We start from the raw sequence: 71194 nt of genomic DNA, 5'->3' as shown, positions 1-71194 counted from the left end.
GACATTTTCATGACCAACAGCCAGCCATCTACCAGTTCCGGCCAATTTCATCAGTATTTCATCAGCAATAAACAGAACCTGGTGCCTGGTACGGAGCTCTCGAAATTCCATTAGGTAACCTGGACCCGGAACAACAATACTTGCTTCACCCTGAATTGGACCTGAAAAGCACGCTCCAGGGCAGGCAGATCAGTATGGGGGGAATGGTGCCAAATCCCAGCATAAGCGGTCCAAAACCATCGTAATTGGTCGGCTCCGTGAAACTGGACGTAGCAAATAACGTCCTACCCCAAAAGTTTCCAGCTGCAAAAACAACCTTTGCTTTGTATTTCTGAATACCCTTCATGGTATAGGCCACCTATGAGCTAGTTTACAGGCAGTCTCTGCAGCTTCCATGCCTGTATTCATAGGAAGAACTTTGTGGTAGTTGAAAAGTTTAGTAATATACCCCTCGTAGTCACCAAGCATGTTATTACAGAAAGCTCTAGAGGTTAAGGTCAGTTTGTCCACTTGATTCTTTAGAGCATTCACAATCTTGGGGTAACAATGCCCTTGGCTGACAGCACTGTAAGAACTCGGGAAGTCAAAATATTTTCTGCCTTCTACATCTCATAAGTAAATACTATTTTTTCTTCCCACAGTTCAGACTAGAATACAGATTTTTGTTTTTTTGAGACTGAGTTTCTCTCTTGTTGCCCAGGATAGAGTACAATGACACGATCTCCACTCACTGCAACTTCCACCTCCCAGACTCAAGCGGTTCTCCTGAGTAGCTGGGATTACAGGCATGAGCCATCATGCCCAGCTAATTTTGTATTTTTAGCAGAGACGGGATTTCTCCATGTTGGTCAGGTTGGTCTCAGACTCCTGACATAAGGTGATCTGCCTGCCTGAGCCTCCCAAAATGCTGAAATTACAGATGTGAGCCACTGCGCCCAGGCTAGAATACAGATTTTTAACCCAAGATCCAGGGACGGTCTTCAGAGAGTCCAAAAATCTCATGACAGCACCTGACCACCCAGGACACACGGCGACTACAAAGCACAGCCTGGTTTTTTTCTTATTTCGAAGTTGGTTCTTTTTTTTTTGAGACAAAGTTTTGCTCTTTCACCAAGGCTGGAGTGCATCTTAGCTCATTGCAACATCTGCCTCCTGGATTCACGCAATTCTCTTGCCTGAGCCTCCTGAGTAGCTGGGACTATAGGCGTGTGCCACCACGCCTGGCTAATTTTGGTATTTTTAGTAGAGATGGGGTTTCACCATGTTGGCCAGGCTTGTCTCAAACTCCTGACCTCAAGTGATTCGTCCACCACACCCTCCCAAACTGCTGAGATTACAGGCACCAGCCACCGTGCCCAGCCCAAAGTTGGTTCTTTTTTTTTTTTATGGACACAAAGTCTCACTCTGTTGCCCAGGCTGAAGTGCAGTGGCGCCATCTTGGCTCACTGCAATCTCTGCCTCCAGGGTTCAAGGGATTATCTTGCCTCAGAGTCCTAACCACACCCGGCTACTTTTTTGTATTTTTAGTAGAGACGGGATTTCACCATGTTTACCAGGCTGGTCTTGAACTCCTAAGCTTAAGCAATCCTCCTGCCTTGGCCTCCCAAAGTGCTTGGATTACAGGCATGAGCCAATACAACTGGCAGCCTCTCTTTTTTTAATCATCTTATATTTCACTTCAAAATTTCTTTTCTGGCCGGGCATGGTGGCTCACATCTGTAATTCCAGCACTTTGGGAGGACAAGGCAGGTGGATCACTTGAGGTCAGGAGTTCAAGGCCAGCCTGACCAACATGGTGAAACCCCTTCCCTACTAAAAATACAAAAATTAGCCAGCATAGTGGCAGGAGCCTGTAGTCCAAGCTACTTGGGAGGCTGAGGCAGGAGAATCACTTGAACATGGGAGGCAAGGTTGCAATGAGCCGAGATTGTGCCACTGCACTCCATCCTGGGCAACAGGGCGAGACTCTCAAACAAAAACATAATCTCTTTTCTGAATGAAAATTGTGAAACAAGCATCAGCTTGATAGTGGGACTAATCAACTTTGTTTTTGTTTTGTAGCACATTGTATTTATTATCTTTTTAAAGACATCCAATATTTTCCCACACAGGATCTACTAAAAATGACAATAAAAAAGTCTTGTAATTTGTCGATAGAAAACACTGGCCTTATTTTAAAGATTGAAATTTTTCTACCACGATATATTTTTGTTATTAGAGTGACACCACTAAAAGATGGAGAGGGAGTGTTCTAGTAACATTTTTGTTGTTAGACTCTCCTTTGCGGAAAGAAAACATGAGAACAAGGTGCAGTGACTCATGCCTATAATCTTAGCACTTTGGGAAGCTGAAGCAGGAGGAATGCTTGACCCCAGGAGTTAGAGACCAGGGCAACACAGGGAAACTCTTGTCTTAAAAAAAAAAAAAAGATGAAAAATTGGCTGGGTTTGGTGTCTCACACCTGAAATCTCAGCACGTTGAGAGGCCAAGGTGGGCAAATAACTTGAGGCCAGAAGTTCGAGATCAGCCTGGCCAAACATGGGAAACCTCGTCTCTATTAAAAATACAAAAATTCGGCTGGGCGCGGTGGCTCACGCCTATAATCCCAGTATTTTGGGAGGCCGAGGCGGGTGGATCATGAGGTCAAGAGATCGAGACCATCCTGGTCAACAAGGTGAAACCCCGTCTCTACTAAAAATACGAAAATTAGCTAGGCATGGTGGCACGTGCCTGTAGTCCCAGCTACTCGGGAGGCTGAGGCAGGAGAATGGCTTGAACCCAGGAGGCGGAGGTTGCAGTGAGCTGGGATGGCGCCATTGCACTCCAGCCTGGGTAACAAGAACGAAACTCCATTTCCAAAAAAAAAAAGATACAAAAATTAGCTGAGTGTGGTGGTGCACACCTGTAGTCTCAGCTACTCAGGAGGCTGAGGCACAAGAATCACTTGTATCCAGGAGGTGGAGGCTGCAGTGAGCCAGATCACACCACTGTACTCCAGCCTGAGTGACAGAGTGAGACTCTGTCTCGAAAAAAAAAAAAAAAAAAAACACTAAACAAAGAAAGAAAAATATGAATAAGTAAGTCCTGTCCATGGATATCAAAGATGTCCTCCAACTCCCACTGAATGGCATTTTCAGGATGGCCCCTCATTCAGTGACAGAGCCAAAGTTTGGACATAGCACTGGGTTAAATGCTGTCTCCATAACATTTATGTTTATCTGGAACCTGTGAATGTGACCTTTTTGGAAATAGGCTATTTGCAGATGTACTCAAGTTAAAATGAGGTTATACTGGACTAGGGTGGACCCTAAATCCATTGTGACTAGTGTCTGTGGAATAAGAGGGAAGTTTGTTTACACAGATGCAGAGGGAAGACGGCCGTGTGGAGACAGAGATTTGAGTTATGCTGCCATAAAGCAAGGACTGCCGAGGCCTGCAGGCAACACCAGAACCTGGAATCTGCACAGAAGGATTCTCCCTTGTGGGCTGCAGAGAGATCATGGCCCTCCAGACATCTTGATTTCAGACATCTGGCCTCTAGGACTGTGAGCTAATCAGTTCCTGTTGTTATAAGCCACCCAGTTTGTGGCAATTTGTGACAGCAGCCTGAAGAAACTGCCACAGGCATCAATCAGGCTCTTCTCATACCCTATCAGGAGGAGGCGGGCAACCCTATCAGGAGGAGGCGGGCAACCCTTCCTTAGTCTGCCTGCATCCTCATCCAACAGAGAGAAGTTTGATAGTTTTTATTTATTTATTTTTAAATGAGACAAGGTCTCTGTTGCCCAGGCTGGAGTGCAATGGTGCAACCATAGCTCCCTGCAGCCTCAAACTCCTAGGTTAAAGGCCTTGAACTCCCCCAGCCTCATCCTCCTGAGTAATAAGGATCGGGGAGCATGTCACCATGCTTGGCTAATTATATAATTTTTGTAGAGACAGGGTCTCACTCTGTTGCCCAGGCTGGTCTCAAACTCCTGCCTCAAGCAGTTCTTTCACCTTGGTCTCCCAAAATGTTGAGATTACAGGCTTGAGCCCCTGTGCCTTTCTGGAAGTCTGATTTTGTTTGTTTGCTGGAGTGCAGTGGCACAATCTCAGCTCACTGCAACCTCCTCCTTCTGGGTTCAAGTGATTATTGTGCCTCAACCACCCTAGTAGCTGGGATTACAGGCACTCACCATCATATTCAGGTAATTTTTGCATTTTTTTTTTTGACTTAGAGTTCTTATAATTTTTGCATTTTTAATAGAGTAAGGGTTCACCATGTTGGCCAGCTGGTCTGGAACTCTTGACCTCAAGTGATTTGCCCACTTTGGCCTCCCAAAGTGCCTGGATTACAGGTGTGAGCCACCACCTGGCCCTCAAAATGGGTTCCAATCACATAGTCTTTAACATCACCCCAGCTTGCATAAATTAAGCACTTAATAAATGTGATTTTTCATTTATCTTAGACATATTATTTGCCAGAAGAAAAATAAAGGTTATCCTAAACAGAATAATAAATGAATATGCAAAAAATAAGTAACAAGTGCAGCTCACTTTAACAACAATATGCTTTTTGAAACATGCATAAATTAAATTATTTAAAGTAAAATCAAGAGGTTTTTTAAAACAGAACTCTAGCAATCTGTATTTTTTTTTTTAGACGGAGTCTTACTCTGCCATCAGGCTGGAGTGCAATGGCGCCATCTCGGCTCACTGCAACCTCTGACTCCCTAGTTCAAGGGATTCTCCTGCCTCAGCTTCTCCAGTAGCTGGATTACAGGCACGCGCCACCACGCCCAGGTGATCCGCCTGCCTCGGCCTCCCAAAGGGCTGAGATTACAGGCATGAGCCACCACGCCTGGCTTTTTTTTTTTTTTGATGGAGTTTTGTTCTTTTTGCCCAGGCTGGAGTGCAATGGCCTGATCTCGGCTCACTGCAACCGCCGTTTCCCGGGTTCAAGTTAGTCTCCTGCCTCAGCCTCCGGAGTAGCTAGGATTACAGGCATGTGCCACCACGCCCGACTAATTTTGTATTTTTAGTAGAGATGGGGTTTCTCCATGTTGGGCAGGCTGGTCTCCAACCCCTGACCCCAGGTAATCCACCCACCTCAGCCTCCCAAAGTGTTGGGATTACAGGCATGAGCCACCGCGCCTGGCCTGCAATCTTCTATAACATAATGATTTTTTTTTTTTTTTTGAGACAGGGTCTCTCTTTGTTACACAGGCTGGAGTGCAGTTTCAGGAACATGGCTCACTGCATCCTGAACCTCCTACAGGCTCAGATGATCCTCCCTACCGATACAGGCCTGTGCCACTAGGCCTGGCTAATTTGTTTTTATTTTTGGAGATGGAGTCTCACTCTGTTGCCCAGTCTCACTCTGTCTCACTGTCACCCAGGCTGGAGTGCAGTGGCACCATCTAGGCTCACCACAACCTTCGCCTCCAGGGTTCAAGCAATTCCGCCTCAGCTTCCCGAGTTGCTGGGACTACAGGCACATGCCATAAAGCCTGGCTAATTTTTTGTATTTTTCTAGAGTCAGAGTTTCACAGTGTTGCCCAGGCTGATCTCGAACTCTCCTGAGCTCAGGAAATCTGCCCGCCTCTGCCTCCCAAAGTGCTAGGATTACAGGTGTGAGCCACCACACTCGGCCTGTGCCTGACTAATTTTTATATTTTGGGCAGAGATGGGCTCTCTCCATGTTGTCCAGGCTGGTCTTGAGCTTCGAAGTTCTAGCTATCTAGAACTCAGTCCTCCTCGGCCTGCCAAAGTGCTGGTATTACAGGCATGACCCATAATGATTTTTGTTGTTGTTGTTGTTTTGTTTTGTTTTGAGAGGGTGTCTGGCTCTGTCTACCAGGCTGGAGTTCAGTGGCTTGATCTCAGCTCAGTGCAACCTCCACCTCTGGGGTTGAAGCAATTCTCTGTCTCAGCCTCCCAAGTAGCTGGGATTACAGGTGACTGCCACCACACACGGCTAATTTTTTGTGTGTATTTTTAGTAGAGTCGGGGTTTCACCATCTTTGCCAGGCTGGTCTTGAGCTCCTGACCTCACAATCCACCCACCTCGGCCTCCCAAAGTGCTGGGATTACAAGCGTGAGCCACCATGCCTGGCCCATAATGAATTTTTAATATGTATTGCATAGCTATTCATGTTTAGACTTCCTGGTCACCTCCTTCAACAACTGGGAAATACCGGTTTTGGAACCCATAGTCATATCAAATAAAGGCTCATTCTCTTGCCTTATCTTAGAAATAAAATAAAATAATAACAAATACAAAGAATTGCTGGCTTTGATCTCCATACTTTTTCATTTTTACACCAAACTTCTTATGCAAATTTCATAATGTCAGTGTAAGAGTTGATTTTCATACTTCGACCTAATGCTCTGCCTTATAGTTTCTCAATGAATATTTTTTGAATGAACAAACATTTTAATTAATTAATTAATTAATTAGTTCTAAACCTAAGCTTATTCTGGGATGTGGAAGGAACTAATGAGAAAAATTCAGATGTAAGTAACCTTATCAGTCTTTTTTTTTGAACTTGCATCACTGGCTAATTAAGCACATCTTTTTTTTTTAAGTGTGTGTGTTATTCATTTTATTGCAATATTCACTTTATTGTGGGGTGGTCTGAAATTGAATCTGCAATATATTTGAGGTATGCCTGTATACAACAGCATTTCAATTTTTCCTTTTCTTTTTTTTTTCTCGAGACAATTTCACTCTGCAACCCAAGCTTGAGTACAGCGGTATGATCTCAACTCACTGCAACCTCCACCTCCCAGGTTCAAGCAATTCTCTTGCTTGGAAACAGGTGGCATGCACCACCACATTCAGCTAATTTTTGATTTTGTTTTGTTTTAAGATGGAGTCTCGCTCTGTCGCCAGGCTGGAGTGCAGTAGCGCAATTTTGGCTCACTGCAATCTCCACCTCCTGAGTTCAAGTGATTCTCCTGCCTCAGCCTCCTGAGTAGCTGGGACTACAGGCGTGCGCCACCATGCCTAATTTTTGTGTTTTTAGTAGAGACAGGGTTTCACCATGTTGGCCAGGATGGTCTTCATCTCTTGACCTCGTGATCCACCCGCCTTGGCCTCCCACAGTGCTGGAATTACAGGTGTGAGCCACCGTGCCCGGCCATTTTTGTATTTTTTAGTCGAGATAGGGTTTCACCGTGTTGGGCCAGGTTGGTCTTGAACTCCTCACCTCAAGTGATCCTCTCACCTCAGCCTCCCAAAGTGTTGGGATTACAGGCATGAGCCACTGCACTGGCCTAATCACATCATTCTTAAACTACCTGACCTTTTGGAACTAACAATTGCAGCTAGGAATTTTCTATTTTGCCTCTTTGTCCACAATACTGCATTATCTACATAATATTGCAGCTCTTCCATTATATTGTGGAATGGCTGTAAAGCAGCACAAGGCTCAATGTCAAGTGTCATCTGATACCCCATTGCACAACTAAGCCCCATGTCACTTAGCAGCATTTCCCTGCCCTGCTCTCCCAGCTCCTGTTGGGAAGCCTGCTCTGAAACTGTGGAACTTGGGAGGGGTGAAGGAAAATCCAGTGACTGATACTTTATGTCCAGGAAGTTTCAAAGGCGGTAGATGGCTTTTGGTTTTGAAGAGTGGTTTTTGTTTTTCTTTCTTCCTCTTTTTCTTTATTAATGGATTAGAATGTATAAATTAGTTTACTGCACGATGGAAGATTCAGAACACAAACACGTTTAACTAGAATAGTATCCTTTAGCACTGGTGGTGCCGCACCTTTATTGCTAAAGACTTGCTGTTGGGAAATGCGGATACTCCCCTTCTTACACTTCGGGTTACAGCCCTGTCCAGTTAAGCAATACACTACTGCACACTGGAGACCTGAATTTAAATGAGTTACAACTAACTTTTATGTAGAGCAGCAAGGTCCATGAAAAGAAAAATAAATGAGTACAAAGGATAGAAGAATCACTCCTTTCTTTTTTTTTTTTTTCTTGAGACGGAGTCTCACTCTGTCACCTAGGCTGGAATGCAGTGGCGCAATCTCCACTCACTGCAACCTCCACCTTCTGGGTTCAAGTGATTCTCCTGCTTCAGCCTCCTGAGTAGCTGAGATTACAGACACCCACCATTATCCCTGGCTAATTTTTGTATTTTTGTAGAGATGGGATTTCACCATGTTGGCCAGGCCGGTCTTGAATGCCTGACCTCAGGTGATCCACCCATCTCAGCCTTCCAAAGTGCTGGGATTACAGGTGTGAGCCATGGTGCCCGGCCCTTTCTTTCTTTTTTGAGTCAGAGTCTCGGTCTTTCACTCAGACTGGAGTGCAGTGGCGCCATCTCAGTTCACTGCAACCTCCACCTCCCTAGTTCAAGAGAACATCACTCCTTTCTGTATAACATCTGGTATAATTATAATTCTGAGGGGATAAAGCAAATATATAAACACCAGTCTATTTGGACAAAGCTAAGCTAAAATTACTGCAACACCTTGTTCACATAATTGAGTTCTTTAAAAAATTTGGCTATAAAATATCTATTGGTTAATAATTAAAATAGAAATTATAACAAATAGTCATATGTAATTAAATTCATAGTAAAATACTTCAATTTTTTTTTTTTTTTGAGACAGAGTTTTGCCCTTGTTGCCCAGGCTGGAGTGCAATGGTGTGATCTCGGCTCACCGTAATCTCCGCCTCCTGGGTTCAAGTGATTCTCCTGCCTCAGCCTCCTGCGTAGCTGAGATTACAGGTGCCTGACACCACACCTGGCTAATTTCTGTATTTTAGTAGAGATGAGGTTTCACCATGTTGGTCAGGCTGGTCTCACACTGCTGACCTCAAGTGATCCGCCTATCTCAGCCTCCCAAAGTGTTGGGATTACAGGTGTGAGCCACTGCACCAGGCCAATACTTGAATTTTTTTTTTTTTTAATTCAGGGGAAAGTAAGAATGCAGTCCGCACTACCACATATTGTGCAGTCTAATTTCCCACATTTGAAGAAATTGCAGGGGTCAACACATTGGAGTGCAATGGATAAGCCTCGCCCTGGGAAAACCACTTTATGATCACGGTATCTCCCCTACCAGGTAACAATACTTGAATTTTTAACTGCTAAAGGCAGAAATGATTTATTTCCTTTCATCCAAAATGATTTTTATTTTTCATCTACCTTTTTTCGTAAGTATTTAATAATTGTAAACAGCGTTGGAAATAGATGCTCGGTGCCCCAAAGAAAAATTAGCACTGAGACGAAGGATCTTTCAGCAATGCAATTTTTACTTCCTGGACTGCAGGAAGGGTACTCTCACTAGTCATCTTGCCACGAGAGTACAAAGAACAAAAGGACTACACACAAACTTATTCCTTACCCATTTGGGGTTGTCCTTACAGCTGTGTCTGCTCTCCGTCGGCTGGAGCCAAACCTCACAATCTAAGCTAAAATCCAGTTAACTAACAACTTAAAACTTTTCTAAACAGGTAAAAGCAATGGAGAGCTGGGACATGCCTGCAAGCATGTCCAGCATAGATCTCTTGGTTAAAGTATAAGAACATAGAGTGTACTATGTGCCTGTAAGCACAGCATGTCTAACAGCTACATAGGATATGGCTTAACAAAGTTATTAACATACTTATTATTTAACAAGAAAGAAAACTTTAAAAAGGAACTTTGCTACTTCCCACAACAGTATAGCCAATACCTATAAATAAATGCATGTTTTTCTGATGTCAGAATGGAATCGAACATCATTTTTTCTTTTTTCACACCTCCTTCACAGAAGAAAGTCATTTCTTAAAAAGCTACTTTAGGGATATTGACATGCTCTCGTGAGACTTGGATCTTTTCCTAAGTCGGTGCTCACCAAGGAGAAAGCCATGTTCAGTTCAAGCGCCAAGATCGTGAAGCCCAATGGTGAGAAGCCAGACGAGTTCGAGTCTGGCATCTGCCAGGCTCTTCTGGAGCTGGAGATGAACTCGGATGTCAATGCTCAGCTCAGGGAGCTGAATATTACAGCAGCCAAGGAAATAATCTTTGTTCCTCTTCCTCAACTAAAATCTTTCCAGAAAATCCAAGTCCGGCTAGTACACGAATTGGAGAAAAAGTTCAGTGGGAAGCATGTTGTCTTTTTCACTCAGAGGAGAATTCTGCCGAAGCCAACGCGAAAAAGCCGTATAAAAAATAAGCAAAAGCGTCCCAGGAGCCGTACACTGACAGTTGTGCATGATGCAATCCTTGAGGACCTGGTCTTCCCAAGTGAAATTGTTGGCAAGAGAATCCGTGTGAAACTGGATGGCAGCTGGCTCATAAAGGTTCATTTGGACAAAGCACAGCAGAACAATGTGGAACACAAGGTTGAAACCTTTTCTGGTGTCTGTAAGGAACTCACGGGCAAGGATGTTAATTTTGAATTCACAGAGTTTCAATTGTAAACAGAATGACTAAATAAAAAATATATTCACAGTGAAAAAAAAAAAAAAAAGGATGGGTGCAGTGGCTCACGCCTGCAATCCTAGCACTTTGGGAGGCCAAGGTGGGTGGGTCCCCTGAGGTCAGGAGTTCAAGACCAGCCTGGCCATCATGGTGAAACCCCATCTTTAAAAAAAAAAAAAAGCTACTTTAAAAGTATATGTGTTGTGGCCGGGTGTGGTGGCTCATGCTGGTAATCCCAACACTTTGGGAGGCTGAGGTGGATTTATCACCTGAGGTCAGAAGTTTGAGACCAGCCTGACCAACAAGGTAAAATCCAATCTCTACTAAAATAAAAAAATTAGCCAGGCATGGTGGCAGGTACCTGTAATCCCAGCTACTCTGGAGACTGAAGCAGGAAAATCGCTTGAACCTGGGATGCAGAGGTTGCAGTGAGCCAAGATCATGCCATTGCACCCCAGCCTGGGAAATAGAGCAAGACTGTGTCTTGAAAAAAAAAAAAAGTATATGTGTTGTAATACTACCAGATACCAAAGTACCCACAATTTTCTGATATGTGCCCATTAAAAAAAGGTATCTTAGTGCTAAGGTACTGCCTGATTCCAGAAGAAAAAAAAAAGGTATCTACTTTTATACTGGTGACAATAGTGACATTCTCTTTAAATATTTGTAATTCTTGCATTCTGTGGAATAGTACTCATTAGTTAAGTTTATATTGAAATGTAGAAATTCCTGGTTTCACAAATTTTATATGTTTAGTATTTGAAGGATCCTGATTTTTGTGCTTTCTTATTACATAGTGTAAATACACAGTATATATGAGATTTTGCCAAGTTGAAAACTACAATTGTGGACTGCAAATAAATAATGCTAAACAAGTTACGTGTAAAATGAGACGGTTAGGTGTATTTATGAATATCTACTTGGGTAGATTCTGTTCACATTCTCTAATTGCATGACTTAAAGTTCTCTCTCTCTTTCTTAATTGAGAAAAACACAGGGCAGGTGGGGGCATTACTATGTTGTCCAGGCTGTTCTTGAACTCTTGGCCTCAAGGGATCCTCCAGCCTTGGCCTCCCAAAGTGCTAGGACTACAAGCATGAGCTACCATGCCTGGCCTATGTCAGCTTTTTAAGAACCTTGAAATCAAAGAAATGGAAAATTTCCATATGTACTTAAAACTCTGTAACTATATACTATATATTAAATCTACCAAAAAATTGATGGTTAGAAACCTGCAACCAAGATTTAATAGCCTTGTTTTATAAAAATGTACCAAAACAATTAGAAAAACATAGTTAATAGCTTTTAAACAAAATTTTCTCATAAATTATAGTTTAATACAATTATAAATTAATAAATGGCATTAAGTTACATAGATTATTCATCACGTGGCTGACCATCTGGTTTCTTCCAAAGGCTGCCACAACTGCTGTAGGCCAGGCTAAGGCTTGAAGAACCCCCAAATTCCTATATCTAGAAGAATCCGGTTGTCTCCTGTCTAGGACATTTTAAGGAAATGTATTCTCCCTATTTCCCTGCTCCTGACCAATTTACGCAGATTACAGGGAATCCATAGGATCTGGAGGCTGGCAGAGAGGTGCTAAAAGGTAGAGTGACAAAAATGGACTTTTAAAAACTGTTGAATCAGGTATTTTTTGGTTACGAGTAAAAGAAAGCTATCCTAACCCAATTTAAAAGGGGACGATCAGCTGGGCGCAGTGATGCATGCCTATAATCCCAGTGCTTTGAGAGGCCAAGGAGGGTGGATCACTTGAGTCCAGGAGTTGGAGACCAGTCCTGGCAACATAGCAAGACCCCAATTCCAAAAACAATTTAAAAATTAGTCAAGTGTGGCCGGGCGCGGTGGCTCACACCTGTGATTACAGCACTTTGGGAGGCTGAGGCGGATGGATCACGAGGTCAAGAGATCAAGACCATCCTGGTCAACATGGTGAAACCCCGTCTCTACTAAAAATACAAAAAATTAGCTGGGCATGGTGGTGCGTGCCTGTAATCCCAGCTACTCAGGAGGCTGAGGCAGGAGAATTGCCTGAACCCAGGAAGTGGAGGTTGCGGTGAGCCTAGATCGCGCCATTGCACTCCAGCCTGGATAACAAAAGCGAAAGTCTGTCTCAAAAAAAATAAATAAATAAAAATAAAAATTAGTCAAGTGTGATAGTGCACACCTGTAGTCCCAGCTACTCTGGTGACTGAGGTAGGAGGATCATTTGAGCCTGGGAGGTTGAGGTTGCACTGAGCCATGATTACACCACTGCACTCCGGCCTGGGCCACAGAGCAAGACCTTGTCTCTAAAGATAAATAAAAATTAATTAATTAATTAATTAATTAATTAAAAGAGGATGGTAAGAAATCCAGAGCAGAAGTTCACAGATCCCAAGTAGAAGTCATAAATGTCAAAGTTGTCAGATCACTACTCTCTCCACCTTTCTCTGGGATTGTATGGTTTCTGCAGCTGTTGGCACATCCAGGCTATGGCTCATCTCTGATGACTGGATTTCTACATTTACGAGCATGCATACACCAAAAAATGGCTGCTCCCCCAACACCACCTGACTCTCCAGTTCTAAGTGTCCTCCACTGAGCTACTGACTCAAAGTCGAAGTCTCTAGGTTCAAATTAGCAAGCAAAAGAATTCGATTGGTGCTCACGTAAGCAGCACATATACTAAAATTGGACCAATACAGAGAAGATTAACATAGTCACTGTGCAAGGATGACACCCAAATTTGTAAGGCATCCCATGTGAAGGGGGAAAAAAGCATCTGAATGGATTAGGTGTTCTTCTGTGATCCAGTCAGCTGTGGCTATGGAGACAAGGTCTAATGGTGGGTGGCATAACCGTCTCTGCCAGGGACTCTGTGGTAGGGCAAATTTTCTGAGATGGGGAAGTGGGTAGGGATAAGACAATTAGTATCTCAAATTCCTAGACATCAGAAAAGTCTGAGTTGGACTTTTTCAGGCTCTAACTCTTAAGTTGGAGGTTCAGGCTCTGGAGGGAAGAAGGCTCAAATCATATCAGTTTATTCTCCCTATTCCAAAAAAAGGGCAGGATTTTGGTGTGTGGCACATACAGCTTGGTTTATTAAAATCAGAGTGGTCGCTGGATGCAGTGGCTTACACCTGTAATCCCAACAGTTTGGGAGGCCAAGGCAGGCAGATAACGAGGTTAGGAGTTCGAGATCAGCCTGGCCAACATAGTGAAACCCAGTCTCTACTAAAAATACAAAAAATTATCCAGGCATGGTGAGGCAGGAGAATCGCTTGAACCTGGGAGGTAGAGGTTGCAGTGAGCCAAGATCCAGCCATTGCACTCCACCCGAGGTGACAGAGTGAGACTCGGTCTCAAAAAAAAAAAAAAAAATTGGAGTGATCTGGCCAGGCATGGTGGCTCATGCCTGTAATCTTAGCACTTTGGAGGGCCAAGGCAGGTGGATCACTTGAGGTCAGGAGTTCAAGACCAGCCTGGCCAATATGGTGAAATCCCACCTGTACTAAAAATGTAAAAGTTAGCTGGGCATAGTGGGAGCACACGTGTAATCCCAGTTACTCAGGAGGCTGAGGCAGGAGAATTGCTTGAAGCCAGGAGGCAAAGGTTGCAGTGAGCTGAGATTGCCTGCCACTGCATTCCAGCCTGGGCAACAAAGTAAGATTCTGTCTTTAAAAAAAAGAAAGAAAGAAAAAAAAAAGGAGTGGTCCAAGATCAGTGCATTGGTAGAAAAAAAAATTGGGGTGGGTGCTAAGAGTTCCCAACTACCCCTGTAGCTTCTAGAATGATTGGAAGTTTTGAGTACCAACTAAAACCTGTGTCCAGATAACAGAAGACCTTCAGCTCCACATAAAAATATCAGATAGATAGATAGATAGATAGATAGATAGATAGATAGATAGATAGATAGATTGAGTTAAAGACAGGTTCTTGCTCTGTCACCCAGACTGGAACGCAGTAGACTGATCATAGCTCACTATAGCCTGGAACTTCTGTACTCAAGCTATCCATCAGCCTCATCCTCCCAAGTAGCTGGGATTACAAGTGCTTGCCACCATGCCCCGGTAATTTTTTTTTTTTTCCTTTTTAGTAGAGACTTGGTTTTGCTATGAAAGTGATCCTCCCATCTTGGCATCCCAAAGTGCTGGGATTACAGCTGTGAACCACCATGCCCAGACCACATAAAAATATCCTGAAAGGGCCCAGTGCATTGGTTCACGCCTGTAATCCCAGCACTTTGGAAGGCCGAGGTGGGCGGATCCCGAGGTCAGGAGTTCGAGACCAGCTGGATCAACATGGTGAAACCCCGTCTCTACTAAAATACAAAAATTAGCTGTACGTCGCCCGCCTGTAACCCCAGCTATTCAGGAGGCTGAGGCAGGAGAATCGCTTGAACCCGGGAGTCAGAAGTTGCAGTGAGCCGAGATCACACCACTGCACTCCAGCCTGGGCGACAGAGTGACACCCCGTCTCTCTCTCTCTCTCTCCCTCTCTCTCTATATATATATCTATATATCTATCTATCTATCTCCTGAGAGGAGCACATTCCAGCCCCACGCCTGCCTGGCGGTCCCATGCGGCCACCACGCCTGCCAGCCATAAGCTCCACGCAGCTCAACAAGGACCCCTCATACCGGCTGTTGGCTGAGGTCAATAACCGCTCCTGTCCAAATATGACCCCCCAGAAGGAGGCAGAGCTTCGCAGCTGGATCAAAGAACTCGCCAGCTTCTCCATCGGCCCCGACTTCCCGAAGGGCCTGAAGGACGTGATTAACTTATGCACTCTCATGAACAAGCTACAGCCGGGCTTAGTCCCCAGGATCAACCGCTCCATGCAGAACTGGCACCAGCCAGAAAACCTCTCCAACTTCATCAAGGCCATGGTCAGCTATGGCAGGAACCCCACGGACGCATTCGAGGCCAGCGACCTGTTGGAGAGTGGGAACCCTATGCAGATGCAGGTGTCTTTTCTCGCCCTGAGGGGGAAGGACAAGACTCAGGGTCTGCAGCGCGGGGTGGACATTGGCCCAAGTACCTGGAGAAGCAGGAGCAGAACTTCCACGACGCCACCTTGAAGGCCGGCCAGTGAGTCACCGGGCTCCAGATGGACACCAACAAATGCACCAGCCAGTCAGGCATGACCGCCTACTACCTACCGCGCAAGGAGGCATCTCTACGACCCCCCCTCATGGACTACTGGACCATCAGCCTCTGGATGGAACAAAGAAGTGTGCCAGTCAGGTGGGCATGATGGCTCCTGGGACCCGGGGGCACACCCACGACACCAAGCTGGGAACCAACAAGTGTGACAACTCCTCCATGTCCCTTGCAGATGGGCTACATGCAGGGTGCCAACCAGAGCGGCCAGGTCTTTGGCCTGGGCCGGCAGATATATGATCCCAAGTACTATCTGCAAGGCACAGTGGCCAGCCAGGATCCCTCCGGCAACTGCGAGAGGTCCCTGAATATCCCCCTTACTACCAGGAGGTGGCGGGTTACTGAGGCTCCCAGCACTCTCTCCCCCCACATCGTCTCCCCGTCGGGGTTTTTGGGTTTATCTGTGTTTTCATCTTTTTTTTTTTCCTTAACCTGTTCAGTGCTGCCAACCAACCGAGAGTCTGTGAGTAGTGGCATTGGATCAGGCAGCAGGGCTTTGTTCCCCCTTGCCTTGGTCCTTCGCAGGACTGAGCCACCGGGCTGTAGGGGAAGGGGCCGAGGCTGTATCCGGATACGTGTAGGGTGAGGGTCTCTGCTGGCATGTCCAGGTTGTGGGCCGAGTTGTGCTGGGGAGAAGAGACCTGGGCTTGGAGGGAACTGGTCCCCAAAGGTTTCCGGTTGCCTGCCTCTTCCGCCTTTTGTCAGCTGATCAGTTTGTGGTTTCTGTATCCGCAAAAGTTTCAGGAAGTATTAACACAAGAAAAATACATCCCCCCCCCCCCCCCCCCCCGCCAAGAACGAGGCAGGGACAGTGGAGACGGTGCTGGGAAATGAGTCCCCTGGGAAAGGGGACCTGGACACGATGCTAAATATCTCAGGCTCCCAAGTGGCTGGGTTTCCCTAGGACCCTCCGACCAACAGACCTCAGACCCTCTGACCTGCCCCGGGCCGGGTGGGGAAAGTGAGGCCTGTACAAGGAAGTGGAATTCCGAGTTGTTGGGGCTAAGCCTGACCCTCTCCACTCTAACGCCCCCCTACCCCCAACCCCAACTGTGGCCTCAGTAGGTTTTTGTTATTGTTGTTGTTGTTGTCCAGGCTAGAGTGCGGTGGCCGATCTTGGCCTCCACCTCCTGGGTTCAAGGGACTCTCCTGCCTCAGCCTCTCAAATAGCTGGGACTACAGGTGCTCCACCATGCCTGGTTAAGTTTTGCATTTTTAGTAGAGATGGGGTTTCACCATGTTGGTCAGGCTGGTCTCAAACTCCTGTCCTCAGGTGATCTTCCCGCCTTGGCCTCCCCAAGTGCTGGAATTACAGGCGTGAGACACTGCACCCAGCCCCTCAGTAGGTTTTCAGAAGCCCCCAGTCTGCCTTCTCCCCTTCTGGGCCTGATTTGCTCTACTCCTCTGTCTCGTCTCCCACATGCCCTGCCAAGTACTGCACAAGGACACCCACCCAGAGTCCCTACTCCATGAGATAATGTGAAATACAACTGTGGACCAAACACAATAAAACCTGTTTGTAAGAAGGAAAAAACCAATATCCTGAGAGAAAATATATTTATAGTCATAGTTTATTGTTCCAATTATTCCAGTTTTTCTCATTCTCAAATAAGAAGAGTGTAGAATAAGCCATAAACAGAAGTTAACTAATTATTTAATATTTTCATTCTATTGCCCTAATAATAATATCATTCTATGTGATTTAAAAAACACAGCACTTTGGGAGCAAATCACTTGAGGTCAGGAGTTTGAGACCAGTGTGGCCAACATGGCAAAACCCTGTCTCTACTAAAAATACAAAAATGAACCAGGCATGGTGGCGTGTACCCATAAGTTCCAGCTACTTGGGAGGCTGAGGCAATAGAACCGCTTGAACCTAGGAGGCGGAGCTTGCAGTGAGCCAAGATCTCACCATTGCACTCCAGCCTGGGCAACAGAGTGAGACTCCATCTCACAAAATAAAATAAAATAGGCCAGGTGCAGTGGCTCATGCCTGTAATCCCAGCACTTTGGGAGGCCAGGGTGGGTGGATCACCTGAGGTAAGGAGTTCGAGACCAGCCTGGCCAACATGGTGAAACCCCGTCTTTACTAAAATTACAAAAATTAGCCAGGCATGGTGTTGGTACATGCCTGTGATCCCAGCTACTTGGGAGGCTGAGACAGGAGAATCACTTGAACCTGGGAGGCTGAAGTTGTGGTGAGCCAAGATCATGCCACTGCACTTCAGCCTCTTGCTCTTGCAACAAAGTGAGACTCCATTGCAAAATAATAATAATAATAAATTAAATTAATTAAATTAAATGAAAAATAAAATAATAATTTTTACTCAAAATGTTAAAGGTGTTGCTCCATTGTCTTTAAGTTTCCAATATTGCTGTTGAGAAGTTCAATGCATTCTGATTCTTTATCCTTTTATTGTGACCTATTCAAAATTAAAAAAAAAATTTTTTTAAGACAGAGTCTCACTTTGTTGCTAATTTTTGTATTTTTAGCAGAGATGGGTTTCACAATGCTGGCCAGGCTAGTCTCGAACTCCTGACCTCAGATGATCTGCCCACTTTGGCCTCCCAAAGTGCTGAGATTACAGGTGTGAGCCACTGCACCTGGCCAGAAACTTATGTTCTTCTGTTCTGAAATTTTTAATTGTATTATGTCTTTGAAAATTACTTCCTTTCTTTTCATTTCTTGAACTCTTATTATCTGGATATGGGGACTCATTGACTAATTTTCCTTTCATTTCTCTCCTGTTTTCCATCCCTGACTTGTCCAACTTTCTTGGAAAGTTCTTTTTTTTTTTTTGAGACAGAGTCTTATTCTGTAGCCAGGTGCCAGGCTGGAGTGCAGTGGCACAATCTCGGCTTACTGCAACCTCTGCCTCCCGGGTTCAAGCCATTCTCCTGCCTCAGCCTCCCGAGTAGCTGGGACTACAGGCGCGCACCACCACGCCCAGCTAATTTTTGTATTTTAAGTAGAGACAGGGTTTCACCATGTTGGCCAGGATGGTCTCGATCTCTTGACCTCGTGATCCGCCCGCCTCGGCCTCCCAAAGTGCTGGGATTACAGGCTTGAGCCACCGCGCCCGGCCAGAAAGTTCTTTAAATTTATCTCTCACTTTAAAATTTCTGGGTTTTTTTTTGAGATAGAGTCTTGATCTGTCACCCAGGCTGAAGTGTAGTGGCGTGATCATGACTCACCACAGCCTCAAACTTCCAGATTCAAGCAATCTTCTGCCCTCAGCCTTTGGAGTAGCTGGGACTACACACAGGTGCCACCATGCTCTGCTAATTTTTTTGTAATTTTGTAGAGATAGATGTCTCATTATGTTGCCCAGTCTCCAATTTTTAAAAAGTCTCAGCAATCCTAGCTTTAATTTCCTAGCACTCTTTTTTGTTCTTTGAATTCTCTTTATTCACAGTGTTCTGGTTTTGTGTGATTGTTCTGTTTGGTTTTTATGGATAGAGTGTTTTCTATTATTTGGATGAAGTATAGCTATCGTCTTTTATCTTTGGAAGTTTACGTCTACTTCCTGCATTATTTCTGTTTCCTCCAGTTTCCTTTTTTTTTTTTTTGCCTATTTACTTTTTTTGTTTTTGAGACAGAGTCTTGCTTTGTTGCCCAGACTGGAGGGCAGTGTTGAGATTTCAGCTCACTGCAACCTCCACCTCCCGGTTCAAGCAATTCTCCTGCCTCTGCCTCCCGAGTAGCTGGGATTACTAGCACGTACCACCACGCCTGGCTAATTTTTGTATTTTTAGTAGAGATGGGGTTTCACCATGTTGGCCAGGCTGGTCTTGAACACCTGGCCTCGAGTGATCTGCCCACCTTGGCCTCCCAAAGTGCTGGGATTACAGGCATGAGCCACTGCACTTGGCCTATTTACTTCGATTTCTTTTTTTTTTTTTTTTTGAGAATGAGTCTCTGTCGCCCAGACTGGAGTGCAGTGGCGCCATCTCAGTTCACTGCAACCTCCACCTCCAGAGCTCAAGCAATTCTTGTGTCTCAGCCTCCTGAGTAGCTGGGATTACTGGCGCTTGACACCGTGCCTATCTAATTTTTGTATTTTTAGTAGAGATGGGGTTTCACCATGTTGGCCAGGCTGGTCTTGAACTCTAGACCTCAGGTGATTTGCCTGCCTCAGCCTCTCCAAAAGCTGGGATTACAGGCACGAGCCACCAATCCCGGCCTGATTCTGTTTTCTATAGTTACACATTAGATTTTGAGAAGGTAGGGTGTATAGGGCTGATTTATCCAAGAATTTATAAATTACACATTCTGAATAACTTACTTCCCATAACTCTTGACTTAAAAACTTACCATGCAGCACTTTCGGAGGCCAAGGCAGGCAGATCACGAGGTCAAGAGATGGAGATCATTCTGGTCAACATGGCGAAACCCATATCTATTAAAAATACAAAAATTAGCTGGGCATGATGGTGCACCTGTAGTCCTAACTGAGGTAGGAAAATCGCTTGAACCCGGGAGGCAGAGGTTGCAGTGAGCTGAGATTGTACCACTGCACTCCAGCCTGGCAACAGAGTGAGACTTTGTCTCCAAAAAGAAAAAAAAAACTTAATACGAGGCAGATGGTGTAACCTGGAGCGTCAGAAGCTCATTGAAGGCCTGGTGAGAGACAATGGCCAAGAAAAAATGAAGAGGGCAGAAGTCCCCAGGAATGTGTTTCACACAGCCAGCCAAAAAAACGTAAAGGCCAAAAGCAAAGCAAAACCAGTTACCACTAATATATATATGTTTCTTTTTGAGATGTCGTTTCACTCTTGTTGCCCAGGCTAGAGTGCAATGGCGTAATTTCGGCTCACTGCAACCTCTGCCTCCCAGGTTCAAGCGATTCTCTTGTCTCAGCCTCCCAAGTAGCTAGGAACAGGTATGCACTACCATGCCTATCTAATTTTGTATTTTTAGTAGAGATGGGGTTTCACCATGGTGGCCAGGTTGGTCTTGAACTCCTGATCTCAGGTGATCTGCCCACATTGGCCTCCCAAAGTGCTGGGATTATAGGCGTGAGCCACCACACCCAGCCTGAGTTACCACTAATTTTAAGAAGATGAACATTGTAAATGATGAAAAATTAGCAGAGTACATAAAGCTTTTGTAAATATACAAAAGGAACTTGCACAATTCTCAAAAGGCCTTTTTTTAACCTCTACAGAAAGAACTGATTCCTCAGCAGTGTTATGAAAGTAAACCAGTTAGTGTCGACAAAGCCACAAAATTAATGGCTCAGTTGTAATACAGTGGTTATGCATCTAATTCCCCCAAAAGACCAATAAATTATAAATGTTTTATAAAAAAAATTTACCATGAGCAATAAACTCAGTAACTGAATTTGTATAAATATTTGTCCTCAGAAAACATGGGCTTTTAAATTTTAATCTGACCGATGTTTTGAGATAGTGATTGATGAGACCCCAATCATGGGGTGGAACCCCAATGATAGTGATTAGTGGGACCTCTTAACTTTCTACCTTTGTCTATTAGTGGTCTAGAAAGACTAGGGAAGTATTGGGAGTTTTGGGGACTTCAAGCTACAGCTATAGAAAGCTGTTAGAAGCTATAGTCAGGCTGGGTGTGGTGGCTCACGCCTGTAATCCAAGCACTTTGGAGGCCAAGGCGGGCGGATCACCTGAGGTCGGGAGTTCAAGTCCAGCCTGACCAACATGGTGAAACCCCGTCTTGAAGAAGAAGAAGAAGAAGAAGAAGAAGAAGAAGAAGAAGAAGAAGAAGAAGCAGCAGCAGCAGCTATAGTCAATAAATAATTTTGTAAACTCTAACTAGCATGACCTGTAGACCCAGCAAGAGGGGCCCCTGCCCTTAACCCGGCATGTCACAAACCCCAAAATGCATTTATTAAATAACACACAGACACCTTTGTTACTTGGAATTCAGCATACAGGCTGGCATTGTGTGACTTACAAACTTAAATATCCACTCCAGACCCCAGGGAAACACTTCACATCACTTGCTCTATGTCTACAAAACAAAAGGCAACCGAATACAGATGCCATAAAGCTTAATGGTTTTTGCTGCTGTTGAAGTAGGAGAAAGACCTTGCTTTGGAATGTGAGGAGGATTCCGAACAGCAGAAACAGTTAGATAAGAGAAAAGACAAAATAATTAGCTTGTCAAATACATTCTTCCTCTCAGTGTGAATGCAATAGCTTTTGGCCTAATAGATTATCTTTTCCTAGTGTCAAGCATTTTCTTGCTTCTCTTAGGACACCAGACATACTCACAAATTAGGGTGAAATTTCAGATGGGTAGCTGAGGAACATTTTGCAAAACTAAGCACTTTTATATTATTCTTAAATGTTTGTATAGATATAATAAAGTGTGATATTGATTCTTTACATTTGTAGCAAAAGGGACATGGAATGTTAGAATTGCAGATTTTTTTTTTTTTTTTTTTTTTGAGTGTCCCTCTGTTGCCCAGGTTGGAGTGTAGTGGCACGATCTTGGCTCGCTGCAACCTCTCCCTCCTGGATTAAAACTATTTTCCTGCCTCAGCCTCCTGAGTAGCTGGGCTTACAGGTGCCTGCCACCACGCCCAGCTAATTTTTGTATTTTCAGTAGAGATGAGGTTTCACCATGTTGGCTAGGCTGGTCTTGAACTCCTGACCTGAGGTGATCTGTCCGCCTTGGCTTCCCAAAGTGCTGGGATTATAGGTGTGAGCTGCCACGCCTAGTTTTCATTACATTTTCAAAAAATTAAATTAAAAAACTTTAGCCTTATCTACATAATTTCAATTTTAAGTTTTGTTATTAAACTTTGGTTCATGGCTGGGCGTGGTGGCTTACGCCTGTAATCCAAGCACTTTGGAGCCAAGGCAGGCGGATCACCTGAGGTCAGGAGTTCAAGACCAGCCTGACCAACATGGTGAAACCCTGTCTTAAAAAAATAAAATATGGACTGAGTGTCAGAACTTAAAGAAAAAATAAAAATAACAAAATAAAATAAAATTAAAATTAAAAAATTTTAGCTCATTTATTGTTTGTTTTAAAGTTTTAATAGATAATCACCGAGGTTAATCTGAAAATAATCCCGTGATTATTTTAAAATTTCTATAAAATAATGTAAATGTAATATAAAATGTAAATGTAAAGTTTGTTTACATTCGCTTTAATTCATATTTATATACTGTAGGGGAAAAGAGAGGGCTTCCATTTGGCCTTCTGAAGAGTCACCGAAAATCACTGTCATGAGGCAGTTTAATAGAACAGGCATACAAATGTATTTAACAATTACACGATGAGCACCAGAGGAAAATCACAGAGTGATTGCCCACCCTCATTGTAGTTCAGAAGCTTATAGACCATGCTAGCAAAACAGGTTGTGGAAGTAGGGAGAAGAATTTTGTTACTAGGGAGAATGAATGGATTAGGGAACAGAGATTAAATAGTATATTATCCTGTGAAAAGTTCTGTTCCGGTGTAGTTACATTCTTGGTCTTCCAGGGAGGAAGAGAATTAATTGTTTTTTTTTTTTTCTGATGGTCTAGATCTCAGGAAGATAAAGGAACTCCAATTTTACAGAGAGTGGGGGTAGGAAGGGGTGTAAGTCAGAGAGATCTTGAGGCTTCCTCAGTTCACCAAGCCATATATGGTGGTATTGGTTTCTGAGCTCCAACAACACTTTCATTTTCATTTTCTTTTTTTTTTTTTGAGACGGAGTTTTGCTCTTGTCGCTCAGGCTGGAGTGTAATGGTGCAATCTCAGCTCACTGCAACCTCCGCCTCCTGGGTTCAAGCTATTTTCCTGCCTCAGCCTCCCAAGTAGCTGGGATTACAGGCCCCTGCCACCATGCCTAGCTATTTTTTTTGTATTTTTAGTAGAAATAGGGTTTTACCATTTTTGTCAGGTTCAACTCCTGACCTCAGGTGATCCACCCACCTCAGCCTCCCAAAGTGTTGGGATTGTAGGTGCAAGCCACCACGCCCAGCCTCCGACAACACTTTCTAAACAATTACTTTTTGCTTTCCTTTTTTTAGAGACAGTCTCATTCTCTTGCACAGGCTGGAGTACAGTGACTCAATCATAGCTCACTGTAACCTCAAATTCCTGGGTTCTGAGCAATCCTCCTGCCTCAGCCTTCCAAGTAACTGGGATGAGCCACTGTGCCAGCCCAATTACTTTTTAATCATTTAACTAACAGAATAAGCATAGTTGAGATTATAACATAAAAAGTAAATATAGGCTAGGTGTGGTGGCTCATGCCTGTAATCCCAGCACTTTGGGAGGCTGAGAGGGAGGATCACTTGAGGTCAGTAGTTCCAGACCAGCCTGGCCAACATGGTAAAACCCCATCTCTACTAAAAATACAAAAATAAGCCGGGCATGTTGGCTGGTGCCTGTAGTCCCAGCTACTCCAGCGGCTGAAGCTACAGAATCGCTTGAACCGGGAGGAAGAGGTTGCAGTGAGCCAAGATTGTGCCACTGCACTCCAGTCTGGATAACAGAGTAAGACTCTGACTCAAAAAAAAAAAAAAAATGTAAGTACAAAAGTAAAATTCCAAAAACAATTGAAAAAATTCAAAAGAAAAAATAAATTTAAAAACATTCATAGAGGTTGTCTGGTTAAATACTTTAAAGCTGAAATAATGAAAGTGTTCATGAACCACATAAAATTTGCAAACAGCACTTACAAATTCTTTGCTTACTGAATATTTAATTACTGATGAAAATGAGTAATTGCTGATGGAAAATTACATTGGCATATTTTGCCAGGACAATGGTCAACCATACTGCTTATAAATAGTCTTGTCGGCCGGGCGCGGTGGCTCAAGCCTGTAATCCTAGCACTTTGGGAGGCCGAGGCGGGTGGATCACGAGGTCAAGAGATCGAGACCATCCTGGTCAACATGGTGAAACCCCGTCTCTACTAAAAATACAAAAAATTAGCTGGGCATGGTGGCGCGTGCCCGTAATCCCAGCTACTCAGGAGGCTGAGGCAGGAGAATTGCCTGAATCCAGGAGGCGGAGGTTGCGGTGAGCCGAGATCGCGCCATTGCACTCCAGCCTGGGTAACGAGCGAAACTCCGTCTCAAAAAAATAAATAAATAAATAAATAAATAAATAAATAAATAAATAGTCTTGTCCATTTCCATTAGGTTCATTGTTCATCTTTTCTTATTTATTGTTTGTTTATAGAGACGGGGCCTGGCTATGTTGACCAGACTGGCCTTGATCTCCTGGCCTCAAGTGACCATTCTGCCTTGGTTTCCCAAACTGCTGGGATTACAGGTGTGAGCCACCACACTTGGCCTGTCTTTTCTCATTTTTAATCATCTATCTGCTGTTAAATATTTAATTCATCCTAGGAAACATTATCACTAAGTGTGTTATATTCTGAGCCTTTTATTCTCTCCTATTAGTTTCACTTTCTTCTGTTACTTGTCTTTCACCTATGTCTGATAAACTGAAATTCAATACTGAACATTGAGGAGAGTCATATCAAATAAAATTGTATTTTCACTTCTGGTATATCTCCTCTATCCACACTAGTTACACCAAAGAAGACACACAGCTTTTGGGACAGGTTATATATAGGCACTTTTGTTTCACAGTTTAATTTAAAATTTAAATTAATGTAATTCAATGTAATCTGAGGCATTACAGTGTTATTTCTTTCTTCATTACTTTTGCTTCTGTTTCTTCTGTATTTTGCAGTAACAATACCATATCTTTACATGGTGTTTTACAATTTCTAAAACACTTTTCACTTATAATCTCTGAAGTCCCACAACAGCCTTGGGCAGTAAAACTTGCACTGACATTAGAGACAACCATGTTTTCTTTTTCTTTCTTCTTTTTTAAATAGAGATGGCGGTCTCACTATGTTGCCCAGGCTGGTCTAGAACTCCTGGGCTTAACGGAGTCCTCTAGTCTTTGCCTCCCAAAGGGATGAAATTGCAGGCATTAGCCACTGTGCCTGGCAAAGAAAACCATGTTTTCAACACCATCAATGTGACACATTTGTAAAACCAGAGGCATACTGGTTTAATAATCGGTAAATGTTTAACAACTACCTAGCTGAGGATATGGAGAACCCTGATTATAGAGTTTGCCAATTTCACTGACCTAAATACTCACAGCATGGCTAATTTCGAACCACCACTGGGATGTCAACTGACTACCAAAATTTCTGAGAATGTAAAAATTAGGTCTCACAAACTGGAGGAAGCCAGTTCTAGCACACTTCTTCATCACTTTAAATTGAATCTAAGGCCAGGTGTGGTGGCTCTGGCTCACGCTTGTAATGCCAGCTCCTTAGGAGGTCGAAGTAGGCAGGTCATCAGTCCAGGAGTTCAAGACCGGCCTAGGGAACATGGTGAAACCTGGTGTCTACTAAAAATACAAAAATTAGCCAGGCACGGTGGAGCTTGCCTGTAGTCCCAGCTATTTGGGAGGCTGAGGCAGGAGAATCACTTGAGTCCGGGGAAGTTGAGGCTGCAGTGAGTTGAGATGGAGCCACTGCACCCCAGCTTGGGTGACAGAGTGAGACCCTGTCTCTTTTTTTTTAAGACAGAGTTTCGCTCTTGTTACCCAGGCTGGAGTGCAATGGTGCGATCTCGGCTCACCGCAATCTCCGCCTCCTGGGTTCAGGCAATTCTCCTGCCTCAGTCTCCTGAGTAGCTGGGATTACGGGCACGCGCCACCATGCCCAGCTAATTTTTTGTATATTTAGTAGAGATGGGGTTTCGCCATGTTGACCAGGATGGTCTCGATCTCTTGACCTCGTGATCCACCCGCCTCGGCCTCCCAAAGTGCTGGGATTACAGGCGTGAGCCACCGCGCCCGGCCGAGACCCTGTCTCAAAACAAAAACAATAAGAAAACAAACAAACAAACAAAAAGTTTCCATATCTTGTTTTTATGAGAAAAGTAGTTTTTGTCCCTTTCTTTTTTTCTTCTTCCAGGCTAGACTGTGGACAGATTAAGCCAGCTTTAATAATGAGAATAAAGATTTTACTCTATGGTCACAATGGGTTAGAAGGGGGCCAGGCACGGTGGCTCAAGCCTGTAATCCTAGCACTTTGGGAGGCCGAGATGGGTGGATCACCTGAGGTCAGCAGTTCAAGACCAGCCTGGCCATCATGGTGAAACCCCATCTTAAAAAAAAAAAAAATGGGTTAGAAAGAACCTGGTTCCCTTAATGATCTCATGGAATAGAGCTGCCTGCTTGGCCCTAGACTAATTGCCTACCTCTGTACTGTTATGTGAGAGAGAAATAAACCTTAATCTTTGAGTTACTGTATTTGGAGATCTCTTTGCTATAGTAGCTTAGTGACCTCTCAGAAGAGGCAACATTTAAGCTAAGATCTAAATGACAAGAATGAACAAGCCATACCAAGAGGAGAAAAAGAGCATTTCAGATAAATGAAAATGACCTAAAGGGAGACAGGTCAGAATGGCTGGAGTACAGAAAGTGAATGGTAGAGATAAGGTTGAAGGAGAATTAATTCAGGACCAAATCACTTAGGGATTTGATGGCCAGAGTTAGAAATTTTGATTTTAAGTGTAGTGAGAAACCACTGGAGAATTTTAATAAGTGTCACAATTGGACTTATATTTTAAAAACATCATTCTATCTTGGGCTATGGAGACACTTAAACAAAAACAAAAACAAAAAAAAACAATCACTCTAGCTGTTCTGTGTTAAATCAAGTGAGGGCAAAGTGAAGACAAAGACTACCATAGTTAGAAAGCTACCGCAGAAGTCCAGGGGAGCTAATTTTATGCTCTGAACTAGGGTGATGGTAGAAGTAAAGACAGAACAAATTCTTTTTTTTAAATTTTTTTATTTTTTTTATTTTTTGATACGGAGTCTTGCTCTATCGCCAGGCTGGAGTACAGTGGCGCAATCTCAGCTCACTGCAACCTCCGCCTCCTGGGTTCAAGCGATTCTTCCGCCTCAGCCTCCCGAGTAGCTAGGACCACAGGCACGTGCCACCATGCCTGGCTATTTTTTGTATTTTTAGTAGAGACGGGGTTTCACCATGTTGGCCAGGATGGTCTCGATCTCTTGACCTCGTGATCCGCCCGCCTCGGCCTCCCAAAGTGCTGGGATTACAGGCGTGAGCCACCGCGCCTGGCAAGACGGAACAAATTCTTGAAATGTTTTAGAAATATCAGCACAGGCCAGGCGTGGTGGCTCACGCCTGTAATCCAAGCACTTTGGAGGCCAAGGCGGGCGGATCACCTGAGGTCGGGAGTTCAAGACCAGCCTGACCAACATGGTGAAACCCCGTCGAAAGAAAGAAAGAAAGAAAGAAGAAATATCAGCACAGCTAATGATAAGTTGGATGTAGGACAATGCAGGAAAGAGTGGAATCACTGATGATTTTGAGTTTAAGCAACTACTATTTAATGAGGTGATTTGTTGTGTAAAGGGTGGACCATAAAGAGGTAAGAAAAGATAAGAGTAGAGACAGAGAGGTCAGCGGGAAGCTTGAGTTGAGGATAGCTGGGTTTTTGTTAATTTTTTTTGTGTTTGTGGGGAGGAGGCAGATTGTGCTGTGAAAAAGAACAGCTCTTTTCTAATAATGGTAGCTTCTATATGCTTGTTAGGCATTCAAATAGTCAGGCAAGTCTCTCAAAGGACTGAAATTCAAGGATGATGTCTGGGTTGGAGATATAAATTTGAAAGTCATTAATATTACAGGTGGGTCATAAAGCTATGGACTGGATGAGGTAGGTCACCTAGGGAGAAAATGTATATAGAAGAGAGGAGTAGCCAAGAGCACTGCAGCACTGGGAAGAAAATTCAGATGTATAAGGAAAACCAAAACAACAGAGATGTCAGAAAAGCCTGGAGACTCGTTTCTAGAAGGAAGGCATAGTTAATTGTGTCACAAGCTATTGAAAGATTGAGTAAATGGGGATTGAGACCGTTCATTGGTCTCAGTGGCTTTGGCAACCACTGGCTTTGGCAAGAAGTCGGCCTTGAGAAGTGCCATTTCAGTCAAGTGCTAGGAATAAATACCCATTTGGAGAATTTGAAGGAGAGATAAGGAGGCAGAGACCATGAGTATAAACATGTCTTTACATCTTTTAGGGAGTTTTGCTGTTAAGGGAAGCAGAGAAATTGGGTGACAGCTGAAGGTAGAAGTGGAGTCAAGTAAGGATTTTTAAAAATTTGAGTAAGATCTTAATAGGAATGATTACTGAAGAGAATAAAGGGAAGGGGTACAATCAGAGGTAACTTAAGAAGGCCTAGAGGATGGGAGTCTTTTAAGTAAGTGTTTTATGTGTGCAAAGTGCTATGTCCAATGAGCCATTTAAAAAAAACTGGAAATGTGGGGAAAAAATGGTCACTCTTGATATAAATGGGGCTGAGAAAGGAAATCAGTTTAGAAATAACGATAAATGTATTTCAGACATATTGAGTTCAGGAAAATATTCAAGCAAACCAACTTAGTACAAGGGATTTTTATTTTTATTATTTCTACAATCTGAAGAGAAACCAGAGTATACAAGGAATTTTGAGCTTCAAGATAACAAGAAAAATGATATATTTTACAAAGGACCAATCCAGTTGGTAGAGTCTATTTAAATTATCCTATATCAAATTAACAAGGATTTACTTTGCCAAGATTCTTGGCACTTTTATATTAACTTAAATTGCACTGGGAAAAAGCATAATAGTAGTTGAGAAGCAACTAATTATAAGCAATTATAAGCCAAATTATGTTTATACCACAATTAGTGTTTGAGGTGGTTTAGTAGGCTTTCTTCAATAAGCAACCATCAAATAATTGAACAGCTTGTAAAACACAGAAATACTTCTTTTATCTTTATTCCAAGTAGAGTAACCACATTCTTTTATCGTTATAAAATAAGCAACATTTATTATCTTTTGTCCTAATCCGCAGTTTGAATTGGATGCTTATAGAACATGGCAAGAGTAGTACATGTACCTAGCTCACAACATAGCTTCTTTCAACAGGTTTCACCGACACATGAATCCACGTTATTGTAAAACGGTGCTGTTCTGCAGGGTATCTAGAGTGCAAACCCAAACCATATCTTTTTCAGTGGATTTTTCATGTTGACATTATCTTATTTCACTTTGGGGAAAGTTTTTTTCTAAGGATGATAGTGAAAATTCTTTTTGTCTTGTAACAATAGCAATTTTTATGTCAGCTTGGGTTTTTTCCTCCCATAATTCAAAGTAAAAGTCGTAACTTTGTTACCACAATTTTGCCATCTGAGGTTAAACTGTTTTCCATGGCTTGACGACTATTTTATACTTAACATTGATTAATGAAATATTAGACAGACAGTTCTTTAAGTTACCATCAGGAAGCCCTGTTATATTAATTTTCAGGTAAATCCTTCTTAAGTACATGAGAAGCCAGCACTGTAAATTTTGGGGCGGGGGGGGGCGGTTAAGGAGAACGTCTATCAATTAAATACATCAGTTTGATAAAATTCAAAGAAAAACATGATCAAATAAGTTCAGATTACATTTAACACATTCAGTTTCTAGAAGTAGTTTTGCTGAATAAATTCCCACCAGTTGACTTAATGGAGCAACACAGTTGCCAGTGCTTCTCGGCGGCTGCTGCGCTCAGCCAACTGCAAGGCATGGCGAGCCACACGGTGGGAGGTGGGTAGAGCCGGAGCCCTCCAAGGCTGGGCGCCACGTTGCTTCTCTCTTCTGAAATGGGAAGACAATGCTTCTGGCTATTGTATAAACCAGCCAAGGGCTGCATTCATTCGCACATCAGCCAAGGCGTGAGCAGAATTAAAGCGCCTTCTAATTCGACCCCTGGCAACGTGCGCGTCACGGACAAATGTTTAGTTTTAACGCCTGACCGCGTTCGCCTTGGGAAAACACACTTTAAAGAATGGCCAAGTATCTCAGCAGTCGCGGTGAACTGCACAAGATCAAAACCACAACGCCAACCCAGCGCTGGCCACCGTCCCCGCTGAACCCCACCAACACCCCTAAGGACCCACCCATGTTTTCTGATAACCATTTTTTTTTTTCTAAACAAGCTCTGCAGAGCCTTTCCTCATTCCGTTCCCGCTCTCCCCACCCACTCTGCATTCTATCCGAGGTTTCTAGTCCCCAGCCGGACATCACAGCACTGACTCCCACTTACGGGCCAGGGACAGCCCGAGCCGCAGCGCAGTGGGCAGCTCCCGGCGCTCTCCGCAGGCGCTCGGCCAACCAGCCACCACTCGGCCGCGAGTGATTGACAGGCGGCGGCACCTATGGGCCATGGAGGCGGGACTATGCGTCACTTCCTGGCCCTTTAGGGCTGCTGGGGTATATAAACGCGGTGCTCACGCAGCGCCCTCGCTTACACAGTATGGCCGGCGATATTAGCTAGCGCTCGCTCTACTCTCTCTAACGGGGAAGCAGCGGAATACAAGAGACTGAACTGTATCTGCCTCTATTTCCAAAAGACTCACGTTCAACTTTCGCTCACACAAAGCCGGGAAAATTTTATTAGTCCTTTTTTAAAAAAAGTTAATATAAAATTATAGCAAAAAAAAAAAAGGAACCTGAACTTTAGTAACACAGCTGGAACAATCCGCAGCGGCGGCGGCAGCGGCGGGAGAAGAGGTTTAATTTAGTTGATTTTCTGTGGTTGTTGGTTGTTCGCTAGTCTCACGGTGATGGAAGCTGCACATTTTTTCGAAGGGACCGAGAAGCTGCTGGAGGTTTGGTTCTCCCGGCAGCAGCCCGACGCAAACCAAGGATCTGGGGATCTTCGCACTATCCCAAGGTGGGTCCCCAGGGCGCTCGCTGACATCCGGGCCTGGGGACTGTCGCCGCCGCCGAGGCACCAGTCACGGGCGGGGCCCGGGTTCCCGCAGCCTTCAGGTGGGGGCAGGTCTGCGGGCAGGGATCGCTTCGGCGGCCTTGTAAGGTGCGCGGTTTGGGGGAGATCGGCCGTGTCCACGCGGGCCGGATCCGGCTTCTCCCGCCGTAGTTGCCGCGCCTAGCACTGCCCTGGGGGAGGGGAGGAGGCCGGCGCGCCCGCGTGCTCAGGTAATGTCCCGCGCGGGGCGGCGGGTGGCGCAGCCCGGGGTGGTTTTGCGGCCCGCGCCTCCTGACTTGCTCCTTGGAAGTAGTTGGCGGCAGGGGCCCCAGGTGGGGGTCGGGGGCGCCTGCGCGGGTTCCCTCAGGCAGGTGTGGCTCGGCGGGCTTAGTCAGGCGCTAATTCGGGCGTGCCCGCCTCGGGGAATGGAGGGCGGGAGTGGTGCTCGTTCTTGCCGCGGTCGCGGACCATAGGGGCCCTCCTGGCCTGGTTTGAGGGGCTAGCGAGCAGGCCTGCCACCCGCGGTGGCCGCGAGCAGCATGTGGCGCTCGAGCGGCGGGGATTGGGCGGGAGCAGTCGTGTCGCAGTGGCTGGGCCCCACCGCTGCCCTAACGTGCTCTGCGCCAGAGCCTTTTCGGGGCGGCTGGGCAGACGGCGCAGTCCCCGGGGCGGCCCCCGACACGGCCGCGGGGCCCGCCGAGGGTTGCTCACCAGTCTCTTGACCTTGGTTTGTGTAACCTGCTACGGAGCCGGCGGGAGCCAGGAGAGCGGGGCTGGAGAGGTGCGGGTGGAGGGAGGCCCGCCTAGCCCAGAACATAATGCCTCTAATGCCTTAAGCTTGAGCACAGGAATCTGGGGCCCACTCCCACCGCGGGCCATCAGGCGGGAGAGAATAAGCTGACCGCGCCGAAGAGGCGTTTTAGTTGGTATTACTGTGGAAATCCAAGCTTAAGTAAAAACACAGAGATCCCCTGGCTCTACACTATAATAGTGTAGCTGCATTCTGGGCCTTGTTCCCGGCGGCGGTCCCACCAGTAGCCACCCATTGCCTTCCTAGGCCCTGCCGTATCCCCGGCTCCTCTGCGCACAAGTGCGGCGAGAGTGGCCGTGTGGCGGAGTAACCGGCGTTGCCTGCTTCATTGAGAGGCGGCGACCAATGAGCTCTTGGGCACAACCCAGAGCCTGGCCCCAGGGTGTGGGCCAATGGGCGTTTTAGGAATGTTGGCTGCTCTCGGAGCTGTCCCTTGACAAAAAGCAACTGGAAAAGGGAATCCAGGCAGACACGTGCTACCGAGACTTTAAGGCACGATGGGAAGCCCAGTTTCTAGTACATCTTGAGCGATTCCGTTGTAGAAAAAAATGGAATAGGTCTAATTTTTCAAGCTTCGTGTGACACTTAAAATGTCTGTAGTGCTTGCTACGTGCCAGGCTCACGTGTAGATTATAGGAAGCGGTGCTTTGGTCATGGAGAAGCTTAGTGTTCATTTCACTGATGAGAAAGCTGATATTTTTGATAGGCGTTTGGTAAAACGATTGTGATCAGGATTATTACCTAGAAAATCTTGGCAAGGAAGAATTAATGGGTAAGAACAGTCCTAGAAAATTAGTAACGGAAATTGTCACTTTGGCTTTTTAAATGTTTGAGCCCTTAAATAATTAGTAAGTACATGTTCTTAATAAAGGGAAGAAGTTTGTGTTCTCCCCAAGTTCTTGGCGGTTTGGCTGTTTAGAGTTTCCTGAGTCAAAGTGGAGGGAGGGGGAAAAGGCTTTTGAAAAAGCAGCCTGCTCTCTTTAAATGTTTAAGAACCATTTTTAGTTTGTACTTTAGTCAGCCGAAATTGTTTTTCAGTGTGGCTCTTAAAATCATGGCCACAGTTAAACCTTGAAGGATAAAATATTCCCTTGAGTAGAGTTCATGATTTAGTGCCATCCATTTTGTGGACATGTAACATTCATTAAACAACTGTTGTCGTCTACCGCCGCATTATAACTGTTGTCGATAAAGCAAGTTAAGCAAGAACTGAAAAATCTCTTGATTTAACGAAGAGGTCCAGTGGTGACCTTTGTAGGAACATTTTTCAGTGACCACTCAAGTCGTTATTTATTTACCAGGTTGTTAAACAAACAAAAAAAGCCTGAAATAGATGTTCGATGAATCACCTAAAATCAACGGCCTAGCAAACAGTATCATCGATGGAGTCTGGTTTGTGGGGATGTGGGGTGCCAGCCCCAGAGACCCCAGGGAATCTAGAAGAATAAAGCATGACATGTTTTACTCAAATGACATAATTAAGTGCACAGCCTCTGGAATAACAAGACTTGAATTCAGCATTTAATAGCTGTGTGAGCTGTTTCCTCGTCTCTAAAATGGAGGCAATAATGGTACATAGCTCCTGGAAGAAGTGTTACCAATCTGTTTATAAAGCATTATAAACACATGGACATAGAAAGGATTAAGAGTGAGAGCCTTAAATGTCCAAAGAGAGCGTTAGTATCGATGCTAAAGGCAAGGATTACAAGATAAGAATATTAGGGAGAAAAAAAATTCCTGGAAAAATAGCTTTCTAAAACTAACGCAGGAAGAAATAGAAAACCTAAAATAGTCCTAGGACAGCTAAATAACTTGAATCAGTCATTAATCATCTAGGCCCAGATGGTTTCTCTGGAGTGTTCTAAATAATTCAAGGGAGAAAATATCCAACCTTTTCTACTCATTCTTCTGAGAAACAGAGGGAACGTACTTCTCTCTGTTTGCTCATCCCAAAGTCTGAAATATTTTTTTCTCCTAAACGATATTTACCTTTCATATTTAGATCTGCCATCCATCTGGAATTGATTTTGTGTGTGGTATGAAGGAATAGAATTCACTTTAAGCAAACTTGGCTCATCAGTCCAAGCTTTAATGCCAAGTTAAGCTGGAATCCTTTCTCAATTTAGTACACCTTTTACTAAACACTGCTTCCCTCTTGAAGACCATTTAAGATAATTTGTCTTAGTGAGTGAACAAATTATGTAATACTGAGAAATTTAACAAAGAAAAATCCTGTATGATATAGCTCGAGTTAAACAATACTGTTGGTGAAAAGCAGCAGTCCAGGTGTATCCAGATGAATAAAGGACAATTAAGGGAGAGGCAGTTTCTTAGGGGTAACGGCAGTTTTCTCTAATTTTTCAGATTTTAGGCATGTTGAATAAAAATCAGTGACCATTTAAAAAAATGGTTTAGTTGTTAGATCAAAGTGCTGTACCAAACAAAAGCTTTTTATAAGAAATGGCAGCTTTAGGGAGGGTGAGAGTATTAAGGAGGAAGTCTGTTAGAAAATAGAAAATTTTGCTAAGAGTGATTTTTCAGGACTGGAAATCCTTTTTGCTTTCGACAGCATCACAGACAGACCTGAGCTATTTTTAGTAGTTAGGTGGGTTTAGATGGGAAATTGTAATGGAGGTGGAAAGGATGAAAGGTTAGAGGTTTTTTTATTTTTATAGTTATACATGAACATATGAAAACTAGAACTGGTGGGATGTACAGCTATTACTGTGTATTACTCAGATTTTATAAACTAAAACATTTTTAGTAAAGGATTGGGGCAGTTGCAAAGATAGTCATACCTCAGCGTAACTCTCCCCAAACTCATGCCTTATTTGACTACATCGTTATGCAGTATTGCACTATCAATAATTTACATTGAAGGAATTTACAACTCATTGCCAAAAAACCTTTTAGTGTAATGTTTTGGGGTAGAAATGCTTCCTACTAAAGAATTAAGCTTCTCATTAAATTCCTCCCAGCAGTTTCAGAAAGGTTTCAGGGCTGGGCTTGGTGGTTCATGTCTAATCCCAGCACTCTGAGAGGCCAAGGAGTTTGAGACTAGTCTGGGCAACATAGTGAAATCTTGATTCTGCAAAAAAATTGAAAAATTATGCATGCATGGTGGTCTATCCTGGTGCATGCCTGCAGTCCAGCTACCTGGGGCTGAGGTGGGAGGATTTTTTTTGAGCCACTGGGAGGCCAAGACTGCAGTGAAATGAGATTGCACCACTGCTGTCCATCTGGGTGACAGAGTGAGACCCTGTCTCAACAACAAAAAGATTTCAACTGTTTACAAACCATATGTTTTTAAGAAGCACATATTGAGAGTAGCAGAAAACTGAGAGGAGTAATTATACTGACTGGGGGTAAAAATTTGAGATAGAGAAACAATAATGTGATTATAATAGTGTAGCTGCATTCTGGGTTCATATCTTTGCACAAAAGGAGGCTTATTTCTCTGGGTATCTGAATTGGCTGACCCAGGAAGGCATCCTCCGAATCTTAACTTGTGGTCAGTCTAGCTTTACGCAAGAATAATTTGGTTTTAGGATGCTTTTGACCCAAAGACTGCTTACTACCTGGGGTAGAGGCACCCTGTTGAATGTACTACATGTAATGAGAGTCTCTAAAACCTAAAAATATGAGGTAAGATCAGAATTGGGAAACTGCCGTGACTTTGGATAAATGACATGAACTCTGAAACCAGTCAGTTTTGCATTAGGGAGTAATGAGTAATCTAATGACCTGGAAGCTTTTTAAATAAAAATCTGGTATTCTCAGAAGGTGTCTGACCTAATTGGATATGGGGATAGGATCCATGTATTCACTTTTCAGGTGATTAGAGCATAATCCTGCACTAATGGATTCCTTCTATATTTAAGTCCTTTGTCCATTTTTTTTTTTTTTTAGACAGTCCGTCACCCAGGCTGGAGTGCAGTGGTGCTGTCTCTGCTCACTGCAACCTCCACCTCCCAGGTTTAAGCTATTCTCCTGCCTCAGGCCCTCTAGTAGCTGGCACTACAGGTACGCACTGTCACGCCCAGCTAATTTTTATATTTTTAGTAAAGACAGGGTTTGACCGTGTTGGCCAGGCTGGTCTCAAGTTTCTCCTGACTTCAAGTGATTGAGCCATCATGCCTGGCCCTTTTGTCTATTTTTTAATCACTTTTGTTTTGTTGAGTTGTGTGTAGGTGTTTCTTTTACTTTAAATATTGACCCCTTATTAGGTTACTTGCAAGTATTTTATTCTGTAGTTGTCTTTTCACTCTTGTTTCTTTTGATGTATAGAAATTTTTACATTTTAGGTTTTCAAGTTTCATTTGTCTTTGATTTTGTTATATGTCATATCCAAGAAATCATTGCCAAATCTAACCTCCTGAAGCATTTACCCTATGTATTCTTCTAGGAGTTTTATTCACTTTTAATGTTTAGGTCCTTGATCCATTTTGAGTTAATTTTTGTTTATGATGTAAGGTGAAAGTCCAACTTAATTTTATTTGGATGTGGACATCCATTTTCCCCAGCACCATTTGTAGAAGAGACTGTTTTTCCCTGTTATGTAGTCTTGGGACACTTGTTCAAGATACTTGACCTCAGTCATTTACTACTATTTTTGAGACAGAGTCTTGCTTTGTCTCCCAGGCTGGAGTGTAATGGCATGATCTCAGTGCACGGCAACCTCTGTGTCCTAGCTTCAAGTGATTCTCCTGCCTCAGCCTCCCAAGTAGCTGAGACTACAGGCCTGTGCCACCATATCTGGCTAATTTTTGTATTTTTAATAGAGATGGGTTTCAATCAGGCAACATAGAGGTCTTGTTATAATTATCTTGTCCCTTCCTAAGTTCTATTTTTATTAGACCTCAGCCTCTAAGAAAACATTTTAAATATAAAATGTGGCATGCCACCTAAGTGTTGCTTTTCAGACATACAATTCATGTACTGTTATTGATATAGAACATCTATTTCTTTGGGATCATTTATCATGATCTCTGATTATATTTAATATTTTAGTACCTACTCTTTAAGTGAAATTAGGGTATCTCAACCTCAGCATTCTTGACATTTTGGTTCAGGTAATTCATTGTTGTCAGTGATTATCCTGTTAATTATAACCTGTGTAGCAGTGTCCCTAGCCTCTATCCACTACATGCTGGCAACACCACCACCACCCCAGTTGTAATAAAAAATACCTCCAAATGTTGCCACATGTCTCCTGGGTGGCAAAATTATCACAAGTTGAGAACCACTGAGTTAGATCAAAGAAGTGGCATTTAAGATGAGAAAAAGGGGTAGGGGGAAGGAACAAAAAAAAAAGATGAGAAAAAGGAATTCAAATCAGAAAATACTCGTTGTATGTATTTCTTTGTGTTTTTGTACACACCTAAGAATCGTGTGGTTGAGGCCAGGCATGGTGGTGCAGACCTGTAATCCCAGCACTTTGGGAGGCTGAGGCACGTGGATCACTTGATGTCAGGAGTTTACGACCAGCCTGGACAACATGGTGAAACCCTGTCTCTACTAAAAATACAGAAAAAAAAAAAAAAACAGCTGGGCAGCACATGCCTGTAATCCCAGCTACTCAGGAGGCTGAGGCAGGAGAAGCACTTGAACCCGGGAGGTGAAGGTTGCAGTGAGCTAATACCGTGCCACTGCATTCCAGCCTGGGTGACAGAACAAGACTCCATCTCAAAAAAAAAAAAAAAGAAAAAAGAAAAAAAAAGAATTGTGTGCTTAAATAGCTTTATAAGAATTTCTAATGACTAGATCAGTATTATGTGGTCTGTAATGTGAACAAATCCCAAAGTCACCTTGCTATCTTGCTTGTCTTGATTCAGCTTTATAACCATCACCTTGATTTACTGAACTCTGTTTAAATAGCAAGCATTGCCAAATTGATCTATTTGAATAGAATAGTATGGTTTTTGTTTTTGTTTTTGTTTTTGGAGGCGGAGTCTCACTCTTTCACCCAGGCTAGAGTGCTGTGGCACGATCTCAGCTCACTGCAACCTCCACCTCCCAAGTTCAATCAGTTCTCCTGCCTTAGCCTCCTAAGTAGCTAGGATTATAGGCACGTGCCATCACTCCCAGTTAATTTTTGTATTTTTAGTAGAGATGAGGTTTTACCATGTTGGCCCAGCTGGTCTCAGAACTCCTGACCTCCAGCGATCTGCCCACCTCAGCCTCCCAAAATGCTGGGATTACAGGCATGAATGAGCTACTGCGTCCAGCCTTAATATTGTCTAGTGTTGTAATTATAGATATGTGATTTAGAAAATGGCTCTGTCAATTGTATAAAGTACTTTGTCTTTTCTGTCATTAATTTGATCAGAAAGCAGAGCACTGAAAATCTTTCCACCAAAACAAGAGTCAGCAAACTTTCTGTAAAGGACTGGAGAGTAAATTTTAAATTTTGCAAGGCAGACAGTCTGTGTTGCAACTACTCAGCCCTGCCCTCATAGGAAGAGAATACCCATAGACAATGTATAAATGAATGAGTGTGGCTAGGTTCCTCAGCTTTATTTACAAAAGCAGGCCATTTTTTCCACAGAAATGTGATAGAAATAATTTATGCTGAAATTTTCAGCTGTTGCAAAGTTGGTTTTTCACCTATTTTATATACACTTATGGTATTGTATTGACTTCTTTTTCTTTCGCTCTCTTTTTTTTTTTTTGAGATGGATTCTCGCTCTGTTACCCAGGCTGGAGTTCAATGGCACGGTCTTGGCTCACTGCCACCACTGCCTCCTGGGTTCAAGCAATTCTGCTGCCTCCGCCTCCACAGGTAGCTGGGACTACAGGCACATACCACCACGCCTGGCTAATTTTTGTATTTTTAGTAAAGACAGGGTTTCACTGTGTTGGCCAGGCCGGTCTTGAACTCCTGACCTCGTGATCCTCCCGCCTTAGCCTCCCAGAGTGCAGATTACAGACGTGAGCCACCGCACCTGGCCATCCTACTCATTTTTCTTACTGTCATCTTTCTTGCCCTCTGATTTGTTTTTGTTAAGCCTAGTAATTCTGTTAAGATACGCCTTTATAATCACTAGGTTAGTTCAACTGTTTGTCCTAGGGTGCTTAAGGTAATTGCGTTCTTTGATACTATGACTGAAAAATTGACTACTGAAGCATTACTATTAGTTGGAAAGGTTTGGATGGAGAATTTTATTAACTGATGATGAATGAGTCTAAGAGTATTTTGAAGCCAGATGGATTGGCATGTGCCTATAATCCTAGCACTTTGGAAGGCCAAGGTGGGAGGATCACATTAGCCTAGGAGTTTGAGGCCAACCTGGCCGAGATAGACCTCATCTCTCCAAAAAGTTAAAAGTATATTAGCAAGGTATAGTGACACGTGCCTGTGGTCCCAGTTACTCGGGAGGCTGAGGTGGGAGGATCTCTTTGAGCCTAGGATGCCAAGGCTGCAGTGAGCTGTAGATTGTGCTGTTGTTCTCCAGCCTGGGTGACAGCGAGACTGGCTCAAAAAACAAAAGTTAAGGTTATTTCTTTCTACTATTACAGAAGAAGCATGCTACACTGTCTTCACTTACTAAAATGCAATTAATAAACCCTGGACAGAATGCATTGTTGAGCAGCTGTCAAAGTACTCTGAGAAGTAAATTTTAACAGGTGAATTGGAAAGCCAGAACTTTAAATTCCACTGAACCAGCAGTGAATTTCCTGTTTTTTTCCTCTTTAGTATCTCCTGGGCTTGCCAGAAACCCAGAATTGAACAGTAGGGGCAGGCAAAAATAGTTCCAAGAAAGGCTCTCTAGTTCTGCTCTGCAAAGAAAGAGAGGCCCCCTTTTAGTCAGAGGGGGGTAATCTCTTTTTTGCTTTAGTTTTGTTTTGTTCTGTTGCCCCAACCCCCTTGTAGGCCTTCAGCAGCTGTGGTAGTTAGGCAGATGCCTAAAATGACAAGAGAAGGGAATTCTTTTTAAACTAGAGGGGCTGGGCGCGGTGGCTCACGCCTGTAATCCCAGCACTTTGGGAGGCCGAGACAGGCGGATCATGAGGTCAAGAGAGCGAGACCATCCTGGCCAACATGGTGAAACCCCGTCTCTGCTAAAAAATACAAAAATTAGCTGGGCGTGGTGGTGCGCACCTGTAGTCCCAGCTACTCGGGAGGCTGAGGCAGGAGAATTGCTTGAACCCAAGAGGCAGAGATTGCAGTGAGCTGAGATTGTGCCACTGCACTCCAGCCTGGCGCCTGGCGACAGAACAAGACTTTGTCTCAAAAAAAAAAAAAAAAAAAGAGTAAACTAGAGGAACTATGGTCCCAAGAGCAAAGAGTATCACAATGGAATCTCTCGGTGGTCCTTTCTTTATCTTGCTCCTCTCCTCACTTGGCCCTAGAGGGAGACACAGTCACATGCAGTCTGCTGCAGAGTATAGATACTAAATCCCTGTTTTGTTTTGAGAGGATCTCTCTGTTGCCCAGGCTGGAGTGAGGTGGTGCAGTCATAGCTTACTGAAGTCTCAAAGTCCTGGGCTTATGGAATCCTCCTGCTTCAGCCTTCTGAGTAGCTGGGATCACAGGCATGCACCACCACACCTGGCTCATTTTTGTATATATTTTTTGTAGAAACGGGGTCTCACTATATTGCCCAAGCTTAAAGCCCTGCTTTTATAGAAAGTGGATGAAGAAGAGTGCTTCCCCTATTCCCTATGTGAGTCAGGCATTGTCAGAGAGACTATGGCAAGTTGAAGAAAGCAAATCTACAAAGTTTTATATGAACATTCCTGGGCCATTTTGCGTGGATCTCACCCCAAAAAGCACATCAGAAGCTTTGAAACTAAAATACACGATAGACTGCCTCCCTAGGGCCAGCCTGGCCATTGGGTGGCAAATAAGTGGGGCAGATGCAAATAGCATAGCAAAGGATTTCATAACAAACCTGACATTGGAACTGTAACACAACCTACAAAAGTTGAGTAAAAACCTGAAACCTGAACCAAACAAGACTGATTGTCTGCTAAAAGTTTTTAAAAATCAAGACCTAGAATGGTGTAACATGATCAAAATATCCAGGATGCAATCCTAAATTAATTAACATACCAAAAACCAGAAAAATCTCAACATCTCAAAGGAAAAGACAGCAGACATCAACCTCAAGGGGAACACAGACCAACATTTTAAAGTAGCTGTGTTATAACCATTCTACAAGTTGTAAGGGTGAATACTTTTGTTGTAAGAGAGTCTTGCTCTGTTGTCCTGGCTGGAGTGTAGTGATGTGATCATGGTTCCCTGCATCCTCCACCTCCTGGGCTCAAGGAATCTTCCCACATCAGCTTACCGAGTAGCTGGGACTACAGGCCTGCACCATCACGCCCAGCTACCCCTTTTTAAATTTTATTTTTAAGAGACTGGGTATTGCTATGTTGCCGAGGCTGGTCTCGAACTCCTGGCCTTGTAGTCCTTCCTTCAGGGGCTCTCTGAACCACGATGCCTGGCCATACATAACAGCCTTGAAAAAAAAAAGAAACAGGCCGGGCACGGTGGCTTATGCCTGTAATCCCAGCACTTTGGGGAGGCCAAGGCAGGCGGATCACGAGGTCAGGAGATTGAGACCATCCTGGCCAACATGGTGAAACCCTGCCTGTCTCTACTAAAAATACAAAAATTAGCTGGGTGCAGTGGTGCGCACCTGTAATCCCAGCTACTTGGGAGGCTGAGGCAGGAGAGTCTTTTGAGCCCAGGAGGTGGAGGTTGCAGTGAACTGAGATCCTGCCACTGCACTTCAGCCTGGCCACAGCGTGAGACTCTGTCTCAAAAAGAAAGGAAAAGATTGTTACACTGTTTAGTTCAGCCATGGGACATGTTTAAAAGTCTTAATAGAAATGGTGAATATAATGGAGAAAGGGAGGGTGGGATTTGCTAGTGTGTCCATTGGGTAAAAAAATATATGCAAGAATGCTAACTTGTACTTGGAAGTCAATAGGTGATGACTTAAGCAGGTAGCATTATCAATAGATCTGAATTAGATAAGCTCTTAACAAAAATTCTTAAATTTTACTTAATGCTTCTAATACTTAATGATAGTGGGTATTTTTATTTACCTTCATATTCAGGATTTGGAGTCTAATAGTACATAATTTTTGTACAAATTTTGTAAATTTATCTTAGTCAAGTGAAGCAGGATTTCATTCCCATCAATAAAGTTATTTATTTTTGAAATGGAGTTTTGCTCTTGTCACCCAGGCTGGAGTACAGTGGTGTGATTTCGACTCACTGCAACCTCCATCTCCCATGTTAGATCTCCTGCCTGCCTCAGCCTCCCAAGTAGCGGGGATTACAGGTGCCTGCCACCATGCCCAGCTAATTTTTGTATTTTTAGTAGAGATGGGGTTTCACCATGTTGGCCAGGCTGTTCTCAAACTCCTGACCTCAGGCGATCCACTTGACTTGGCCTTCCAAAGAGCTGGGATTACAGGCGTGAGCCACTGCTACCAGCCAAAAATTTTTTTTTTTTTTGAGAGTGAGTGCTCCCTCTGTTACCCAAGCTGGAATGCAGTGGTAAGATCTTGGATCACTGCAACCTCCACCTTCTGGGTTTAAGTGATTTTTCTGCATCAGCCTCTGGAGTGGGTGGGATTACAGGTGTGTCCCATCATACAAGCCATGGGTAATTTCAAGGGTTGTCACAGTGTATGTCCCGCATATGTATTCTTTCCATATATGAACAAATTGTTAGCACCTTTTTTAAAGAACCTTACAGTTTTTTAATAGCTCTTTTTAAAAAGTTGCTTAGTAATGTTAGTCAAATACAGGAACTCAGCTCTGTAATCATTAGCAAACCTAACACATTAAAGATTTTTGAATGGGTGTGGGTATGCAGATGGGTCAATAACAGTTTCTTACAGCAGAATGGTGAGATAGGCACAAAATTCTACCAGGCTTGCTTGGTGTTGTGCTTGCTTTTTAAAACAAACGAATAAAACATTCTGCTGTTGGATTTCTCTTAAAAGTTCTTATCTGGTTAAGAAATGATTTGCTGGCTGGGCACGGTGGCTCACACCTGTGATCCCAGCACTTTGGGAGGCTGAGGCAGGCAGATCAGTTGAGGCCAGGAGCTGGAGACCAGCCTGGCCAACATGGTGAAACCCTCTCACGACTAAAAATAGAAAAATTAGACTTGGTGGCATGTGCCTGTAATCCCAGCTGCTTGGGAGGTGGAGGTTGCAGTGAGCTATATCATGCCACTGCACTCCAGCCTGGGTGATAGAGCCTGACTCAGTCTCAAAAATCAAAAGAAATGATTTGCCATTTTTGTGAAATGGCCTGTCAGATATCATAGGGCTTAAAATTTTTTCTTCTTTTTTTTAAAGACCAGGGTATTGCTCTGTTGTCCAGGGTGTTGCTTGAACTCCTGAGCTCAAGCCATTCCAATCCCAAAGTGCTAGGATTACAGGCATGAGCCACCATGCCCAGCATTAAAAATTTCTTTTTCTTTTTCTTCCTTTTTTTTTTTTTTTTTTTGAGATGGAGTCTCACTCTGTCCCCCAGGCCGGAGTGCAGTGGCACAATCTCAGCTCCATGCAACCTCCGCCTCCCGGGTTCAAACAATTCTTCTGCCTCAACCTCCCAAAGTGCTGGGATTACAGGTATGACCCACCACGCCTGGCCTAAAAAATATTTCTGCTAAGCTGGCAAACAGCTGGGCATGGTGGCCACATGCTTGTGGTTCTAGTTACCTGAGAGACTGAGGCAAGAGAAATGCTTGAGCCTGGGAGGTCAAGGCTAAAGTGAGCTGAGATTGGAATCACTGCATTCCAACTGGGCAACAGAGTGAGACTCTGTCTCAAAAAATAATGACAATATCTGGTCATGTTAAGCTGTTGCATGGAATGCATTGTCTTTTTGTAATGGGCACACTAATGAAAGAATCAGCACTTTCCTGATTCTAACTCAGGCAAATTAAGACTAGTTTGTTCGTGTCTATATGACCTCCATTGCTATGGTTGCTTGTACTGCACGTTTCCTTTTAAATGGGCTTTCTCATTGCATTTGGGGAGCTGCATAGTATTCCCAAAATCTTCTAGGTGTGCTTGTAATTGGCAAAGTCATTCTAGTTTTTTGTGAATGCTGCAAGAGTAACACCACTCACTCTGTCCAGACAGGCAGACAAGTTTTTAAATCTCTATAGCAATTAGATTGGTAGAATTATGCTCTTTTTTTAAGTGTTTCTTAAGGTTAAAAAAATTGTAAATTTTATAGACAAAGTATACCTTTGAATTTCTATAATCATTGATGAGTTGATGGCTTACCTTGGTTTATGGACCTTTTAACATTCTCTTGCCTGTGTTTCTTTTAGTAATTTCTAAATACATAGTATAATGACCTATTGTTTTTTCATGTATAGCATAATATACCTATCCTTTATCTGGATATGCCAATATAGACTATTTTGCAACAAACTAAATGTTGGTGTTCATAAAAGAAGCTGGAACAATATTAATTAAAAATGTCTTCATGGGAAAATGTGAGCTTTGAAATTTTTATGAGTAGGCAGTTACTGTTGTGGATTAATCATAATTTTTTTGTTAAATGATAGATCTGAGTGGGACATACTTTTGAAGGATGTGCAATGTTCAATCATAAGTGTGACAAAAACTGACAAGCAGGAAGCTTATGTACTCAGGTAAGTCCTGTAAAATAAGTGTTAGGTAGCTAATTTCAGTCCTAATGTTATGTGAAACAGTAAATTTCTCAGTTATAGTTCTGTTTTTTTTTTTTCATTATTTTTAAGAACATGGTATAAAAGGAAATGTTCAGTGTAATGTGGGTGTTTCTAGGAAGTAGGTTTTGAAGCCTCACCAGATAGTTCAAGGTGGTTGCCATCTTTTCCTCCCATTTAGTAAAGAAGGACCTCTTAATCAGAATAGTTCAGGCAGAGGGAAAGTTAGCTTCACTATACAAATACAGTTGCCTAATTGGTATGTAAAAGCTCATCGCCTTTTTTACAGTTGCAGAGTTAATTTATTCAACAAATATTTTGAATGCTTACAGTATATATTGTGATAGGCCTTGCAGGGGGAGATACTGGATTAAACAGACCCCTCTTTTCCCTCTTTTTTTGGAGGGTAGGCCAACCCTGGAGACCACAGTTGGGCAAGGGAGCAGGGCTGCCGTGTCCCCGGCCTCACCCCCTGTCTGGGCCGACTTTTTTTTTTTTTTTTTTGAGACAGAGTCTTACTCTGTCCAGGCTGGAGTGCAGTGGCGCAATCTTGTCTCACTGCAACCTCTGCCGCCCGGGTTCAAGCGATTCTCCTGCCTCAGCCTCCCAAGTATCTGGGATTACAGGTGGCTGTCAATGCACCTGGCTAGTTTTTATGTTTTTAGTAGAGATGGGGGTTTCACCATCTTGGCCAGGCTGGTCTTGAACTCCTGACCTTGTGAGCCATCGTGCCCAACCTCTTTTTTTTTTTTTAAACTAAGTTTATATTATTAATATACGAATGTTTATCAAAATGCTTACTGTGTGTCAAGCCCTGCGGTGGTTTTGTATAATAGAAAAAAGAAAAGAATAGTGTTACTTGCTTTCTTGAGATCCTGATACTTAAAAGTACTAGCCAAAATTGTAAACGATAATTCAATTGGTTGATTGCACCCTCAGTAGTACATTAGTATTGTTATAATAATGTGACTTTTTTCAACTGCAGTGAGAGTAGCATGTTTGTCTCCAAGAGACGTTTCATTTTGAAGACATGTGGTACCACCCTCTTGCTGAAAGCACTGGTTCCCCTGTTGAAGCTTGCTAGGGATTACAGTGGGTTTGACTCAATTCAAGTAAGTAAGCAAACATTTAAATATATTTTCAGGCATAAATGTTAAGGTTCTTATCCTGTAATATGTCAAGTAAATAAATATATACTCACTGCCTTTGTTAAAATGCATGCAAACACATGGTAAGGTGTTCATACCTTAGAGGTCTGATTCTCAGGAACAGCAGAAAATATGAAGGAAGCAGATAATGAATTAGGATGAAATTCAAATGGGAGAAAGAAATGAAGAAGCCAGACACTTCAGTAGTTAATTTCTTGACGTGGTTACTTATAATAATATATAAATGGTAAGAAAAGAAGGAAAAGCAAGAAAAATGTTATTACCAAAATTATCCAATCTTTGTAATGAAGAGTTACGTTGAAGAGCAGCAGTCAGTATTGAGTTAAATTCTCACACTTTTCAAGAACCAAGTTGTTTTTACCTAGGGTATAATTTTCTGAGACTAGCAGTTACTGAATTTTAATCTTTTTTTTTTTTTCTTTTTTTGAGACAGAGTTTTGCTCTTGTTGCCCAGTTCTGTGCAATGGCGCGATCTTGGCTCACTGCAACCTCTGCCTTCCAGGTTCAAGCAATTCTCTTGCCTCACCCTTCCAAGTAGCTGAAATTACAGGTGCCCACAACCATGCCTGGCTAATTTTTTTGTGTTTTTAGTAGAGACAGGGTCTCACCATGTTGGCCAAGCTGGTCTCAAACTCCTGACTTCAGGTGTTCCACCTGCCTTGGCCTCCTAAAGTGCTGGGATTACAGGCATGAACCACCACACTCAGCCTGAATTTTAATCTTTAACTTCATAAGGAAAGGATGGATTGTCATTAGTACTCAATACAGTTTTTGTTGTTACCTGTTGATCCTTGTAAGGAATCTAAAGCAATGTGTGCTTAAAAAGATAGATGGGGCCTCAGTATGTTGCCCTGGCCGGACTCCCAGGCCAAGTGATTCTCCTACCTCAGCCTCCCAATAGCAGGGACTATTGGCATATGCCACCATGCCCAGCTAGACCTAACATTTTTCCTGTTACAGAATTTCTAAATGTTGCAGTCTCATAAATGTACTTTAATGTATAGTTATATTAGAATCAGCTCAGGTAGCTAATTTGTGTACTTTAGAAGTGAAACGTAGGGAGAAATCGTTGAGTTTTTATTTTGCCCAGTTTTGATATGTGGGAAATAGTTGATTCGTTTAGAAAAAAATGATTGAATTCTACATCTAAAAGTTAATTTTTTTTTTTTTTAAATAAAGAGCTTCTTTTATTCTCGTAAGAATTTCATGAAGCCTTCTCACCAAGGGTACCCACACCGGAATTTCCAGGAAGAAATAGAGTTTCTTAATGCAATTTTCCCAAGTAAGTTTAAATAAAATATAAACCTGTTGTCTTCTTTATTTTTCTTTTTTTATTTTTATTTTATTTTTCCCTCTCCTCCCGTTGTCTTCTTAAAGATAGAAAGTGGAACCTCTAAGAGATCTTTCTATATATGATAGCATACATATACAGACATAGCACTCTACATACACTAATATTTGCTTTCCTTGTGGGTTTTTTGGTTTGTTTTAGATGGGAGTATTACTCTGTCACCCATGCTGGTGCAGTGGTGTTATCACAGCTTACTGCAGCCTCAACATCCCAGGCTCAAGTGATCCTCCCACTGCAGCCTCCCAAGTAGCTGGGGCTACAGGTGCACACCACCACATCTGGCTAATTTTCTTTCTTTCTTTTTTTTTTTTTTTTTTTTTTGTATTTTTAGTAGAGACAAGGCTTTGCCATGTTGCCCAGGCCAGTCTTGAACTCCTGGGCTCAAGTGGTCCCACCTTGGCCTCCCAAAGTCCTAGGGTGTATCACAAGTCAGTGCTATTTAAATGATGGAATTTTATTTTATTTTTATTTTTCCATCTAGGAATTGCTTGAGATGGAATTTTAAAATGTAGGATTCATCACCTGCTACCTCTGGGTTTTCATATAGCGTAGAGAGAGTTCATCTTCATCTGGCTGTCACCCTAATTTCTGTCTCGCTCAGTGGTTCTGTTTGTGTTTTTGTTTGAGACAAGGTCTCACTCTGTCTCCCAGGCTGGAGAGCAGTGCCATCATTATAGCTCACTGAAATGTCAAACTCTTGGGTTCAAGCACCCAGCTAATTTTTATTTTATTTTTAATAGAGACGGAGTCTTATTATGTTGCCCAGGCTGGTCTTGAACTCCTGACCGCTAGCAGTCCTCCAGCCTCAGTGGTCCTTAACTTATAGATCATAATGTCCTTTGACAATATGAAGAAGGATATGATTTCTTCCAGAAAAATGCCCAGTCCTCTGCTCCAACATTTTATATAACAATTGACCTGGCTTTTAAAAATTACACAGTGTAAATTAGTGTTTCTTGAATGAAATTGGTAAGGATTTCTTTCATCCTTTTAATAAGCTTTTATTTGTAGAAGTCAGGGAACTAAAGGTTATCTAATAACATCCTTACTTCCTAGATAAGGCTGAAAACCTAGGATAATTTAGTAACTTTGCACAAAGTCACTCACAAGCATGAAAATCTAACTTAGTACATCTACTAATATGAAACCAAACTAGGCTAATCAGAGTGTTGGGTGTTTAGTGCAAATATCCACCAAGTCAGTTGATCCTGCTTATCTGAGAATTCACCTACTGTTTGCTTTTCTTTCACTGATGACTTTTTTTGAGAAGGAATTTTGCTGTATTGCCAGGCTGGAGTGCAGTGGAGCAATTTCAGCTTACTGCAACCTTTGCCTCCCAGGTTTAAGCAATTCTCCTGCCTCAGCCTCCTGAGTAGCTGGGACTATAGGTGTGCCACCATGCCCGGCTAATTTTTGTATTTTTAGTAGAGACGGGGTTTCACCATGTTGGCCAGAATGGTCTTGATCTCTTGACCTTGTGATCCGCCCACCTCGGCCTTCCAAAGTGTGTTGGGATTACAGGCGTGAGCCACTGAGCCCAGCCCCCCTTTTTTTTTTTTTTGAGACGCAGTCTTGCTCTGTCGCCCAGGCTAGAGTGCGGTGGCATGAGTTCTTGGGTCACTGCAACCTCTGCCTCCCAGGTTCAAGCATTCTCCTTCCTGCCTCAGCCTTCCAAGTAGCTGGGATTACAGGTGTGTGCCAACACGCCCAGGTAATTTTTGTATTTTTAGTAGAGACGGGTTTTCACCTTGGCCTTCCCCAAAGTGCTGGGATTATAGGTGTGAGCCACTCTGCCCAGCCCACTGATTGGTGATATTTCTAATAGGTGGCAAATAGTATTATTGTGCTTACTGTGGGAGGGTAGTAACTGTCTGGTTAAATGGATGTGTTATATTTATTTTACATTGTCTTCCCTCAACAGATGGAGCAGCATATTGTATGGGACGTATGAATTCTGACTGTTGGTACGTTTAATGCAATTTTGTGGATTTTTGTTGTCCTATATAAGATTTAACTTAAATTGCCAATTGTCATTCTTAGGAACTATTTTTAACTTTTATGTAGGTACTTATATACTCTGGATTTCCCAGAGAGTCGGGTAATCAGTCAGCCAGATCAAACTTTGGAAATTCTGATGAGTGAGCTTGACCCAGCAGTTATGGACCAGTTCTACATGAAAGATGGTGTTACTGCAAAGGATGTCACTCGTGTAAGCATTTTTAGTAATCCTTGTTGCTGGATTCTTCTTCATGGGGACTAAATTTTATTTTTCGTTTTTTAAGTTCAGGGTTACAAGGGCAAGTTTGTTACATAGGTAAACTTGTGTCATGGGTGTTTGTCATACAGAGTATTTCATCACCCAAGTGTTAATAAGCCTACTACCCATTAGTTATTTTTCCTGCTCTTCTCCCTCCTCCCACCCTGGGACTAAATTTTGAACTCATTTGTTTTTATTTGTCAAACCTTTGTTAGACTCAGTCTTTTTTTTTCCCCCAGGAGAGTGGAATTCGTGACCTGATACCAGGTTCTGTCATTGATGCCACAATGTTCAATCCTTGTGGGTATTCAATGAATGGAATGAAATCGGATGTAAGTAGCTATATATTGCTTCAATAATTATTTAAATATTTAAATGTGTGATACTCTTTCCATTCTTAACACTGTGAACTGTTTCTCTCAGGGAACTTATTGGACTATTCACATCACTCCAGAACCAGAATTTTCTTATGTTAGCTTTGAAACAAACTTAAGTCAGACCTCTTATGATGACCTGATCAGGAAAGTTGTAGAAGTCTTCAAACCAGGAAAATTTGTGACCACCTTGTTTGTTAATCAGGTAATTTGATTTTTTATTGACCATAAAATCTTTTTTTTTTTTTACTGACCCACATCTATTCTCTCATGACCATAAAATCTTAAAGGAAATGAGAACAGTAAGGCCTAAGATATATTCCAAGACAGTACATATACCCAGCCACTCAGATATCCAGAGGTAATACTGTTTGAGGTTACTGGTAAATGAGAAGCTTTACGTGTTTCATCAGACTTCTATCAGTCTTTGTCTTCTCTGTAGCGAAATTGATGGGTTCCTCCTGTCTTGCTATTGACAGGCGGGTGGGAGGACCATAAGATGCCCCAGTTCCTCCAGCACATAAGAAGGCAGCTAAAATAAGTCACATACCTTAGTTTCATTAAGATAAAAGTCTGTTACTTAACTGTTTTGTTTGAAAATACTTCTGGATTGCAAACACTAATGGTTATTTAATTTTCTCCCCAGAGTTCTAAATGTCGCACAGTGCTTTCTTCGCCCCAGAAGATTGAAGGTTTTAAGCGTCTTGATTGCCAGAGTGCTATGTTCAATGATTACAATTTTGTTTTTACCAGTTTTGCTAAGAAGCAGCAACAACAGCAGAGTTGATTAAGAAAAATGAAGAAAAAACGCAAAAAGAGAACACACGTAGAAGGTGGTGGATGCTTTCTAGATGTCGATGCTGGGGGCAGTGCTTTCCATAACCACCACTGTGTAGTTGCAGAAAGCCCTAGATGTAATGATAGTGTAATCATTTTGAATTGTATGCATTATTATATCAAGGAGTTAGATATCTTGCATGAATGCTCTCTTCTGTGTTTAGGTATTCTCTGCCACTCTTGCTGTGAAATTGAAGTGCATGTAGAAAAAACCTTTTACTATATGAAACTTTACAACACTTGTGAAAGCAACTCAATTTGGTTTATGCACAGTGTAATATTTCTTCAAGTATCATCCAAAATTCCCCACAGACAAGGCTTTCGTCCTCATTAGATGTTGGCCTCAGCCTAACTACCTGGGACTGTTCTATTGCTGCCAGAATTTTGCATCCAGTTACCTCCACTTTCTAGAACATATTCTTTACTAATGTTATTGAAACCAATTTCTACTTCATACAGATGTTTTTTGAAACCGCAATTAAAGTTCTTCTTCCATGAGTCGAGTCCTTAAGAAAATGATTCCAGTTACTCATTTTGCATATTTACTATTTTAACATTATTGGACCCTGCATTTGTAGTGCTTTGATTTCTTCCCTCTCCCTGGTGTCTCCCCCAAGACCCCAAATAAAGCAATACACTGTTAACACTGTGGGTTTATATACTAATTCTGTACCCCAGATGAGGAATGGGGGAGATGGTCCCTGGGCTTAACATTCTTTAAAGGGCATGGGAATTTAGCCTTATTTTTATTGTAATGTGCTCTTTTGGAAAGTAGTTGATTAGCAGGGATGACTCAGAGTCGTAGATTAAGATTAGAGTGTACTGGCTGAACTGTGGAAAACATAAACAATTCTGTGTTCCTCAGTAAATGAGATTAGCGTCTAATGAGTAGCACGCCTTTACTAACTTACTAAGTAGTGGTATAAAAGGATTTTTATTTAGTTAATTACCAGAGAGATTTAACGTAATTTTGTTCTGGATTCAGTAAATCAAGTCAGCTTGGATCATTCACCTTAACTTTTCCTTTAGCAACCGTTTCCATTAAATAGTGTTCTGTAAACTTTGATCCAAAGCAGAATCAATGTCTTTTCATCTTGTGACTTAAAGTTCTGTGACTGTGATGCATGTGAGTATTCTGACTTCATCTGTTCCTCTAACTATGGTGTTTAACCTCACCATGGCATTCATAGGGTGAAAATGTGAATAACTGTCCAGAATGTGAATTGTCCAAATTCAGATAAACATCGTGAAGCAGAATACATGAATAAATAAGTAAAACATAACAAAATTCTAAAATACTCTGGAAAATGTCTAGAAATACAGACTTTCAAGAGTTGGTATCTTTTAGGTATATTTGCAGATACTCTGGGATTTTAAGGAACTGAGAAAACAGCAAAGTTAACTGAATTGTATATTTATTGTCCTCTAAATATTTTGATAATTTCTGGATTGATGCAGTGATGTTTTTGTTCCTTCCGTATTTATAAACGAAACACCTTTTTTTAGTGTTTCTAAACCTAAAATCTACTTGGTTTGAAATCAAGTGGTTGGAACACTGTTTGACTTTTTATTTGAAGCATGTTGTTGATTGAAAGTTTCATTGAGGAAGTTTTCAATCAGTGTGGTCAATTTGATTCTGTAATGAGCACAGCATCTAATATTTTGAGGTGCTCTGTTTTGAGGACCAATGCTCAAGGTGGACTTTGTTGATACATGATATCCCAATAGATTTGTTGACTTGAGGTCTGGAGGGTTTTTTTCTTTTTTTTCTAATAGAATTAAGAATTCTAATGTTGAAAAACTGCACAAAGTTGTGTGGGACAAAGCCTAGAAAGCAGAAATGTAGATTGAATCATCATCTAAAGCATGATGTGATAGAGGAGGGAAAGTTTGGTGCCATAATTTCTCCTTTCACTGGTGTTGGACTTTAAATCAGTTGAAATTTATTTCTGTACCACAATTTACGCTTCAATAAAAGTTTAATTGTCTAGTGACATTCAGAAACTTTTCTGTTGCCCTGTTTTTTAAAGTAACCTACTTGACCAAATACTATATATCTGAAGTTTAAAATCAATATAGCAATGTGTATTTGTGAGTTTGGAGGTAAAAGGTTGAAAGTGTTAGGTCCCAACCTTTATTAAAGATTAGACTCTTGAAACATTGGTTGAGGATGATCAAACTGTAAGTTTCCTTATTTCATTCATGGCTATTTCTGTTAAGTAGAAAAGAATTATAAGCTCGATAATTTTCTTTATTTTTCTAACTTAGGATCTTGTTCTGTTGTCCAGGCTGGAGTGCAGTGGCTTTTCACAGGTGCGGTCATAGCATATGCTGCTTCCTTGAAATTCTAGACTCAAGTAGTCCTGCAGATTCCCAAGTAGCTGGGACTGCAGGCTTCTGCCATCATGCTTGACTTACCATTTTCTTTATTTGGCAACATTTTAGTTCTGCTGTCAAATAGGTAATAAGCTGAAAATCTTTAGAAAATGGATATTCTGATCTTTTTCAGAATATGCTTCAGTTAGAAAATATTTCCTCAATTTTCATTAAAAACAGATGGTGTTCCTAGAAAAGCAAAATGTTATATATCTTTGCAGTAGGTATTCGCAAGAGTCATTTGCCAAAAACAGGTGAGTGGAGTTCCTTAATGAGCAGTCAAGAAGTTTCCATCATAGACACGTAAGTGAAAAATGTGCTATTTTATTCTGGATGGACAATTGTGATGGATTTTCTGGGTTCCAGGCTTCAGGCTTTACATTCGCATCAACCTTGCCCTTCTTGTCATAATGGAAGAGGTGCTGCTCATTTGGATTCCATCCTTGCCTGCTTTCAGAGACTGTCCTGTGATTTCCTAAAACATTTCCATTAGTTTGTTTTACTTTTCTGATTTTCTTTACTTAGGGCCCTCCACAGGCCTCGTTGCTAGTGCCTTGAATGATGGCAAGGGTCCCCCCAAAATTTTTTTTTTTGAGATGTTCTTGCTCTGTCACCCAGGCTGGAGTGCACTGGCGCAATCTCAGCTCGCTGCAACCTCCGCCTCCTAGGTTCAAGTGATTCTCATGCCTCAGTCACCCAAGTAGCTGGGACTGGGACTACAGGGATGTGCCATCATACCTGGCTAATTTTTGTGTTTTTAGTAGAGACAAGGTTTCACCGTGTTAGCCAGGCTGTTATCGAACTCCTGACCACAGGCAATCTGCCCACCTTGGCCTCCCAGGGTGCTAGAATTACAGGCGTGAGCCACTGCGCCTGGTCAAGTGTCCAAATTCTTATTCCAAAACTGAACTTTGGGTCAGACACCATGGCTTACACCTGTAATCCCAAAACTCTGGGAGGCTGAGGTGGGAGGATTTCTTGAGCCCAGTAACTTGAGGCCAGCCTGAGCAACATAGTGAGGCCCCATCTTTATAATAAATAAGAGATCAAGGCTGCAGTGAGCTGTGATCACACCACTACTACAGCTCGAACAAAAGACCCTGTCTCAAAAGCAAAAATCGTGACCTTTGTGCAGTAGCCACCATTTTCCTGAATTCTCAACAGAACCCTATGGTGAAATTTGAAACACAAAGCTAGAGGTCTTTGATTTCAAGGTGGCAAGAGAACCATCAAAGAGACATGTCAAGGGATGTCTGGTAAATTGTTGGATATATATATGGAGCCCAGACAATAGATTTTAGATTTGTAAACAATTAAGAAAAATTTTTTTTGAGATAGTCTCCATCACCCAGGCTGGAGTGCAGTAGCGCTGTTTTGGCTCACTGCAACCTCCACCTCCTGAGTTAAGTGATTCTTCTGCCTCAGCCTCCCGAGTAGCTGGGATTACAAGTGCCCGCCACCATGCCTAGCTATTTTTTTGTGGTTTTAGTAGGGAAGAGGTTTCACTATGTTGGTCAGGCTGGGGTCTGGATCTCCTGACCACAGGCGATCCACCTGCCTCAGCCTCCCAAAGTACAAGGATTACAGGCGTGAGCCACCGCTCCCGGCCTTAACATGGAGAATTTTCAAACATACAAAGTAAAGTGGTATGATAAACCTTTATATACAAGTTTCAACACCATTCTAATTTGGCATATCTGTCTACTAACTACATGCCCATCTTTTTAAGTAAAATTTATTTGAATTGAAATACATAAATCCGGCTGGGTGTGGTAGCTCACGCCCGTAATCCTAACACTTTGGGAGGCTGAGGCAGGTGGATTACCTGAGGTCAGGAGTTTGAGACCAGCCTGGCCAACATGGCAAAACCCCGTCTCTACTAAAAATATAAAAATTAGCAAAGCATGGTAGTATGTGCCTGCAATCCCAGCTACTCGGAAGGCTGAGGCAGAATAATCACTTGAACCCAAGAGGCGGAGGTTGCGGTGAGCCAAGATTGTGCCACTGCACTCTAACCTGGGCGACAGAGTGAGAAATCTCAAAAAAACAAAACAAAACAAAAACCTAAGCTGTAATTATGGTAAATGGTTCTCCTTCGCCCACACCTTACCAGGACAAAAGCTCACTTATCTCTACCCAGGCAATTAAGCAATACCCCCACCACCACACTGAAATGTTTTCATCATGGACTAGGGTTCATTTATTTTCTTTCCCTGGAACTTTGTAATTCTTTCAGCATAAATATTGTTAAGGTTCAACGATCCCTATTACTGAGTAGGAGTCTATTGTATGAATATACTATAATTTGTACAACTGTTTTCCTGTTAGTGAACATTTTATTGGTTTCTAGTTTTTGGCAAGTGAGTAAAGCTGCTATGAATATTTGCACACAAGTATTGTGACTTCTGGGTGTGTCGTATCTCTTGTGGTTTCAGTCTGCATTTCTTGATGACTAATGAACATGTTCTCATGTGTTTATTGGCCATTAATATGTCTCTGAGTTTGAGTGTATATTTTTAAATTAGGTTGGTTTTTATTACCAAGTATTAGGAACTCTGTATTTCAAATAAAATTTCTTGTCAGTTATTTTGCAAATATTTCCCCCATTGTGTGTGTCTTCACTCTTGATTTTTTGTGTGTCTTAAACAAGTTTCCACTGGAGTCTTAATTTATCAATTTTTTAAATGGACTTTTTTTCTAAATAAATATGCCTACCTGCAGATTGTTATGGTGGTATTGTTTTCTCATAAAATGTTTAAGCTTTTATGTTTAGGTCTATTATCTCAAGTTTTTGCATGTATTGTAAGGTAGGGTTTGAGGTTCATTTCTCTTACCCCATCAAGTCATTCTAACACTGGAAAAGATTCTTTTCTCCATCTACTTCTGGAGTGTATTTTATTATTATTATTATTATTTTTAGACAGTCTCGCTCTGTCACCCAGGCTGGAGTGCAGTGGTGTAATCTTGGCTCACTGCAACATCTGCCTCCCGGGTTCAAGTGATCCATCCTTCTGCCTCAGCCTCCCAAGTAGCTGGGTCTACAGGCACATGCCACCGCACCCAGCTAATTTTCATATATTTTTTAAATTTTATTTTTTGAAGCCCAAGATCAATAATTTTCTTATGTTTATTAGAGTCAGAGTTTCGCCATGTTGGCCAGGCTGGTCTCCCAACTCGTGGCCTCAAGTGATCCGCTTGCCTCAGCCTCAAAGGGCTGGGATTACAGGTGAGAGCCACTGTGCCTGGCCTCCTGGAGACTGATTCACTTTTATCTGTCCATGTGCCACTATAACAGATTGCTAAGCTTTAAAGTCTTAAAGTCAAGTGGTCTACTTTTGTTTTATTTGCAGATGACTTTGTCCTTTAGACTGTGAAATAAATATAATAATAAACCTGTCAATTTCAATTATTTTTAAGCCTGATGGGATAGTTATTAGAATTGAGTTGAACTTTTTTTTTTTTCCTCGAGACGGAGTCCTGTTCTGTCACCCAGGCTGGAGTGTAGTGGCACAATCCTGGAATCTCAGCTCATTGCAACCTTTTCCTCCCGAATTCAAGCAATTCTCTGCCTCAGCCTCCCGAGTAGCTGGGATTACAGGCGCCTGCCACCACACCTGGCTAATTTTTCCAACTAATTTTTTGTATTTTTAGTAGAGATGGGGTTTCACCATGTTGGCCAGGCTGGTCTTGAACTCCTGACCTTGTAAGCCATCCGCCTCTGCTTCCCAAAGCACCGGGATCACAGGCGTGAGCCACCGTGCCCAGCTTCTTTTCTCTCTCTCTCTTTTTTTTTTGAAACAGTTTTGCTCTTGTTGCCCAGGGTGGAGAGCAGTGGCACGATCTCGGCTCACTGCAACCTCCACCTTGTGGGTTCAAGTGATTCTGCCTCACCCTTCCAAGTAACCACACCTGGCTAATTTTTTTTTTTTTTTTTTTTTTTTGTATTTTTACAGAGACAGGGTTTCATTCACCACGTTGGCCAGGCGGGTCTGGAACTCCTGACCTCAGGTGATCCACCTTCCTTGGCCTCCCTAAGTGCTGGGATTACAAGCACAAGCCACCATGCCTGGCGAGTTTTTTGTTAATTCCTAAGCAGGTTTTTGGATGCTAGTCTAAATGGAATTGGTTTCTTTTTCCAACTGTTGCTAGTTTATAGAAAGGCAACTTAAAAATTTTTGACTTGTATTATGAGACCTTGCTAATCGTGGGTGGTTGGTTGGTTCTTCCCTTATTCCACTGGTTAGGACTTCCAGTACGTGGTGAGTAGAAGAGGTAACAGTAGACTGTGACTAAGGTGAGGTATGTAGTAAAACGTAAGGACGTTTACTACGCACGGTCACGTGTTTACTACACGTTTACTACGCACGGTCAGGGCAGTGGAAGCAGAGTGGGCATCTGAGTGGGAGTACATCCTTGCACCTGCTCCCTCCCTTGCACTTGTACCTTCCTTGCTTGGTCTCGTGTGCTGTTCCTATATTAAGGCCTTACATCATTGCCCTGTTCCCAATTTTAGGAAGAAAGCATTGAATATTCCATCAAGAGTGTTTGCTAGTTTGTTTTTTTGAGACAAGGTCTTGTGCTCTCACACAGGCTCGAGTGCAGTGGTGAAATAGAGGTGGGTTTTTTTTCTTTTTTCTTTTTTTATTACATCAAAGGACATTTCGGTGCTAGAGGTGGGTTATTTTTAAGAGACAGGATCTTCCTCTGTCACCCAGACTGGAGTGCAGTGGTGCAGTCAGCTCACTGCAGCCTCAATCTCTCCAGTTCAAGTGATTTTATCTAAGCATCCTGAGTAGCTGGGACTACAGGCACACACCACCACACCCGGCTAATTCTGTATTTTAGTAGAAACGAGATTTCGCCATATTGCCCAGGCTGGTCTCCACCTCCTGGGCTCAAGCAATCTGCCCACCTTAGCTTCCCAAAGTGCTGGGATTACAGGAGTGAGCCATCTCACCTGGCCTCTACTGGTTTTATGTAGATGTCTAGATCAATGCTGCTTATTAGATTGAGGTAGTCCCCTTCTAGTTTGCTGGGTTCTCATGAATGGAAGATGTCACATCCCTACCCCAACTTTTTCTCATCCATTGAGATGATCATGGTTTGTATGCTTTATTCTGTTAGATACTGTTTCTGTCCTCAGAATGAAATGAGTTTAGTAGTGGAACCTGATGACTGAAACAGGTCCTCTAACATTGGGGGCAAAAAGCGAAGTGTATGGAGTAGCCATTATTTTATTCATTTACTTTCTTGATAAACTTGCTTTCACTTAAAAAAAATTGTAAAGCCGGGTGTGGTGGCTCACGCCTGTAATCCCAGCACTTTGGGAGGCTGAGGCGGGTGGATCACGAGGTCAAGAGATCGAGACCATCCTGGTCAACATGGTGAAACCCCGTCTCTACTAAAAATACAAAAAATTAGCCGGGCATGGTGGCGTGCGCCTGTAATCCCAGCTACTCAGGAGGCTGAGGCAGGAGAATTGCCTGAACCCAGGAGGCGGAGGTTGTGGCGAGCCGAGATCGTGCCATTGCACTCACTACAGCCTCCATCTCCCAGGTTCAAACAATCTTCCTGCCTCAGCCTCCTGAGTAGCTGGGATTATAGGCACTCACCACCATGCCTGGCTAAATTTTTGTATTTTTAGTAGAGATGGGGGTTTCGCCGTGTTGGCCTGGCTGGTCTTGAACTCCTGGCCTCAAGTAATCCACCCACTTCGGCCTCCCAAAGTACTGGGATTTCAGGCATGAGCCATCGTGCTGGCCCCTGTAGCATTTCATATGTAAGAGATACTGAGATGAAGCCTGCATCCTTTCACAGACAGACCCACCAAAGCTCTGAAAAGAAAAAAAAAAAAGCCTGCAAACATATCGGATAGATTCTAGTTAATGTGTTCTTAAGTTCTACGCAATTATATATAATTGTGTGCTGAGGAGGAGGAGGTGGCCTAGAAGCTTCCTTTTCTGGGTAAAGGGGGGAAGTAGTGTTGATTCTTCAGTGTGTACTAATAGCCATGTGTTACTGTGCACTTGTTCTTTGTATCTTCACATCTCCTTCTCTTGCATTTTAAAGTATTTTTATAGTGTGTAGTTTTGCCTGATAAAGCATTTTCATAGCAAAAAAAAAACCAAAAAACAAAAAAACTACATGGGCCGGGCATGGTGGCTCACACTGTAACCCCAGCACTTTAGGAGGCCAAGGTGTGCGGATCACCTGAGGTCAGGAGTTCGAGACCAGTGTGGCCAACATGGTGAAATCCCGTCTCTACAAAAATACAAAAATTAGCCCGGCGTGATGGCACACGTCTGTAGTCCCAGCTACTCAGGAGACTGAGGCAGGAGAATCACTTGAACCCGGGAGTCGGAGGTTGCAGTGAGCCAAGATCACGCCACTGAACTCCAGCCTGGATGACAGAGCAAGACTCTCTCAAAACAAAAAACCTACATGGATTTTCAGTTGCAAATAACTGGATGAGTATGAATTAAATGCTAGTCTTACTGGTAGATGCTGAGAATATAAATAGAAATGAGCTGAAGTCTCTGACCCTTGGAGGAGGTTAGTCTAGTCTCTACTTATAGAGGAATTAGATATGTTAACAACATGAGGGGTTACAGAATGTTGGAAATAGATGCTCGGTGCTGCAAAAAAAAATTAGCACTGAGATAAAGGATCTTTCAGCAACGCAACTTTTACATCCTGGACTGCAGGAAGGGTACTCCTGGTGGCCATCATGCCATGAGAGTACAAAGAACAAAGGGACACACACAAATTTATTCCTTATGCATTTGGGGTCGTCCTTTCTGCTGTGTCTGATCTCCACTGGCTGGAGTCAGACCTCACAATCTAAAGTAAAACCCAATTGGTTAAGACATCTTAAAACTTTTCTAAATGGGTAAAGTAATGGAGAGCTGGGACATGCCTGTGAGCAGGTCCAGCACAGATAGTCTTGGTTAAAGTACAAGGACATAGAATGTACTATGTGCCTGTAAGCATAGCATGTCTAACAGCTACATAGGATAGGGCTTAACAAAGTTATTAGCACACTTATGATTTAACAGGAAAGGAAACTTTTAAAAGGAACTTTTCGTGGCTCACCCCTGTAATCCCAGCACTTTGGGAGGCCGAGGCGGGTGGATCACGAGGTCAAGAGATCGAGACCATCCTGGTCAACATGGTGAAACCCCGTCTCTATGAAAAATTAGCTGGGCATGGCGGCGCATGCCTGTAATCCCAGCTACTCAGGAGGCTGAGGCAGGAAGAATTGCCTGAACCCTGGAGGCAGAGGTTGCGGTGAGCCGAGATCGCGCCATTGCACTCCAGCCTGGGTAACAAGAGCGAAACTCCGTCTCAAAAAAAAAAAGGAACTTTTCTACTTCCCACAAGAAGCATGTACAGAGGAGAACCTCTGCCCAAGGAGTTTAGAAAAGGTTTACAGGAGGGGGTCATCTTTGACATGACTAAAAAAAAAAATCCACAAGATGACAAATAAAGGTGTGGTGTTCTAAGGGAGATCTTTTTTTCTGAAGAAACCGGTCAATTCCTTGCTTTACAAACTGCATGTAATTGGTATGGGGAGGGAGAGGGAGAGTCAAGATGGGATCGTGGTAGATGCTATGCTGCCACACCAAGATCGCCCCCAGGACTAAGGTGTTCATTCTTCTACTTAACAGGAATATTGGTTACTAGCAGCTCACAGCCAGGCCCCTCTCTAGAAACTTCTCAGCAAAAGGTTTTTGTATAAGAACACAAATACTTGAATAACTTTCAAGTATTCGAAGTAGTTTGGGGAAAATTTAAAAGACCAAAAAAGGTAGTGCTGGTGCAGCTTACAATGGGATTGCAGGAAGTTAGTTTGGAAGCCAGGAGGCCGGTTAGACTAGAGAGATAAGAAATCTTAGGACTGACATGAGAAAGTGCGAGGGACGGCAAGGGATGAGACAAAGGATGTAAAGGATAGACCTAAGGAGTTTCCTGACATTCCACTGACAGCTCAGGAGAGGGAGGAGGATGGGGATAGAAGGAGCTAGATCTGCTTTGGATATGTTGAGTTTAATGAAGCAAAGTGTGCATAAAGAAACCCAAATTTGTTACGCTACAACTGTGGGGTTATGAGCACCTTCAAAAAGAATGCTTAATCTTTTCAACACGTAATTTTGTTTTTTAAGACGGAGTCTCGCTCAGCTGCCCAGGCTGGAGTGCAGTGGCTCGATCTCGGCTCACTGCAACCACCATCTCCGAGGTTGAAGCGATTCTCCCGTTTCAGTCTTCTGAGTAGCTGGGATTATAGGCACCCGCCATCATGCCCAGCTAATTTTTGTATTTTAGTAGAGATGAGGTTTCACCATGTTGGCCAGGCTGGTCTTGAACTCCTGACCACAGGTGCTGCCTGTCTCGGCCTCCCAAAATGCTAGGATTACAGGCTTCAGCCACTGCACCTGGCCTCAACAGTAATTTTTAAATAATTTTTTAAATTTTACATTGAGATTGGTTAAATAATTATACATTGAAATATGAAGCTATCAAGCCTGCATACAGATTTATATTGGCATCATAATTTTTTTATAACATTAAGGAGGAAAAGTAAGATAGAAAAATGGCCGGGCATGCTGGCTCACACCTGTATTCCCAGCACTTTGAGAGGCTGAAGTGGACGGATCACTTAAGGCCAGGAGTTGGAGACCAGCCTGGCCAACATAGCAAGACACACCATCTCTACTAAAATACAAAAAAAGTAGCTGAGCATGTGGAGCATGCCTGTAATTCCAGTTATTTGGGAGGCTGAGGCACGAGAATCACTTGAACCCAGGAGACAGAGGTTGCAGTGAGCCGAGATCTATACCACTGCACTCCAGCCTGAGAGACAGAGCAAGACCCCGTCTCAACAACAACAACAACAAAAGACTGAATAAAACTAACTTAAAAACAAATATAGAGGCCGGGTGCAGTGGCTCACACCTGTAATCCCAGCACTTGGGAGGCCGAGGTGGGTGAATCACCTGAGGTCATGAGTTCCAGACCAGCCTGGCCAACGTGGTGAAACCCTGTCTCAAAAAAAAAAAAAAAAAAAAAAAAAAACATGGAAAAATATCCATTGCCAATCTGGAAAAAAAAAAAAAAGTATTCCTGCAGATATGAGGCAGGCAAATAGCAAATGATCACCTTTGTCATTTTAAATAGTGGTACAATAGATACAGGAAATCAAAAGTATCCTGGTGATGGAATTGTGGGTGTGCTTTTGCTTATCTATTTCTATAATCTATGTGGACTGTTTAGTAGCAAATAGAAATATCTTTACAAAAACACGTTCCTGCTGTTGCTCACCCATTCCACCCTGAGCCACCTACCATAAGTCTAGCCCATGCAGGGACTCTATTTTGTGAAGTAGAGGTTGCTCCTTCAGGGCAGCCACAGACCTGTGGGGAGGCGTGGAGAGTGGAGCTGAGAGTGTGCTGGGTTTCAGCCCTGGCCTGAAAATCGACCCTTAGGCAGTGCAAATTATATCACTGTATGTAGCTGCCCTGATTGCAGGAAAAGAATGGAGACCAATCAAGGTTAAGGTAAGACCAGGTAGGGTCAGAGATAGAGGCCAATGGCATATAGGCAATCGAAAAGACAAGGCTTCCATTCTAGTCAGCATAGCTCTATCCCCATCTCTAATGTGGCAGACACCTGTAGTACCAGCTACTTGGGAGGCTTAGGTGGGAGGATCACTTGAGTCCAGGAATTTGAGGCTGTAATTTAGAAGAGCTTCTTAAATGTTTGCTGTTGAAGGACCATTTTTTTGTTTTTTTGGGTTTTTTTGTTTTGAGAAGGGGGTCTCACTCTGTCACCCAGGCTGGAGTGCAGTGGCATGATCTTGGCTCTCTGCAACCTCCACCTCCAGGTTCAAGCAATGCTCCTCCCGCAGCCTCCTGAGTAGCTGGGACGACAGGCACATGCCACCACGCCTGGCTAATTTTTTATATTTTTAGTAGACACGGGGTTTCATTGTGTTAGCCAGGATGGTCTCGATCTCCTGATCTTGTGATTACCTGCCTTGGCCTCCCAAATGCTGGGATTACAGGCGTGAGTCACCGCGCTCGGCCAAAGGACGAGTTTTTATTTCCAATCTGCCACAGACTGATGCTTTTGTAAATGACGGTAAAAGTCAATTGCTATTCAAATGAATTTTTTAAATCAAAAATATCCCGTTTTGAAAATTAATATAGTCAAAATTGCCAAATATTTATAAAACTAAACACTTATTTTAATTTCTGTGCTTATCTCATTGCAAACTGATAGGATAGGGCTTAACAAAAGATGGTGAAACCTCATCTCTACTAAAAACACAAAAAAAGATGGGCTTGGTTGTACACGCCTGTAATCCCAGCTACTCAGGAGACTGAGACAGGGTAATTTTTAAAAGTATGTATTAGATATAAAATATGTTTAAATGCATGTGAAATAAAGTATAATTCATAGTAGAACAAAGTTTTGGTTTCTTAGGGCTGAAATGTAGATCATCCTGTTTGAAATCATTACTGTTACTACATAGGAGCAAGACTCCTCAAGAACATAGGAACTAACTGAAGCAGTTAATTCACAATTTGACCTTTGTTACAGTAGACACTTAGATTGATAAATCCGTAATCTAGTAACTAACTATTCTTTGCTCTGGCAAGAACTGTGATAAATTTCTGCTTACCAAAATATCCTATGTTGACATTGTGAATTCTTTCCCAAATAACACATTGTGAAATGGGAGTACATATTTGTGATGTGCTGTTTGACATAATATAAGAAATCCTCAAGTGTTATCAGTAAACAAAAGGAAGCCTCCATTCCATTCAAAAGAATGAGTAATTCAGTGGACTAGAGACTTCAAAATTTCTTTGTTTGTGGAGGTGGAGCCTCTATGTCGCCTAGGCTGGTATCCAGCTCCTGGGCCCCAGCGGTCCTCTTACTTTGGCCTCCCAAAGCTCTGAGATTACAGGAGCGAGCCACCGTGCCTGGGCTAGACTTCTGTTTTTAAGTATTAGAGACAGTTTATGAAGATAAGAGTTCCAGCTGTAAAAGGTTTGTGTTAAAATTAAATTACTTCACAGTTTTTCTTTTTGAAAAAATATTGGTGCACACTTCACCTGGACTTCATATTTTTTCAAAGTATACTTGTGAACTATCTTAATTCAGTCAGCTCTGATCCAGTTATCCATATGAGAATATTTGGGATTGTCTGGTCATACATGGGTAATACAATGTCAAGCCCTGATTTTACAAGCTAACATGTCAAATGCATCTTTTTCTGTTTCTGTGTAGTTGTCCGATTCACTTGTCCCCAAGGCATGTGATATTTGGCTCTACTCCAATTTTAGACCCTAAAAAAAATTAAATATGCTTGTGTTTAGGTGGAATGCAAGATTACAACTACATCAGGGACCAGTTTTGAAATTGCGTTGGAGCAGCCACGCTGTAAATATCCTCATGAGGAGAAGCTTCCATCCTTTTGGAATAAAAGCCTCATTAATTGAATATGTGAAACAGGTGCACCTAGGTTTGTACAATTTTCTTGTTAATTCCCTGTTAATACAAAATATAGCATCTGGCAAGACCTCCAGGTTGAGTCAACGCAAGCCTTTATTTATGCTCTGGAGTTACAGCCTCATTTCCGTGCCAGATCTGACGGTTAAGAATTCTCTCTGCATGAATGTCTGCAGTGTGAGAGAAATCCAGTGCCCACCCATTCGCAGAAAAGAAAGCATGATGCATGTTCTTTTAATATGAGGGTATAAAAATCACCAGCCAGGCGTGGTGGCTCACACCTGTAATCCCAGCACTTTAGGAGGCTAAGGCCGGTGGATCACCTCAGGTCAGCAGTTTGAGACCAGCCTGACCAACAAGGCAAAACCTCATCTCTACTAAAAATACAAAAATTAGCCAGGCGTGGTGGCGCACACCTGTAGTTGCATCTAGGGAGGTTGAGGGAGGAGAATCACTTGAACCCGGGAGATGGAGGTTGCAGTGAGCTGAGGTGGTGCCACTGCACTCTAGCCTGGGTGACAGAATGAGACTCCATCTCAAAAACAAAAATCCAGAGTTCCCCTCATTTTACATGTTGAATTATCTAGAAATCTAGCAAAAGATCAGAAAAACAGGATGCTACTCTATCATCTCCCATTTAGAATATTATGTTTTGGCTCACGCCTGTAATCCCAGCACTTTGGGAGGCTGAGGTGGGCGGATCACCTGAGGTCAGGAGTTCGAGACCAGCCTGACCAATATGGTGAAAACCCATCTTAAAAAAATGAAAAAGAAAAATACTATGCTTGTTACTCACCACACAGTACCAAGGACCCTAGAACACTGGACATACCACTTTGCATTTTTTCCAGAACTGGAGTAGTGAACTAGCACCATTACCTTCAACCCCTCCCACTTCTGAACTCTGCCAGATATCCTGGTGCTAGGAATCTTGCCAGCCTGGTCCTTGTCACAGATGGACAGACTAAATGTGGCAGAGAATGGTAGCTCTCAAACGTGCAGCGGACTCACCGGGTCCCCAGGTGACAGCTGCAGTCTCTAGGCCTGAGGTCATCATCCACTTTCCCATTCCTAGCCTACCTCACCCATCATGAAGCCTGGTCAGGATTGCCAGAGACTGGAGTGAGCAAGTGCTGATATTTCTGTGTGTGTTTGCTAAAAGTAAACAAGAAACCTGCTGTGTGCCCACCTTTCAGGTCCCTCCATCTTTTCAGACAAAGGTTTCGTGAGCCAGGGCCCCTGGGTTTGCTCACAAGGCAGCCCCTCACCTAGTAGGTGGGATTCCATCCCAGCCGCACTGTGACTCAGGGACCTGGGGCAAGTCATTCACCCACAGAGCCTCGTCTTTCTCCTCTGTAAAGCGGGGCTGATAAGGGCCAGAATGACCTCGAGCAGGTGCAGCTCTCAGCACAGGGCGCCTGGCATCTGTGGGCAGTGCCCTCTAGGTGCCTCCTCCCTTGGTGGTGATGGATCAAGATCTTTCAAGGAACTGTGTTGGGAACATGTAGATGAGGAACTCCATTTGCTATGACGATGATTATTCAATGGCTTCCTGAGTCTGAGGAATGTAGGTCCTGCCCACACAAGAGGTGGGTCTCCCATGTGAGCTCCAAGGGTCCCTCCATCTCTGCCCCGCACATGTAGCCAGGAGATCTGAGCAGGGCTTGTTTTCCAGCAGTCCTCCCACCCTTCCCTGGAGGCTTCTCCGATATCCACAACTCCTTCCTGAGCACCTACTGTGTCCCAGGCATGGAGAGGCGCCAGAACCCCCCAGAAATGGGCTGGTTTTAAGTTCTCATTTCCACAGTTTTCATTAGTAGACATATATTTTTTTTTAGAATTAAAATTATTTTTTATTTTTGTTATTTTAGGAAATTTGAAAATTCAAAAATCATAGAGCAGAAACCAATCACCATTCATCCATATTCCTACAATCAAAAAAATTCATGGCAATTTGACGTTTCTTCTAGTTTTTTTTTTTCCCCCTATTATCTACTTAAAAAAAAATTACATCTGGGGCCAGGCACGGTAGTTTATGCCTGCAATCCCAGCACTTTGGGAGGCAGGCAGATCAGAGTTTGAGATCAGCCCGGCCAACATGGTAAAACCCTATCTTTACTAAAAATACAAAAAAATTGGCTGGGCATGGTGGCATGTGCCTATCGTCCCAGCTACTCAGGAGGCTGAGACATGAGAATTGCTTGAAGGGCCTTCTCCATAATGTGCATTTTCCATAATTTTTTTTTGCTCCCTTTGTATTGTCTAGCTCCGTCTACTAGAGCATGATGAATTACACTCTACTAGACTGTAAGCTTTCTGCTTTGTTTCTATTTCCCACGCCTGGAGGTCCAAGATAGCCCTAATAATTCCCACAAACTGCTGTGTTCACACCCTCTGTAGTCCCTTTCTACACTGATAGGCCAGTAGGTTGTTGCAGAAATTAAGGAGTATGATTCCAAAGATAAGTCCTCTAGACCCAGTCAAGTCTTTAAAAGATCTGGCCAACATCTCTGTATTTTCCATGCCATCTTTTTTCCCCATTATCTTTAATTTTTTCTTTCCTGAGAGCCATTATAGGTTTACAGCAAAACCGAGCAGAAGGTACAGAGATTTCCTATACATTGCCTTCCCCACACATGTATAACCTCCTTCATTATCAACATCCCCCACCAGAGTGGCACGTTCGTTACAATTAATAAGCCCACACTGATACAGCGTTATCACCCAGAGTCTGTAGTTGACATTAGGGTTCACTCTTGCTGTTGCACATTGATGAGTTTGGACAAATGTATAATGTCATGTATCCACCATTATAGTATCATGCAGAGTATTTTTACTGCACAAAAATCCACTGTGCTCCATCTATTTGTCTTTCCCTCCTCCTCAGAAATATTTGTAAGACTCCAAAAACACAGGACAGGCATTATAACATTTTAACACAGTTAGATAAAATCTCCGTGGCCGGGTGCGGTGGCTCATACCTATAATTCCCACACTTTGGGAGGCTGAGGAAGGTGGATCACTCGAGGCCAGGAGCTGGAGACCAGCCTGGCCAACATGGCAAAACCCTGTCTCTACTAAAAATACAAAAATTAGCCAGACGTGGTGGCACATGTCTGTAATCCCAGCTATTTGGGAGGCTGAGGCAGGAGAATTGCTTGAATCTGGGCAGTGGAGGTTGCAGTGAGCTGAGATCATGCCACTGCACTGTAGCCTCGGTGACAAAGTGAGAGGCTGCCTCAAAAAAAAAAAAAGTCTCAACAATTGGGACGGGCTTGGATCAATCCATGGTTCTGATGATTATTAGCTGTGTTTCCTTAGGCAAGTCTTAAACTGACTATAAACCTCATCTTCCTTGACAAACCTCATTACCCTTCTGCAAACAGGATAAAATGAATGAAGGATAAAATGAAGTAAAATGAAGAGGTACTATTTACTACACCTGCTTTAAACACTGTGAATATTAAATACAATAATTCAGAGTCATTGGCAGATTATAAGCACTTTATAAATATTAGTTAATACTGTCATTTCGCCAGGGATGGTAGCTCATGCCTGAAATCCCAGCACTTTGGGAGGCTGAGGTGGGTGGATCACCCAGGTTCAGGAGTTCGAGACCAGCCTGGCCAACATAGTGAAACTCTGTCTTTACCAAAAATACAAAAAATTAGCTGGGTGTGGTGGCAGGTGCCTGTAATCCCAGCTACTAGGGAGGCTGAGGCAGGAGACTTACTTCAACCTGGGAGGGGGAGGTTGCAGTGAGTGGAGATCACGCCATTGCACTCCAGCCTGGGCAACAAGAATGAAACTCCATCTCAAAAAAAACAACAAAAAACAACTGTCATTTCCTTGTAGATTTAATTGCTTTTACTGATTTTGATATTGAGTTAAAAAAAAAAAAAAAGAACCACTAGGACTTTCAACATATCTTACTAACATGATGGCTCATTTCTAACAAACATTTTTTTTTTAAGTCAGAATAAAAAAATAAAGAAAGAAAGAAAGAAGGTCTCACTCTGTAACTCAGGCTGGAGTGCACTGGCATGGTCATGGTTCACTTCAAGATTGAACTCCAGGGCTCAAGGGCTCTTCCCGCCTCACTTTCCCAAAGTGCTGGGGTTCAGAAGTGAGCCCCACCTTGCCCGGCCCTTTGTGGTTTGGTTATTATTATTATTTTTTAAGACAGCCTTGCTCTGTTGCCCAGGCTAGAGTGCAGAGGCGCAATCATGGCTCAGTGCAACCTCAGCCTCCCAGACTCAATCAATCCTCCCTACCTCAGCCTCCTGAGTAGCTGGGACCACAGGCACATGCCACCACACCACACCTGGCTAATTTTTATTTTTATTTTTTTGTAGAGACAGAGTCTTGCCATGTTGCCCAGGCTAGTCTCAATCTTCTGGGCTCTTGGCCTCTCAAAGTGCTGAGATTACAGGCATGAGCCACTAAGCCCAGCCATCAACATAGAATTCTCTACCCAACAATAATTTATCTTTCAAAAATCTAAGGAAGTTAAAGGTTTTCTGAGACATACAGCATCATTAATAACTAGGGAAATACAAACTAAACCACAATGAGGTATCACTACAAACCCATTAGAATGGCTACGATTTAAAAGATGGGCGTGTGGAATCAACTCAAATGTCCATCAACTAATGAGTGGATAAACAAAATACCCATTCAATTAAATATTATTCAGGCTGAGTGCAGTGGCTCATGCCTGTAATCCCAGCACTTTGGGAGGCTAAGGTGGGCAGATCACAAGGTCAGGAGTTTGAGACCAGTCTGACCAACATGGTGAAACTCTGTCTCTACTAAAAATACAAAATTAGCCAGGTGTGGTGGCACACGCCTGTAATCCCAGCTACTCCGGAGGTTGAGGCAGAAAAATTGCTTGAACCCAGGAGGTGGAGTTTTCAGTGAGCTGAGAGCATGCCATTGCACTCCAGCCTGGAGTTTTTTTTGAAACTCCATCTCAAATAATAATAATAATAATACAGAGAGCTCTTCTGTACCATTTACCCAGTTTCCCACAATGGTAACATCTTACAAAACATCGCAACCAGGATATTGCCCTTGATACAATCTACTAATTGTATACTCTTTTTTTGTTTGTTTTTTGAGACAGAGTCTTGCTTTGTCACCCAGGCTGGAGTGCAGTGGCACAATCTCGGCTCACTGCAACCTGTGCCTCCCAGGTTCAAGCCATTTTCCTGCCTTAGCCTCCTGAGTAGCTGGGATTACAGGCACCCGCCACCACACCTGGCTAATTTTTTTTTAATTTTAATTTTTATTTTTAGTAGAGGCTAGCTTTCACCATGTTAGCCAGGATGGTCTTGAACTCCTCACCTCAAATTATCCACCCACTTCGGCCTGCCAAAGTGCTGAAATTACAGGCATGAGCCACCACCGCGCCTGGCCCTTTGATCTTATACTCCTGAGTGTTTTAGTTCTATACAGTTTTATCACATGGATTCATGTATACCACTCGACTTGGCAGCTCATGCCTGTAATCCCTACACTTTGGAAGGCCAGGAGGATCACTTTCGGCCAGCGGTTTGAGACCAGCCTGGGCAACAGAGCAACAATCCATCTCTATTTAAAAAAAAAAAAAAGGCAGGTGAAAATTTTTAGAGGTGATGAATATGTTCATTATCTTGATTGTGGTGACAACTGTACACATACAAAATTTAATAAGTTGTAAACTTTTTCATATATGTGATTTATTGTGTGTCAATTAAACCTCAATAATGCCGTTTTTAAAAATTCCTGGCTGGGCATAGTGGCTCACGCCTGTAATCCCAGAACTTTCAGAGGCTGAGGTAAGGAGTTCGAGACCAGCCTGGCCAACATGGTGAAACCCCATCTCTACTAAAAATACAAAAATTAGCCAGGCATGGTGGTGGGTGCCTGTAATTCCAGCTACTTGGGAGACTGAAACAGGAGAATTGCTTGAACCCAGGAGGCAAAAGTTGCAGTGAGCTGAGATCCTGCCACTGCACTCCAGCCTGGGCGACAAGAGCAAAACTCTGTATACACATGTATTCCAAAAGTGGCTAGGTGTGGTGGTTCACACCTGTAATCCCAGCACTTTGGGATGCTGAAGTGGGAGTATAGCTTGAGTCCAGGAGTTTGAGATCAGCCTGGGCAACATAGGGGGGACCCTGTCCCTACACAAAAAATTAAAAAGTGGCTGGGTTAGTGGTGGTACATGCCTGTAGTTGGGACTACTTGGGAGGCTGAGCAGGGAGGATCCATTTAGCCCAGGAGTTCAAGGCTTCAGTGAGCCATGGTCATGCCACTGCACTCTAGCTTGGGTGACAGAGTGAGACCCTGTCTGAAAAAAAAAAATCCTGAAAGTTAAAATATCTCCAGAAATACAACTAAATTTTCTAATCATGGTTCAACCAAATTGGCCCTCATTCCACAAAAGAATAATAGGTTTCATCATCCAAATTTTGTTTGGGGATCAA

The 71194-nt window shown here is 42.9% G+C and overlaps 2 protein-coding genes, 2 non-coding genes and 3 pseudogenes across 4 annotated transcripts; 5 read left to right on the top strand and 2 right to left on the bottom strand.

The window, feature by feature from the left end:
• LOC105707433 (ornithine aminotransferase, mitochondrial-like) overlaps window positions 1-615 on the bottom strand; it is a 1065-nt pseudogene extending 450 nt beyond the window's left edge.
• Window positions 616-8914: 8299 nt separating this feature from the next.
• On the bottom strand, window positions 8915-9074 carry LOC135268615 (U1 spliceosomal RNA). Its single transcript, XR_010336915.1, has one exon. It is a non-coding gene; the product is annotated as a U1 spliceosomal RNA (small nuclear RNA).
• Window positions 9075-9853: 779 nt separating this feature from the next.
• Window positions 9854-10432, top strand: LOC105707424 (small ribosomal subunit protein eS7-like). The gene has a single exon (XM_064360404.1). It carries the CDS (start codon window positions 9854-9856, stop codon window positions 10406-10408), a length of 555 nt encoding a protein of 184 aa, XP_064216474.1. The 3' UTR covers window positions 10409-10432.
• A 2639-nt stretch (window positions 10433-13071) lies between these two features.
• Window positions 13072-13178, top strand: LOC135268527 (U6 spliceosomal RNA). The gene has a single exon (XR_010336840.1). It is a non-coding gene; the product is annotated as a U6 spliceosomal RNA (small nuclear RNA).
• Window positions 13179-14990: 1812 nt separating this feature from the next.
• Window positions 14991-15918, top strand: LOC105707418 (calponin-2-like; annotated as a pseudogene).
• A 4289-nt stretch (window positions 15919-20207) lies between these two features.
• LOC105707419 (ribosomal biogenesis factor-like) lies at window positions 20208-20822 on the top strand (annotated as a pseudogene).
• A 10078-nt stretch (window positions 20823-30900) lies between these two features.
• AMD1 (adenosylmethionine decarboxylase 1) lies at window positions 30901-55930 on the top strand. Its single transcript, XM_012438429.2, has 9 exons — window positions 30901-31325; window positions 44724-44810; window positions 45832-45958; window positions 47195-47297; window positions 49288-49330; window positions 49431-49575; window positions 49863-49955; window positions 50047-50202; window positions 50644-55930. Exons 1-9 carry the CDS (start codon window positions 31216-31218, stop codon window positions 50782-50784), a joined length of 1005 nt encoding a protein of 334 aa, XP_012293852.1. The 5' UTR covers window positions 30901-31215; the 3' UTR covers window positions 50785-55930.
• Window positions 55931-71194: the final 15264 nt, after the last annotated feature.

Source organism: Aotus nancymaae, unplaced genomic scaffold (genome assembly GCF_030222135.1).
Source record: "Aotus nancymaae isolate 86718 unplaced genomic scaffold, 86718_ANA_hifiasm-v0.15.2.pri h1tg000040l, whole genome shotgun sequence".
NCBI lineage: Eukaryota > Metazoa > Chordata > Mammalia > Primates > Aotidae > Aotus > Aotus nancymaae.
Note: the sequence above shows the minus strand (reverse complement) of the source record. Positions and strands in the feature narration are given on the sequence as shown.

Coding starts and splice junctions, on each gene's coding strand:
- LOC105707424 (XM_064360404.1), top strand. CDS start 9,854: ATGTTCAGTTCAAGCGCCAAGATCGTGAAGCCCAATGGTGAGAAGCCA.
- AMD1 (XM_012438429.2), top strand. CDS start 31,216: ATGGAAGCTGCACATTTTTTCGAAGGGACCGAGAAGCTGCTGGAGGTT. Junction 44,811..45,831: donor CAGGAAGCTTATGTACTCAG/GTAAGTCCTGTA, acceptor TTTCAACTGCAG/TGAGAGTAGCATGTTTGTCT. Junction 49,956..50,046: donor TGAATGGAATGAAATCGGAT/GTAAGTAGCTAT, acceptor TGTTTCTCTCAG/GGAACTTATTGGACTATTCA.